Genomic DNA, 72,089 nt, shown 5'->3' with positions numbered 1-72,089 from the left:
CGCCTTGGATGTAACCGACAATATATGAAATCTTTTTCCGGTCACTCCAAGTGCGTGGAAATGCGTTACTAAAAGATTTGAGAAAAATCACCGGGTGAATGGTTCGTTTTTCTGGGATAAAAATCTGAAATTGCCTGTGTTTCATTAAGCTTTCGTCTTCCTTTGCATTATGATATGGATTTGTCCCACTGTAATTACTGCTATGTCCAGCTGGCGAGTAATTACGATAATGTTGCTGTGGTTTACCATGATAATAGCTTGTGTTTGTGTTTCCACATCGTGGTATGTGTTGTAGTCGTGGTGTGTTTTGTTCTTGTGTATTTGTCGTGTGCGGTATGTGTGTGTCATACTCGAATGTATATTGGTTCCTGAACTGTGCATTGTGACTGATATTTTCGTTACATTCAGACTGTGGTCGATCGGTGAATTGTCTCATGGGTGCAGTGACGGATTGTATTGCGTCACTGATCAGCTGTTTGTTATTAGTAATGTATTGCGCTACGGAGTCGTGCACAATTGTTGGTAAATTTTCACGTAAGCATCTATCAAAATGTTTGTCTTTGTTCACTACCCAATCATGAAATTCTTTATTAATATTTTGAAAATGAGCTGTGGCATCAGATTGTAAGATGTCAGTCAGGTGTTGTTCAACATTGTCAAATTTATTCTGTACGTCAGTAATTCGTTTTTCAAGGTTGTCATGTACTGAAGGATATGTTTGAATTTGTTCAGTAAGAACTTCACACGTGACATTAAGGTTTTTTACTTGTGTCTGTAAAAGTGCTACGTCAGTTGTAGTCTTTTCTTGTCTCGTATTAAGCTGGGAAAATTTAGCACTGAGTTCAGTCATCTGTTTGGTCAGTGTGGCGTCTATAAGTTCCACACGCTTACATAAAGTGTCATTACCTGTCTTGAGTGCTATGAGATCAGATTTGATTCCGTCATTTTGTGTCTTTAACTGTTCATTTTGCGTCTGTAAGGTTGCCATATTTTCTGCGTTTTGTTTCATTAGCATTTGTAACATGTCGGCAATGTTTACCGTTTGCAAGGTCTCTGCCCCCGCCGCGTCATTAGACGTGACGTCATGCATTAACATGGGCTCTGATTGAGACTTTGAAATTTTTGTGGTGGAAGGCCTATTGTCAAAATTTTCGTCAACACTTGCGTCAATGTTTGATGAATCGTCACTACCGGTTGCTGTCGTAAAGTCATTTTCTAACATTTGTCTCTCGTCCGAGTCGGATTGCGTCTGAATAGTACGTCTTTGCTGTTCCATTTTTGCGTATTGTTTTCTAGTTATTACCATGCCACACGTGATATATGTTTCAAGAAAATATTTGACACTGATTTTAAAATAAAATGCAGTTGAGCATGAATCGGTCGTAGCAACAATGGCTGTCTGTTAATTTAAAAATATAAACTGAATTTGAGATTATTGGTAATGGCTGCTGGCCATGTTACATGATATCGTACAGAAGTCGGCCATATTGTACACTCGTGTATTGGTATTGTTGCATACGTTATTGATTAAGGAAAAATACTGAGAATGGAATTTATCACTGAAACTGTTATGCGGAAAAGAAACACTACAGAATTTTACTGAAAAGCTAATACACTGAATTATACGTCTGGTCAAGCCTGCTAATGCAAAGATGCTGCGTCTTACCTTATTTTGCTGGAAGCTTCTTTGCGTCTTCCCGCAAAAATTTTATAATTGGCAAATATCTTCTGATTTTTGTTATTTCTCATATAGTCAAGTCCAGGTCCAGAAAGTTGATTTTTCACATGAAACAAAGAGAACAATGTAACAAATGACAAAATAACAAGTCCGACACGCAGTCGCCAATATAAAATAAATAAAATAAAATAAATAAAATAAAATATTATTTTATCTGTATGATTGTCTCTCCTATGAGTCGTCAGGTTTTAATTATTCGGTATCAGACGCTTGACAATGGCTTTTTCGTAAAGGCAATGTTACTCGTAGTTGACCGTGAAATAAAACTGAAATAATCGGACTTCGTAATTAAATCGTTTCCAAAGACTGCTGCGGTAGGTGCGGACTCATAAACTAAATCTCAATATTACAATAATTTGCCAGCCATGCCAAAACGTCGTACAGAGGTGATTGTCTACTAAACAAAAAAAAATTACACAGTTAGTTAAATCAGATATATTCAATGAATAAGCCTACAGTTCACAATCCTACTTACTTTTATAAATATAAATTCTTTTCAGAATCGAGTGCCTAGTATGGTTGCAACTCGCAGTAATTTTCTATAACATGAAATATGGCGGTGTGCCAGACAATAAACTAAAATACGTGCTTCTCGCACCACTTCAACCAGAGCTCTCCTTTCTTAATCAAACATACGAGTAACGTAATTGTGCTTTTGTTTTATCAGCGACACAGTGCTGCAGTTGTGTGCCATAGGCTTTATTTATTTGTCACTGATTATTTATTTAATTAATATCTCGCGTTTCCGAGGAAACTCACGCTCGGCATGCAAATGTGCCTTTATAAATGAAACTGAACATTTTACAATTTCTCAAATATTGTCTAGCATTGCAAAACAAAAATACACTACTGACCATTAAAATTGCTACACCACGAAGATGACGTCTACACACGCGAAATTTAACCGACAGGAAGAAGATGCTGTGATATGCAAATAATTAACTCTACAGAGCATTCACACAAGGTTGGCGCCGGTGGCGACACCTACAAAGTGCTGACATGAGGAAAGTTTCCAACCGATTTCTCATACACAAACAGCAGTTTACCGGCGTTGCTTGGTGAAACGTTGTTGTGATGCCTCGTGTAAGGAGGAGAAATGCGTACCATCACGTTTCCGACTTTGATAAAGGTCGGACTGTAGCCTATCACGATTGCGGTTTATCGCATCGGGACATTAGTGCTCGCGTTGGTCGAGATCCTATGACTGTTAGCAGAATATGGAATCGGTGGGTTCAGGAGGGTAATACGGAACGCCGTGCTGGATCCCAACGGCCTCGTATCACTAGCAGTCGAGATGACAGGCTAATTATCTGCATGGTTGTAAGTGCAGCCACGTCTCGATCCCTGAGTCAACAGATGGGGACGTTTGCAAGAAAAATCTGCACCAACAGTTCGACGACGTTTGCGGGAGCATGGACTATCAGATCGGAGACCATGGCTGCGGTTACCCTTGACGCTGCATCACAGACAGGAACGCCTCTGATGGTGTACTCAACGACGAACCTGAGTGCACGAATGGCAAAACGTCATTTTTCCGGATGAATCCAGGTTATGTTTACAGCATCATGATGGTTGCATCTGTGTTTGGTGACATCGCGGTGAACGCACATTGGAAGCGTGTATTCGTCATCGCCATACTGGCGTATCATCCGCCGTGATGGTATGGGGTGCCATTGGTTACGCGTCTCGGTCAACTCTTGTTCGCACTGACGGCACTTTGAACAGTGGACGTTACATTTCAGATGTGTTACGACCCGTGGCTCTACCCTTCATTCGATCCCTGCGAAACCCTACATTTCAGCAGGATAATGGACGACCGCATGTTGCATGTCCTGTACGGGCTTTTCTGGATACAGAAACTGTTAGGCTGCTGCCCTGGCCAGCACATTCTCCAGATGCCTCATCAATTGAAAACATCTGGTCAATGGTGGCCGAGCAACTGGTTCGCCGAAATACGCCAGTCACTACTCTTGGTGAACAGTGGTATCGCGTTGAAGCAGCATGGGCATCTGTACCTGTACACGCCATCCAAGCTCTGGTTGACTCAATGCACAGGCGTATCAGGGGCGTTGTTACGGTCAGAGGTGGTTGTTCTGGGTACTGATTTCTCAGGTTCTATGCACCGAAAGTGCGTCAAAATGTAATGACATGTCAGTTCTAGTATGATATACTTGTCCAATGAATATCCGTTTATCAGTTGCATGTATTCTTGGTGCAGCAATTTTAATGGTCAGTAGTGTACGTTGTTCTTAGTTAAAATATGTCTCCTAAAACAATTTTAATCAGCTTGTAATTTTATGTAAGAAACAGTTACGCTGGGTCTTTATCGTTAGCGAAAGAGCGGGGAATGCTAGGTATTTTTACACCCGGGAACATTTGAGAATAGTGTACCGAGAGGGTAGAAACGTACAAACGCGAACGTTGAGATTCGATTTGCAAATGTTTCACATTTGGTGCCAATGCGCATGTGCCAAGACGCTGCATTGATGCTGCCGTCGGGGTGGATGCCCTATTATATGGCACACAGTGGGAGTCGTACACCTGGCGATCATATCCCGACTCAAGGAGGACGTTAGAAGGAGCAGAATGCCAGGCGGACGTGTTAGAAAAATATCTCAAAGTTAAGTTAGTTTGAGAGGAGCGTAATAATCGGCATGGAACCCCAGGTTGGTCGACACGCCACGTGGATCGGCAGAGCGATCGTTCGGAGTGTCCCGTCAGACGATCTTGAGAGCAGTGGAAACGAAAAGGCACCCACATGCGAAGTACGGGGTCTGGAGCGACCAGGAAGACGATGAGGCGTGAGGATCGAAAGATCGTGTGGCTAGCGATCAGGGATCCTACAGTAACTCGTTCCACGGCACCACGATACAAGCAGATGTACGGGTGCCAGTTTTCCACAAACCATTTCCAGAGGCCTAGGAGACGTGAATGTGCAATACAGGCACTCTTGTCGTGTGCTGTCATTAAAAGTGAGACATCTACTCCGTCTACTGTAATGCCAAGCCTGAACGACATGGACTGCCACATACTGGCGAAACTGAACGGTACAGTTCCATCGCGCTGTCGCGCGACACACTGCCGCGCGGCCCCGGGGGAGGCATAGCCTACGATAGCGCGTCCCTGTAATTGTGGTACGTGGAACTTAGGGGCAGCGTTATGTTGATGACATTCTTCAGTCTACCAGTGACGCTTCTCCAGCAAGATAATGCTCATCCTCATCAGTTGAAGTTGTTCAAGATTTCCTACGACGCGTAGAGACTCTTCCACAGCCAGCCTTCTGCCGCTCTTTTTAATAGCTTGTTTACTTTTTATTAAGTTTAATTTAAACTAGCAAATACGTACATGTAAGTAAGTATCTGACGTTGGTACTCGGTCGTCAGCTTAAGTCTTCTGTCAGTATTAGATCTCTGGATGGCTACGTCCAGTCTTAAGGGCAATGACATTGGTAAGCTGTCAAGGATTGCAAAACATCGTGTGATTTCTCTACGGCTTCCTTGTCTGTAGAATTTTTCTTTTGGTAATTATTTTTCTGATAATAATATTCGTTTACACTGTTGTTTTTTTCCTTTGATGTGGACAATGTCGCGTGCTTTTTATACTGTTACACTGCTAGGTGTCGTTTTGTGACACATACCGTAACAACTGAACATAAGGGTAGCATGTGATTTTTGACTCCCATACTGACGCCAGAACACGTACGTACGATCGTTAGGAAACTCTGAATTCCAAATTTCTGCTTTTCAGCAAGACAAACTTATTTAATTTTGAATTTGTTATTAATGGTCTGTTTACTGATGCTGTAGAAGAAGGTCGGAAAATGGCTATCAACCAGAGATAGTTGGGTTCAAAAATGGCTCCAAACACTATGGGATTTAACATCTGAGGTCAGCAGTCCCGTAGACTTAGAACTACTTAAACCTAACTAACCTAAGGACATCACACACATCCATTCCCAAGGCAGGATTCCAACCTGAGACCGCAGCAACAGCACGGTTACAGACTGAAGCGCCTAGAACCGCTCGGTTACAGCGGCCGGCACATAGATGGGTCAAGAGGTGACTACGAAGAGGTTTAATAAATATTTCAGTCTTAGTTGACAAATGTCGTCTTCATTCTTCTTTATGGAATTAGGCGGAAATCTCTTCTGTGCCTCTGTAGGTAGAATGCGACTGCAGAAAATAATATGGTCTTCCAGAATCAGTCTTTATTACCTGGTAGGATCTCTTTAAAGCGGGCAAATGCGGGAAGGGCAGTGGTTTGGATAGGAAAACTGTAAATTTTCTCTCTTGGCCCACAGATTTTTTTCGTGTGTCACTTAGGAGTGATTAAATATGACAGATATCATAAAATACGAAGGTATTGTCAAATACGTAGAATGTGACATAAATCGCTTAGCTAATACGCAAGTGGGTGCTACACTATGTGATCAAAACTGTGCGGACACGGCCAAAAACATACGTTTTTCGTATTAGGTGCACTGCGCTGCTACCTACTGCCAGATACTCCATATCAGCGACTTCAGTAGTCATTAGACATCGAGAGAGAGCAGAATGGGGCGCTCCGCGGAACTCACGGGCTTCGAACGTGTTCAGGTGATGGGGTGTGACTTGTGTCATACGCCTGTACGCGAGACTTCCACACTTCTAAACATTCCTTGAAGAGGAGTCGTAATGTGTAATAGGCAGACATCTATCGAGACCATCACACAGGAATTCCAAACTGCAACAGGATGTACTGCAAGTACTATGACAGTTAGATGAGAGGTGAGAAAACTTTGAGCGACTGCTCATAAGCTACACAACGCGCCGGTAAATGCCAAACGGCGACTCGCTTGGTGTAAGGAGCGCAAACATTGGACGATTGAACAATGGAAAAATGTTGTGTGGAGTGACGAATCACGGTGCACAATATGGCGATCGGATGGCAGGGTGTGGGTATGGCGAATGCCCGGTGAATGCAATCTGCCAGCGTGTGTAGTGCCAACAATAAAATTCGGAGGCGTTGGTGGTATGGTGTGGTCGTGTTTTTCGATACACCCCTTGTTGTTTTGCGTTTCACTATCACACCATAGGCCTACATTGATGTCTTAAGCATCTCTTTGCTTCCCACTGTTGAAGAGCAAGTCGGGGATGGAGACTGCATCTTTCAACACGATCGAGCATCTGTTCAGAAAGCTTGTCCTGTAGCTGAGTGGTTACATGACACTAACATCCCTGTAATTGATTGGTCTGCACAGAGTCCTGACCTGAATCCTACAGAACACCTTTGGGATAGTTTGGAACGCCGACTTCGTGCCAGGCTTCACCGACCGACATCGATACCTCTCCTCAGTGCAGCACTCTATCAATAATGGTCTGTCATTCCACAAGAAACCTTCCAGTACCTGACTGAACGTATCCCTGCGATAGTGGAAGCTGTCATAAAGGCTAAGAGTTGGCAAACGCCATATTGAATTCCAGCATTACCGATGGAGGGCGCCACGAACTTCTAAGTCATTTTGAGCGAGGTGTTCGGTTACTTCCGATCACATAGTGTATCAGTAGACGGCTTATAGAGAATACTTGTACGCTTATACTTAAATGCAGAAAAAAGTATGTTATATCCAGTTTCTGACAAACGTAAGATTTAATACTGTATCATATCGGTGACAAATCAGTCGAACTTGTAAAAGTGTTACGAAAAATGACTTATTAAAAGTATTCATTCAAAACCCGCATTCACCACCTGGCTGCCTGTGTATATGACGAGAAAAGAAAGAGAGAGAGAGGGACAGACAGACAGGCAAACAGAGCGAGGGAGACATGAAAGCAAGAGATGGGACAAATGTGCTTCTCTGGAAGATTATTCTAGATTGTAAGATGACATTTTTCCATACTGACTTGTCGTGATTTATTTTGGTAAGACGTTTAATGTGATAACAGTGTGACCTATGTGATTATGATTCAGTGGGGCAGATTTCTCTTTAGGAACTGCGCTTAAAATGAAATCGTTTTTAGCCTTTTTTAGCCAATCGGTATTTCATTCACCAAATATAATTTATATTCCCCTTGCCTTTTCAAACGTTTATCAGCGAAATGGTGTTTGCATGACACCACTAAGTTCAGCAGGTGTTTTGAGTTACCTTAATAGGATTGAGCTATGTAAGACTTCATACTGAAGTACTAATTTTATCAGACATTCAAGCGGACAAGCGTGAGATGTAGCACAGAGCCTACGAGGAAGTACTTAAACTAAATATTCTCGTGCCTATTCCAAATCAGCTTTTTCAGTCAAAACCATTTCTACTCGCAGTAGATCTTCACAGAGGACCCCTCTTTGAATTAGTCAATTATTTTCAGATCAATGACAGCAAGTTACCTCGAGTGCTTCGAGAAGTCACCTGCTCGACATTTTATTTCCTGGGTTTACGATGCTGTGGTGCTGCAAGGTCATTTCAACGAAATATTGAAACTTCATACATGAAATTATAGATTTTGTTTTTCTGTCTTCCTTATCAGACAAATATGATATATTGTTATGAGGATTCAAATTCAATTCAGCAACGGGAAGGTTGACAAACAGGCAGTGCTAAAGTATTACAGATATTAAACTAAAAACCACCCACTGTTCTTGCCTGTCTAAGTACTAGCTGTTAGTTCTTTGCTGGGTCAAACTTTAGGCCTATAAAACAAGGACTTTTAGTAGCGGTGAGCATCTTTTTGAATAAATGGAGTACCTAGCATACTCTGCCTACACGTGAGTGCCAAGTCGTCTAGTGAATCTAGCCCTATTTTAAAGGAAAATACGCAACGAAATCGAACTACAACACTTCAGATCGACCGATCAGGGACTGAAATTCATTAACTGTTTTTAAGCAACTTTCTCTTACGGGGTGTACGACGTCCATCCTCTTCTTTGTCACTAACAATGCAATGAAAGAATCTTGCCTACTTTTCTTATTTTAACTTTTGCGTATTTTGCTACAACTCAATGCATGCACAAACAACATTTTTTGTTTCGAAAAACTTCTTTTGGTATTAACTAGACTGTTAGTTTTTTTTTAATGTCTGGTCGTCGGTTGTTCATATTTCCTGTAACTCTAACTTCCTGTGCGACTATTCAGTGAATAGATTTGTATTCATTATACCGACTCATTAACTCTGTAGTAATCACTCAGTGAGGGCTTAAAAGAATTACGAGCTAAATTTGGATACCGTTTCTATAAGCAACAAGAAAGAATATTTGCACCATTCTGAAGATACCACTTTCAGTAAAGCTGCAGCAGAAGTGAAAAGTGCCGGCCGTAGTGGACGTGTGGTTCTAGGCGCTACAGTCTGGAGCCGAGCGACCGCTACGGTCGCAGGTTCGAATCCTGCCTCGGGCATGAATGATGTGTGTGATGTCCTTAGGTTAGTTACGTTTAATTAGTTCTAGGTTCTATGCGACTGATGACCTCAGAAGTTAAGTCGCATAGTGCTCAGAGCCATTTGAACCATATTTGAAGTGAAAAGTGATGGCGTTAAACGCTATATAGTTAAATGCTCTTCTTTTAGAATTGCCTTTCAGTTATTGTCGCAGCTCTCTTTTAGTGGTTGTCTTTCCTTTCGTACATTTCTTGTGAAAAATTTATCAATCCCAGAAAAGCGGAAATAAAGACTCTCTGGGTGCAAATACTGAGTACTCTGCAGATGTGTAAATTATGTGGTGTGTACTTAGTCAGTTATTAGCAAAACTGATTCTAAAAAGCACAGCGCAGCGTATCTAACTCAACAGAGAGAAATCTTCAGATATAAAAGTATCTTCGGACGTGCCCCAAGGGAGAGTTATAGGACCATTACTTTTCACAGTACATATAACTGACTGAGCAGACAACGCCAGAAGTTCAATGAGGCTTTTCGCGGATTATGCTGCTGTGCACAGAGAAATCGCAAGACTAGATAACTAGCGAAATGGAGTAATATCTGCGGAGGACAGACACTAGGTGCAGAGAGCGACAATTGACCTTAGCATAAACAAATGTAACGTATTGTTATTACATAGACTGGAAGACTCTTTATTGTACAATATGACTGAAGAACAGTCACTTGACGCAGTTACTTACACAAAATATACAGGGTGTTACAAAAAGATACGGCCAAACTTTCAGGAAACATTCCTCACACACAAAGAAAGAAAATATGTTATGTGGACATGTGTCCGGAAACGCTTAATTTCCATGTTAGAGCTCATTTTATTACTTCTCTTCAAATCACATTAATCATGGAATGGAAACACACAGCAACAAAACGTAACAGCGTGACTTCAAACACTTTGTTACAGGAGATGTTAAAAATGTCCTCCGTTAGCGAGGATACATGCATCCACTCTCCGTCGCATGGAATTCCTGATACGCTGATGCAGCCCTGGAGAATGGCGTATTGTATCACAGCCATCCACAATACGAGCACGAAGAGTCTCTACATTTGGTACCGGGATTGCGTAGACAAGAGCTTTCAAATGCCCCCATAAATGAAAGTCAAGAGGGTTGAGGTCAAGAGAGCGTGGAGGCCATGGAATTGGTCTGCCTCTACCAATCCATCGGTCACCGAATCTGTTGTTGAGAAGCGTACGAACACTTCGACTGAAATGTGCAGGAGGTTCATCGTGCATGAACCACATGTTGTGTCGTACTTGTAAAGGCACATCGGTCACCGAATCTGTTGTTGAGAAGCGTACGAACACTTCGACTGAAATGTGCAGGAGCTCCATTGTGCATGAACCACATGTTGTGTTGTACTTGTAAAGGCACATGTTCTAGCAGCACAGGTAGAGTATCCCGTATGAAATCATGATAACGTGCTCCATTGAGCGTAGGTAGAAGAACATGGGGCCCAATCAAGACATCACCAACAATGCCTGCCCAAACGCTCACAGAAAATCTGTGTTGATGACGTGATTGCACAATTTCGTGCGGATTCTCGTCAGCCCACACATGTTGATTGTGAAAATTTGATCACGTTGGAATGAAGCCTCATCCGTAAAGAGAACAGTTGCACTGAAATCAGGATTGACACATTGTTGGATGAACCATTCGCAGAAGTGTACCCGTGGAGGCCAATCAGCTGCTGATAGTGGCTGCACACGCTGCACATGGTACAGAAACAACTGGTTCTCCCGTAGCACCCCCATACAGTGACGTGGTCAACGTTACCTTGTACAGCAGCAACTTCTCTGACGCTGACATTAGGGTTATCGTCAACTTATAAAGGCACATTTGCATGCCGAGCGTGAGTTTCCTCGGAAACGCGAAATATTAATTAAATAAATAATCAGTGACAAATAAATAAAGCCTATGGCACACAACTGCAGCGCTGTGTCGCTGATAAAACAAAAGCACAATTACGTTACTCTTATGTTTGATTAAGAAAGAGAGAGCTCTGGTTGGAGTGGTGCGAGAAGCACGTATTTTATTTTATTGTCTGGCACACCGCCATATTTCATGTTATAGAAGAATACTGCGAGTTGCAACCACACTAGGCACTCGATTCTGTAAAGAATTATATTTATAAAAGTAAGTAGGATTATGAACTGTAGGCTTATTCGTTGAATATATCTGATTTAACTAACTGTGTAACTTTTTTATGTTTAGTAGACAATCACCTCTGTACAACGTATTGGCATGGCTGGCAAATTATTGTAATATTGAGATTTAGATTATGAGTCCGCACCTACCGCAGCAGTCTTTGGAAACGATTTAATTACGAAGTCCGATTATTCAGTTTTATTTCACGGTCAACTACGAGTAACATTGCCTTTACGAAAAAGCCATTGTCAAGCGTCTGATATCGAATAATTAAACGTCCACGTTCCAGATAAGCAAATACAATTGCAATCACAATCACCATCATACAGATAGAATAATCAATATCAAAATAACAATATATATTTTTATTTATTTATTTATTTTATTTATTTTATAAACTGCACGAAGAATTGCCTCGTCCATTGCAGGTGTCCTCGTCGTTCTAGTCGCGAGTCATAGGCTGGAATGTTCCGTGCTCCCTAAGATGCCGATCAATTGCTTCGAACGTCTTCCTGTCGGGACACCTTCGTTCTGGAAATCTGTCTCGATACAAACGTACCGCGCCACGGCTATTGCCCCGTGCTAATCCATACATCAAATGGGCATCTGCCAACTCCGCATTTGTAAACATTGCACTGACTGCAAAACCACGTTCGTGATGAACCCTAACCTGTTGATGCTACGTACTGATGTGCCTGATGCTAGTACTGTAGAGCAATGAGTCGCATGCCAACACAAGCACCGAAGTCAATATTACCTTCCTTCAATTGGGCCAACTGGTGGTGAATCGATGAAGTACAGTACATACTGACGAAACTAAAATGAGCTCTAACATGGAAATTAAGCGTTTCCGGACACATGTCCACATAACATCTTTTCTTTGTTTGTGTGTGAGGAATGTTTCCTGAAAGTTTGGCCGTACCTTTTTGTAACACCCTGTATAGTAGTATGGAGCGATTTGAAGTGGAACTACCGCATAAAATTAAAAGCGGGTAAAGCAAATGCTAGACTGAGATTCATTGAAAGAATTCATTCGAAGCGTAGCGCATCAGCAAAGGAAGTGTGTGTGTGTGTGTGTGTGTGTGTGTAACAATTTATTTATGTTGCTAATACACACCGCTGGGCCAAAAATACGCGTGGTTTGTTTAAAACTGTAGTAGTTAATGCTCGATAAATAAATATTGTTGCAGAAAGAGTCACGATATAATAGCTGCCCTATTGTTCTCGACGTTAGGTAAATCCTTTGTTAACCACAGACATTTTATACTATCAATTATGAATAGAATAATATGTACGGCAGTGAAAACAGGGTTTTTACCAGTCAGCGATTTAATCATAAGCAAGTCTGAGCCTCGCATTGTTATTCATTATCTATGTGTTCGTCGTGGATATCTAATGGAAACTTACCTCCAAAAAATTTTCTGTTCCTGGTAGGAAAAATATTTAATTTTTTTTTCTCTATACTCCTGTAGGTGAAGCACGAAAATCATGTTATTCATTATATTTCACGTAATAGCTGCCAATGAGCCAGTATGACAAAATAATGGCAGATGGCCAATGATAAAATTTCAATTCGATTATGTCGCCTTAATTATATGTCCGGCCCCGGTAGCTGAGTGGTCAGCGCAACAGAATGTCAATCCTACGGGCCTGGGTTCGGTTCCCTGCTGGATCGGAGATTTTCTGCACTCGGGGATTGGCTGTTGTGTTGTCCTAATCATCATTTCATCCCCATCGACGCTCAAGTCGCCGTAGTGGCGTCAATTCGAAAGACTTGCACCCGGCGAACGGTGTACCTGACGGGAGGTCCTAGTCACACGACATTTTATTTATTACTTAATCATATTCACCTGGGGGGAGAGGTATGAAATGACATTAAAAGAAAAAATACTTTTTATACATGTAGTCTGAAAAAACGTTCGCACAATTAACAAAATCGTGCGTTGAGACGCAACCTTGTACAAAAGCATGTGGTAGGTTTGAGAGCTGACACCAGAGTGATAATTTTATTTAAGTCTTTATCATACAATTGTACAGAAATTCTATGACGTGTTATACCCGTAATCTTTGTTATTCTTAGTATCTGTTACACAGAAATATATTTATTATTAATAGTTTTATGTTCAAAACACGTCAAGATCGAGAGTTTTTCTCGTTCAAAAATAATATTCCATCACCGATTGCACATTAACATATAAACATGCGTAGTTTTGTTCGTTAGTGACACAGTTCACTTGTGGTTACCGTACCACTTTGCTACAGTCCTTAGAAGACATTCCACGTGTCGGTACAGTACAAAGCGCTCGTTCGACCAGTATTTCAGTACTGCTCGTCAGTGTGGAATGCATACCAGGTAGGACTGTTACAGGAAACAGAGAAGATGCAAAGAGGAGCACCAAGTTTCATAACAGGTTCATTCAGTAAGAGCAACAGCGTTAAGGACATGACCAGCTACCTCCAGCGGCAGACACTGCAAGAAAGGCATTCTGCATGACGGTGTGGTTTACTGATTTAAAGTCCGAGAGCCCACGTTCCTACAGGAATCATCCTGAGCATATCTCGCGAAAAGACCTTGAAGATAAAATGAGTGAGATTGGACCCCAAAGAGGGGCTTACCAGCAATTGTTCTTCTCGCCTACCGTTCGCGACTAGGATAGAAGGAATGTGAAGTGTCAGTGGTACACAAAGTACCCTCCCCCGCATACCATACGGTGGTTTGCGGAGTAGAGATACATATGGCGATGTAGTCATTGCAAGAAAACTCAATATAGTCTTTGAACAGCTGAACGGTCAACATCAAAATACTGAGTTCACAATGGATAATAGTGACAAATCCGTAAGGTTTCTAGATCTTAAAATTAACGTCAATGCACAAACACAATGATTCAAAATGTACATGAAAGTTGCAACAGTCGCAGTAACATCATTTTTCTCCAAACACTTGATAGCAGCCAAACATGCAGCTTCACATTCCATAGTTAAGTGTCGACATACATGTTACAGCCTCTAAAAACTACCATGCAGAGTTAGATGCCACAAAATTTATTGTCCTTTACAATGGCTGTATCCTAGGCGCTGCAGACGGCATCAGAAACTGAAAATTATAAACCTGCTCTACATTCTGCTTGCTTTAACTGCCAGAGCATGCAGAATATGATGTAGTGCCCCATAATTACGACAGAACGTACCCAAAACACTGATACACTGCAGGCATAAAAATTGTGAGGAGCACCATATCACAGTATATTTTGAAAAGAAAAGATAAGACCCAGCTGCTTCGAGACTGGTATTGACTGTAACAAATCTTAAACTGCTCAGTTAGGTTATGACATAGCGAATTAGACTGATTAAACATGAACGTAACAGATCTCTGACTCCACTTCACTGGGTGAAGGTCACAGCTACTAACCACAGTCCCAAGTCATTCAGTTGACAAACAAAGAGAGAAACTTGAATCTGTAGGAAACCTAGGAGGTCAAAAAACATCTGGCACGCTCTCCTGGTTTAACATTAATGAATCAAACTCACCTTAATACTTCGTCTCATTTAAACAGCGCTTAAAACGCACATTTCTGTATTCATCCTACATTTTTTCATTATATTAATTAATTTTACCTTCTATGTATTTCATTGTGATTACTTGTGTACTCCAAGTTGTTACATGTTCTGTCACATTCTCCCATGTATGTCTTTCCTGCAGTAATTTTTGATATTTACTTGCATATGGTCCAGTTCATACATTTTCAACCATGTTACGATTGCCAAAACATAAATTTTATTTTTTTTCTTCATCACCAACAATTTATAATATCTATTCCGTGTTTTTCTCCATCTTGAGCAGACTTCTTGTTTGTATTTGGTATGTTCCCATCGCATATATTTACTGTTTACCTCATATATTTCAACAACGCTGCAAATGCGCTGTCAAAGATGACGTTCCCTATGTTTTTGAATGGCAGTATATACTGTGGCGACAGAAGTCTTGAGATAGCGATATGCGCATATAAAAATGGTGGTACTGTTGCATACAAAAGATATGAAGATCCAGTGCACTGGCCGAGCTGTCGTTTGTACTCCGTGATTCATGTGAAAATGTTTCACACGTGATTACAGACGCACAACGGGAATTAACAGGTTCTGAATGAAGAATAGTAGTAGGCTTTAGAAGCACGGGACATTCAATTTCCGAAATCGTTAGGGAATTCAATATTCCGAATTTCACAGCGTCAAGCATGTGCCGAAATTACCAAATTTCAATCATTACCTCTCACCACGAATAACGCAGTGGCTCATGATCACTAGACGACCGAGAGCAGTGGCGTTAGTGTAGACTTGTTAGTGCTAACAGACAAGGAACACTGCGTGAAATGACGGATAAAATGAATCCGCGACGTAAGATGAACGATTCATCAGGACAGTGCGGAGAACTTTGGCGTCAAAGAACTATCGCAGTAGACGACAGACGCGAGTGCCATTGCTGACTCCACAACATCGCCAGCACCGCCACTCTTGGACTTATGACCATATCGATTGGACGCTAGACAACTGGAAAGCGTCCTCGGCATATGAGTTCCAATACTAGCCGGTAAGAGCTGATGATAGGGTTCGAGTGTGGCGCAGACCAATGAAGCGTCGGAAGCATGTTATTAACAATGGATCTAGGAATCTGGTGGCGGCTCCATAATGGTGTGGGCTGTGTTTACACGCAATTAACTGTGTCTTCTGTTCCAATTGAAAAAACCGTTGACTGGGTTATGTTCGGCTACTGGGACACCATTTCCAGCCGTTCATTGACTTAATGTTCCCAAACAACAATGTCATGTCACCGGGCCACACCTATTCGCGATTGATTTGAAGAACATTATGGACAGTTCCAGCGAATATTTTGACAATTCAAATCGTCCGCACATTTATGGGACATAATCGAGAGGTTAGTTTGTGCACAGCATCCTCCACCGGCAAAACTTTCGCAGATAGGAACGGCTATAAAGTCAGCATGGGTCGAGGTATTTTTGCCACGTCGGGATGCTGCACTATGTCGAGCAAAAGGAGATCCTATACAATATTAGGAGGTATGCCCTGACTTTTGTCACCTCACTATATATGCAATATCTTTCCAAATGTGATCACAGTTACTGCCTACGATTTCATGACAAACGTCAGTTGTAAGTAGGCTGTTTAGGTTTTTTTATTGGTAACGCCACCTTTGTATAAAAATCACTGGCTGTGCTGTGTGCAGTCTGTGGCTAGTTTGCATTGTTGTCTGCCATTGTAGTGTTGGGCAGCGGCAGCTGGATGTGAACAGCGCGTAGCGTTGCACAGTTGGAGGTGAGCCGCCAGCAGTGGTGGATGTGGGGAGAGAGATGGCGGAGTTTTGTAATTTGTCATGAACTGCTGTATATATTATGACTATTAAGGTAAATACATTGCTTGTTCTCTATTAAAATCTTTCATTTGCTAACTATGCCTATCAGTAGTTAGTGCCTTCCGTAGTTTGAATCTTTTATTTAGCTGGCAGTAATGGTGCTCGCTGTATTGCAGTAGTTCGCGTAAAGAAGATTTTTGTGAGGTAAGTGATTTGTTAAACGTATAGGTTAATATTAGGCAGGGCCATTCTTTTGTAGGGATTATTGAAAGTCAGATTGCGTTGCGCTAAAAAATATTGTGTGTCAGTTAAAGCACAGTCTTGTATAATTCTTCAAAAAGGGGACGTTTCACAGTCACTATCTGAAGATGGTGTTGTGAGCCGAAAAGCGATTCACTGAATAAATACCGACATTAGTATTTTTCCATTACAAAACATAACTGCGGGTCACATGATCTCTTCACTGATTAAGGAATAATAGAAGTACGACTTGTATCCAAAATACTGACAGTCTTCATCCTCCTAAGTAACGAAAACATTTTCTTCAGTGGGAGGTATAGGGATATCCTTTCGTATTTCACTCAAAGCTAGCCAGTGACATGAAATACAAAACAGCGTGCAGCAGAACGCATTTTTCCACAGCAACGTTATGTGACAGTCACATCCCAAGAGTGATACGTTTCACCCTCCATAAAAACTGCTGTGTACCAGATCATAGGCGTATCGATTATTCGAACAATCATCTACATCTCTCTTCACTACTGCAGGGGACGCACTAAATCGCATCAAGTATTTAACGGCTATGGAACATTATTTTTCCACTTTATTCACCACGTACGGGAGGCGCGCTGCACGTCCCGTATATCATCGCAAATATCGATTCGTTTTGCCGGAGCGAGCTCGGTAGGTAAGCGAATACAATCGCCACTCTTCTGTATTAGCACTGGGTGCCCACATTAATTGGCGAGAACCACGCCTCACCCGGGCGAACAGTGCACTGTGCTCCAGTTAACAGCACCACTCAGGCCCTCAGTTCAGTGATCCTGATTACAGATCGTGACTTTGGTGCTTCAAGTTTGTGATGGCTCGTTTCCGTTCTGAGCCGATTACGCAGCTGTAAAACGGGATTATTTTGGGAGGGTGGAGAGACTTTCACTTGATTAAACAGAAATTAAAAATAAATTACTTCATTTCGGAAGCTGAACTGAAACTGATTCGATCGTAGACCTAAATTTGAAACAGCAGATTTACAGGACTGCCAAACTTTCCGCTACGGTTTAAATATGTTTAGCTAATCGCTTTTGTTATATAAACGCGTTACCAGTAATATAATTTAGATGTAGATAAGCTTCAGCGTGAAGTGTTTTCTAGAAATGGACCCTCATGTCATTAAACATCCGTTTACTTCGGCCCCACTTTTTATTATCTATTTAAACTTCGAAACAGTACAACCTACAGATACAAATGTTGACTTATTTTTGCTGTTTACTCACTAACGTCTTTCTGAGTCATATTCTGCGGAAACTCTTCACTAACAAGGGGAGGCCGCCAATTGTGAAATTGAGATTCGATTCATACTGCGCATAATAAAAGCTCATGGCCAGAGGTGTAATGTGGCAAAGCACCAAGATGCACTTCTCAGGCGTTGTCGAGAAAATCGAGTTAAAAGAAACCGTTGCGGCGAAATACTCTCTACGATTAACAATCTTCTACAGCGTCGTGGCGCAGCGGTAAGCGCTCGGGTTCGTAATCCGAAGGTCGCCCGATCGAATCTCGCGCCATTCAAATATATATATATATATATATATATATATATATATATATATATATATATATATATAAAATTCCCGGCAATCAGTTGCAACAATTATGCATATAATAAGTTGTTGAAAGTCGTTTGTCGTGGAAAAACTGGCGACTTCGAACATCATTATGTTTTCCGCAAACAAAGTTGTATTTCACAAATGTTATTAATTATCTTCGTAATGTTATCCACGTATAGTTAACGGAAGACGTAGAAACGATATTCCGAAACGAATACGTATAGCGTAAGTCAAACGTTCGAATTAGAATAGAGACACCAAGAACACAAATTTGCTGTGGCAGGTATGAAATATAAACTCCGTTACTCGCTCGTTACACTCGATGGACAGATGTTGAATGGGCCGAAACGAGCCGCCCCATAACAGCGTAGTTGCGTGCTAACTTCGAAAGAAGGTAGATGCGGTCCCTAGCGCAACTTATAACATCGTCGAAAATCAGTGCGGACGGGAGAGCTTTGGTACACCCTGTTAAAAAAAAAAGGGAAAAATGGAGGCGGTACAATTGAAGAGCGATCCGCCTTCACCAACATGCATAAGCAATTCATTTATATTTGAATTACAAGAAACTAATAATAAAAAATAAAGTTGCATGGCGGGAGATTCGATCCGGCGACCTTCGGATTACCAACCTGAGCGCTTACCGCTGCGCCACGACGCTGCAGAAAATTATTAATCGTAGAGAGTATTTCACCGCAACGCTTTCTTTTAACTGTCAATTTTCTCGACAACGGCTGAGAAGTGCATCTTGGTGCTTTGCCACATTACACCTTTGGCCATGAGCTTTTATTATGCGCAGTGTGAATTGAATCTGAATTTCACAATTGGCGGCCTCCCCTTGTAAGACAGACAATGTGAATTGCATGGAAACGAATAATACAAGGGATGATCAAAAAGTTTCCATTTGATGGCGTTGCTGCAGCGTATATGCAAAGTAGCAAGACTCCGATGCATGTATATAAGCACCGGCATGCGTGCAAGGTTTAGTGTGGTATTCGAGTCATTCCGACGTGCGTGCGATAAATGTGGATACGTCATCTACGTCGACGTTATTACAAAATGCAAGCAAACAGGACGTGCGTGCTGTTACACTTTTCTTGGCTGCCGAAGTACAAACACCGATAGACATCCATTGAAAAGGAATTCTTATGGAGTAGTATGTCGGTCGAAAACCCACTGTTGCGGAATGGTGCGTCAAGTTCATGATTACGCCCGTCCTTATTTCGGAAATTTCGTAACGAGGAAATTACACCGAATCAAGTGGGATACACTCGAGCACCCGTCCTATAGTCCCGACCTCTTCCCATGCGATTATCACTCCTCCGGTCCTTACGAGGTGCATTCAAGTTCTAAGGCCTCCGATTTTTTTTCTAATTAACTACTCACCCGAAATCGATGAAACTGGCGGTACTTCTCGACGTAATCGGCCTGCAGACGTACACATTTTTCACAACGCTGACGCCATGATTCCATTGCAGCGGCGAAGGCTTCTTTAGGAGTCTTTTTTGACCACTGGAAAATCGCTGAGGCAATAGCAGCACGGCTGGTGAATGTGCGGCCACGGAGAGTGTCTTTCATTGTTGGAAAAAGCCAAAAGTCACTAGGAGCCCAGTCAGGTGAGTAGGGAGCATGAGGAACCACTTCAAAGTTGGTATCACGAAGAAACTGTTGCGTAACGTTAGCTCGATGTGCGGGTGCGTTGTCTTGGTGAAACAGTACACATGCAGCCCTTCCCGGACGTTTTTGTTGCAGTGCAGGAAGGAATTTGTTCTTCAAAACATTTTCGTAGGATGCACCTGTTACCGTAGTGCCCTTTGTAATGCAATGGGGAAGGATTACGCCCTCGCTATCCCAGAACATGGACACCATCATTTTTTCAGCACTGGCGGTTACCCGAAATTTTTTTGGTGGCAGTGTATCTGTGTGCTTCCATTGAGCTGACTGGCGCTTTGTTTCTGGATTGAAAAATGGCATTCACGTCTCATCCATTGTCACAACGGACGAAAAGAAAGTCCCATTCATGCTGCCGTTGCGTGTCAACATTGCTTGGCAACATGCCACACGGGCAGCCATGTGGTCGTCCGTCAGCATTCGTGGCACCCATCTGGATGACACTTTTCGAATTTTCAGGTCGTCATGCAGGATTGTGTGCACAGAACCCACAGAAATGCCAACTCTGGAGGCGATCTGTTCAACAGTCATTCGCCGATCCCCCCAAACAATTCTCTCCACTTTCTCTATCATGTCGTCAGACCGGCTTGTGCGAGCCCGAGGTTGTTTCTGTTTGTTGTCACACAATGTTCTGCCTTCATTAAACTGTCGCACCCACGAATGCACTTTCGACACATCCATAACTCCATCACCACATGTCTCCTTCAACTGTCGATATATTTCAATTGGTTTCACACCACGCAAATTCAGAAAACAAATGATTGCACGCTGTTCAAATAAGGAAAACGTCGCCATTTTAAGTATTTAAAACAGTTCTCATTCTCGCCACTGGCGGTAGAATTCCATCTGCCGTACGGTGCTGCCATCTCTGGGACGTATTGACAATGAACGCGGCCTCATTTTAAAACGATGCGCATGTTTCTATCTCTCTCCAGTCCGGAGAAAAAAAATCGGAGGCCTTAGAACTTGAATGCACCTCGTAAAAAAGGCCTTGAAGGGTCGACGGTTCCTGCAGGGTGAGGATGTACAGCAGGCAGCTGTAGATTAGTTCGCAGCAGGACCTTGTGTTTTGCCAAACGGCACCATCGATATGGTGTATCGGTAGATTGATTTCCTCAGTGCTGACTGCGATTATATCTGATTGGCATCCGATTCCGGACTGTACGACCTTCTAATAGATGCTTTTTGATCGCCCGTTATAATGATAATATGTAACATACCTTTAGACCTAGAACCTCTTGTAGATGGTTCATTAACCTATGGGGCACACCTATCACAACTACCTTGCAATATGAAGAGCTTTCTTAGAGTCCGCTACCATTCACAAATTTTTGTTGACTTAATTGAATTATTTACTGTAGGAACGTATATGAAGGAAGTAGCCACATCTTGAGGATAGACCGGCAATACAAAAATGTGTTACCATGTAATATACCTATGTACTCTTAACAGGACCCCTAGTGACCCAAATTCGAAAACTGAAGTTGCGTCTCCAGGGCTCTTAATCCATTGTTTAACGAAATAAAAATCACCATTTACCACAGAATGCGTTTTTTCCGTTATACAAATATAATACAGTCATGGAAGAAACACATTAAAATATACAAAACATTTAACAAACTACACACAGGTATTGAACTTGTTCTTTACGGTCTTGCCATGTGCAGTGGCTATCCTGAGGAGAAAGGGAAAGATAACCTAACATGACAGAATATTTTCTTCGTTCGTCGGCCTGCTGTTCACATAGTCTTTATTTTAAATAATTACTCACTGTATTCGTATGAAATGGTTGTCTTCTTGTGGTGTGTTCACTTGTATCTATTGGTATCTATAATTCTCGTATCTTGACTATAAACTTGCAAAGGACACTTTATACAAATCTTAATCAACTCTGGTGTGCAGGAGAGACAAAAAAACTTGTTCTGATGTAATATCGATGTATCGATAACCGGGTTATCTGTCTCTTGCCGTGTCTTCTAAACATCTAACGTTGATCGACGAAATGCGTTATAATAGGAAGACTATGACAATTTAATATTAATAACAACAGTATAAAATTATTAATTTAAAGAAAACAGAGATATGCTAATGGACCATGTACGTTCTGAATCGCTACATATTCCCTATTTTAACAGTATTAAATTGAAGCTGATAAAGAAATGTGAGTGCTTGAAATACATAATTTCGTTTAGGTCCTCGTTCCCCCAGTATAGGCCATAAATGACTGTTTCCATTTCCTGCAAAACATCCTTTCTCCAGCTCTCCTCTACTTACTTTATGATCACTATGTACGGCAACATTTTTTCGACAACATGATTTCTATAGCTTTTTTTGCTAGATTCATCAAGTGTGAAACAGTCAGTATATTCTTTAAAAAGATATTAAAAATTCTCCTAGCCTGGCCAATGTAGCACTTGTTGCAATGGGTGCAGACCACATTACAAAGTCCTGGCTCGGTTAGTTTCTCAGCTGGTTCTAAGATGTCATTTACGAATTTCTGACTTAGGTGGGAAAAGCGATCCTAATTTTCGTGTTTTTAAACAGCTCGGCTATTTTGTCTGAGATGACCCCAGATATAGTATTAAGATTCAGTTAAGTTTATGTATGTTGTTGCGGGTGCTGATTGTCAGTTTGCTTACTTTTTTTTTTCTTACGTGTTAAAGTGCACCTACTTCCTGTTGAAGGTAGTCACTGTCATATGCACTGCATTTGATTGTGTTCATTTCTGTCTGATAGTCGCAGAACTTAGTGGGAATTTCTGTGCTCTGCATAAGAAAGCACTGGATGCAGCTGTCTGAAAATGTATAAACTAAATTTTAATATAAGACTGACCCCCAAGGAGACAGAACTTTGCATTGTATTATTGTATTTTATTGTTAACCGTTTATTGCATTTTTTATGCATCACGAAAATTCTCTGGGTGGAGGTAAGGTACAGTTGTTACCGAGTCCAAGTCCATCACAGCTGAACTTCAAAACGTAGCAATAAACAAAGTCAGAACATATCACTCTTCTTTTCTTGATTAGCTCTTACTTTATTGTTAGCTAGTATAGCCTTGGAACCTAACAAGCCCCAAGTCTAGGCAACAAGCGCCTTTTCTTCACACATTAGCATCTAGTGCTATCGTCGGTTTGATTTACTGTAGACTTCATCTGTCATGGACTAAGGGTTACGGGGAAACTCATAAAGGTGTTCACAATAATCGGAAAATCAATATTTATTTATATTGTCGAAATTTTGTATGATGTTTCAGTTATCACAATAGCGTTCATATGTTATGTAGGCTACATAAACTTTTCAATCTACACACGTTACAAAAGTTTCTTGGCTGCAGATTTTAGTACCACACCAGTATTTCAAAGAAAGCGGAAACGATATTAATCAGGTGCAATGACGTTGTCACGATGGCGACAAGGAGAACAGACGGGTGTTGGTCACGAAATTGGGTCGATGGACATTGAAGCCTTTCTTGATATCAGCCATGGTATCGGATGGGCAGGAAACAGGCTTGATGAAAGCAGTAGTAGAATGATGAGGAATGGATCCTCAGCACACCATGCCAGAAGTGGTGACATGTGAACATGCAACATAAACGAATGTAAAATAAGCAAAACTTTATTGAAATGAATACCTGTAACGTCTTGTATTAGTTCATAAATTATAATTTCACAGAATGATCTCCGTTTAATTTTAATTTATCACCCATGCTGAAGTCGTCGGATTTCAGAGAAGTATACAACACAATTGATTATTATGCTATAGTAAATTTGCGTTGCGTTGAATTTAACCAACATTTGTAACTGCAGTTTCGCTGGTGAAATGTTTCATGCTCGTGCACCACTATCACAGAGTGGTAATAGTACATTTCACTAACACTTTATACAAAATTAGGTCGGTGTTCGAGAGACGATTGTCTAGTTGCATTCCTGAGTAATCAGCTGCCACTCGAATCATTTCATGTCCATCGCACTGTTTACCCTTTTTCGTGACACTGCACTCGCACGTGTTCATGGCTCTATCCACATATTATCACACAAAAATCAACACGATCGCCAGTGGTCCACTGTTCTGCTTATTTGTATCAATCTACCTCTCATGGACTTCCTCATTTAAAAGTTGTGTAATTTCCACTACCACACTTAAATCCTCATTTATTTAGTTCAGTGACCATATATTTGAAGGAAGTAGGTCAAGTTGAGTCAATGCAAAATATGTTAAGCACCACACACAAGACTGACATTCAGAAAGGAAGTATGAGGCAATGAAGAAGGACTTTGCTTAAGAATGTAGAACGCATCACGCCGACCCCCATAATAAGTCCCACCTGCACAAGCTTGGTACACCTTCAAATACATGTCAGACTAACTCCCAAACCAATAATGAGCACCCCCAAACCAATAATGAGCACCATCCAAATATGCCCATTACTGAATTCATTAATCTTGTGAACAAGCAAAGAGAGTAGTGATCTTAAGATTGCCACTTGAGATTGGTACAGTATACAATACTTTGTGTCCTGACAAGCAGCTTATTTCATTAAGCAGATCCTATCACTATGGAAAAGGACCATGAGAACCGTTAGTATTCTCATAACATTACTAATTAAAATTCAAGAAGCACTCTTAGCACCTGGATACTTCACACAATAATAGTTAGTTACTACAGACAGCAACACATAAATTTGTTACATAATCGCAAACCATATATAAATATAAAACATTACACTGAAACTCAACAAAAGTATTCAGGTTAAAAATTCAAACTAAGATGATATATACTAATCCCATAAAGAATAACATATTCCTTAGACCTTGATAAAATCCTTTAGTTCGATGATTACCCAGGTACCCTAATAAATACGTAACAGGATTCCAGGATCTGGAAGCCTTACGAAGTCAAAAGATCCCATACACAAAAGTTACCACTTTTTCTCTTTTCATTCAAGAGCGATGAGCGTGGATGGCTTTCTCCCCAACTCTTACCTTAGGTTTATTACCAGTTTCCCGTCATAACTACACTACTTGCCATTAAAATTGCTACACCATGAAGATGACGTGCTACACACGCGAAACTTAACCAACAGGAAGAAGATGCTGTGATATGCAAATGATTAGCTTTTCAGAGCATTCACACAAGGCTGGCCCCGGTGGCAACACCTACAACGTGCTGACATGAGGAAAGTTTCCAGCCGATTTCTCATACACAAACAGCAGTTGACCGGCGTTGCCTGGTGAAACGTTGTTGTGATGCCTCGTGTAAGGAGGAGAAATGCGTACCATCACGTTTCCGACTTTGATAAAGGTCGGACTGTAGCCTATCGCGATTGCGGTTTATCGTATCGCGACATTGCTGCTCGCCTTGGTCGAGATCCAATGACTATTAGCAGAATATGGAATCGGTGGGTTCAGGAGGGTAATACGGAAGGCCGTGCTGGATCCCAACGGCCTCGTATCACTAGCAGTCGAGATGACAGGCATCTTATGCGCATGGCTGTAACGAATCGTGCAGCCACGTCTCGTCCCTGAGTCAACAGACATCAACCATCTGCACTAACAGTTCGACGACGTTTGCAGCAGCATGGACTTTTAGCTCGGTTACCATGGCTGCGGTTACCTTTGACGCTGTACGACAGGCAGGAGCGCCTGCGATGGTGTACTCAACGACGAACCTGGGTGCACGAATGACAAAACGTAATTTTTTCGGATGAATCCAGGTTCTGTTTACAGCATCATGATGGTCGCATCCGTGATTTGCGGCATCGCGGTGAACGCACATTGAAAGCGTGTATTCGTCATCGCCATACTGGCGTATCACGCGGCGTGATGGTATGGGGTGCCATTGGTTACACGTGTCGGTCACCTCTAGTTCGCATTGACGGCACATTGAACAGTGGACGTTACATTTCAGATATGTTACGACCCTTGGCTCTACCCTTCAGTCGATCCATGCGAAACCCTACATTTCAGCAGGATAATGCACGACCGCATGTTGCAGGTCCTTTACGGGCCTTTCTGGATACAGAAAATGTTCGACACCTGCCCTGGCCAGCACATTCTCCAGATCTCTCACCAACTGAAAACATCTGGTCAATGGTGGGCGAGCTACTGGCTCGTCACAATACGCCAGTCACTACTCTTGATGAACTGTGGTATCGTGTTGAAGCTGCATGGTCAGCTGTACCTGTACGCGCCATCCAAGCTCTGTTTGACTCAATGCCCAGGCGTATCAAAGCCAGAGGTGGTTGTTCTGGATTCTGATTTCTCAGGATCTATGCACCCAAATTGCGTGAAAACGTAACCACATGTCAGTTCTAGTATAATATATTTGTCCAATGTATACCCGTTTATCATCGGCATTTCTTCTTGGTGTAGCAGTTTTAATGGCCAGTAGTGTATGTTTTCTTTTGTCAATTTGATAAAAACTTTTCCTATCTTTTGTTCCCACTGATTTCTGTCATTGGGAACCTGCGGAATCTTGTCTACCCAATAATCCCTTCCCTCGAGCAAACCAGTAACTTTGCCGAAGTTTACTGTGTTGACGGATGAGGCAAATGATGTACTATCTCTTCAAATGATTTTATAGAGGCAATCTATAGCGTTTCTACATCCCGACGAGCCAGTTAAGGTCTCGAAACATCCTCCCTACCGGGTTGGCTTTTGTATGGTATCGTCAAGTCAGTACTTGTGTAATCTCTTGCTGTTTCAAAACATTTCTCCACTGGTAACTAATACTGTCTGTAGCATTGTCAGATAACAAAGTGCAGGAATGAAATTTTCACTCTACAGCGGAGTGTGCGCTGATATGAAACTTCCTGGCAGATTAAAACTGCCCGCGAAAGGCAAAGGTCCGAGTTCGAGTCTCGGTCCGGCACACAGTTTTAATCTGCCAGGAAGTTTTAACAAAGTGCAGGGTTTACCTACTTGCAGATAGAGTTTTTTGTAGCCTCTTTAGTATTAGTGAACTGGTGGTTGTTTGTATGAGATATACACTGAGCTAACAGAAGTCATGGGAAACCTCATAATATCGTATCCGACCTACTTTTGCTCGATATAGTGGAGCATCTTGACTCAGCACGGACTCAGCAAGTCGTTTTGTAGGCCCTCTGCAGAAATACTGAACCATGCTGCCTCTATAGCTGTCCATAATTGCGAAAGCGTTGTCAGTACAGGATTTTGTACACGAACTGAACTCTCGATCATGTCTCATAACTGTTCCATGAGATTCATTTTTGGTGATCTGGATGGTGAAATCATTCGCTTGAACTGTCCAGACTGTTCTTCAAGTCAATAGAGAACAAATGTGGCCCAGTGGCATGGCGCATTGTCATCCATAAAAATTACCTATTTTTTGGGAACAAGTAGCTTAATATTATCATTTCTAGTCAATCATGGTTTCAGTTAGACCAGAGGACCCAGTCCATTCCATGTAAACACAGCCCAGACGGTTACAGAACCACCACTAGTTTGCACAGTGCTCTGTTGACAACCTGTGCCCGTGGCTTTGTGAGGTCTGAACCACACTCGAATCCTATCATCAGCTCTTATCAACTGATCAGGCCACACTTTCCCAATAGCCTAGGGTCCACCCGATATGGTCACAAGCCCAAGAAAGGCAAAGCAGACGACGTCGTGCCGTTAGGAAAAGCACTCGCGACGGTCGTCTGCTGCCACAGCCCATTAGCGCCACATTTCGCGGACCTGTCTTAACCCATACGTTCATCATACGTCCCACCAGATTTCTGTGATTATTTCACGCAGAGTTACTTCTCTGTTAGCACTGAGAATTAAACGGAAATGCCGCTGCTCCTGTTCATTATGTGAAGTCTGTCGGCCACTGTATTGTCTCATTGACTGCGGTGAGAAGTAATGCCTGAAATTTAATATTCTCGGCACATTCTTCACATTCTGGGTCTCGAAATACTGGTTTCCGTAACTATTTGAGAATGGGAATATCCCATGCGTCTAGCTCCAACTACCGTTCCGCATTCAGTCTGTTAATCCCCGTTGCGTGGCCACAGCTGCATCAATGCAGTGCTTTTTTTTATTTCGTATGAAAGCGATACTAGCGCCATTTAAATGTGTGTACATCATTGTGCCATCACTTTTGTCACCTCAGTGTAGTTTCAAGTACTTCGTGAAGATATCACAAAATCCTACGATGTATGTGCTGCTCTCCCATGCACACAGTAATGGACCACAGACATCTGCAGGCACTGATCCCAAGGACTTATATGGTACAATGGTATGTAATACTCCATTGCTGTCTTGATTACAAGATTTCACCTTTCGATGTATAGTACAAGTTTTTAATGTCTTTAGTACCTTGATGCATAGATTAGGAGAACAGTAGCAAATCTAATTGATATTGCTATGCCCAGCACCGCGGTACATTCTTCTGTAGTAAATGCAGTAATGGTCCAGCATTTATTGACTGATCTAGAATAAATCTATGGAAAACTGACATCAAGCCGAAAAATTCTTTTAACTGCTCCTTGGGTCATTCGACATAAAAATTCTTAATGACTTTTATTTTCTCACTGTCCAGCAAAGATTGCTTTGAATCAATGAGGTGACCAACGAATTTAATTTGCTGGAGGCGAAAATGAGACGTCTGTATGTTTGTAGTGATTCTGGCCCACAGGAAGTTCGTTAACACCTTATTTCGTATATGGACATGTTCTCCCCACAAGACTGTCAGAATCAACAGATTGTCAACAAATGAAGTCAACTAACTTCACAATTCAGGTGCCAGGACTGAGTCAAAAGTAGCAATAAAAACTCCTGAACCGACATTAAGTCTGAATGGTAAGATCTTGGAATGATAGCTGTGGCCTGTATAGACAAAGGCTGCGTGTTTCCTTGATTTTACTGATAGTAGTACCTGCCAGTATGAGTTCACTGATCTATAATCGTGAGATATCAAACTCCATGAAATCTCTGCATCAACTCATCTGTGTCCTCAAGATTAGTTTGTACAATTACTACGATTTTGTTTATGACCCAGGTCGAGAACTAGCTTCATTTTTCTCCAGATTTCGGTACCACCATGAGCAGCTGAGCTACTGGTGCCGTCTATTACAGTCCACTTGAAAATCCTTCTAATCTTTTTATCTATTGCTTTCCATTGCAACCAGAGAATAGGATAGCAACGATGGTAAAAGATTTTGCGCGAAAATACATCAAGGTGACATGAATATACTGTAATTATTCCAGGTTTCTCTTCAAACATATCCAATAATTTATTCAAGAGGTTGAAAAATTGCTGTCTCTTCTCACCAACATGGATTTCTGGCTTTTTTACATTCTGTTGTGTGTGTACTGTGATTCCAAGTACTTGGATCGATTTACCAAGAAACACCCGTGTCCTGTGACTTTGTGTGAGGTTGATCCAGAAAACTCGTCGGTACCATTGGGGGCTTCAGACCTTCCATAATAGCTCAAAATGAGCCCTTGGATCATTGATCAGAAGCGAAACCATGCCGTAGAGGTATCACTCTTTGTGTCTTTCTTGTAGATAGATTCAAGGCCCAGAATACATGACAGTCAAGCCTTGAACTATCTGAATGGAACATGGTATTACTATGTTTTCTTGTTTCAGTAACATATGTGTCTGTACTCTAACATTTCTCGATCACATGCCAACTGCTTCAATAATCTTGGCTTGTGCTGATACTTCAATGAAGAAATGCTTAAAATCACTTTGACAGATGCTCCTGTGTATAGAACATTAGTTACCAGAATATCTTGCATACTGACTATAACTGAATATTGTGGTACCGGTGGCATTCATGCCATCCCATCTAACAAGCGACTCTCTGGGGCTCGATACCACTGCAGTTAGTTTACCAGACAATGTTTGGTCAGACGACTGCTATTGACAGTGACTTCAGTAATCACTAGTGGTTGTAATCTCCAATCAGGATTCGCTGGAATTTGTGGCAGATTGTTGTTCCAATGCAGTTTCTGTCTGCTTTGATTTGTATTCTAATTATTCCCACTACCATTCCCTTTGTTGTAGCACTGATATCCATCTGGTTGGTTATTCTGTTGTGGATAGCCAGCATTTGGCTGATGTAGTTGTCTACCACTACCACCACTGCTTGTATTTAACCGCTGCGGGTAAAATCGTCTATATTCTAGTTGTGACTGAACCTCTTCTTGTATTAAGTAGATGGAGTCCAACACAGATACAGAGTCTTCCATATTTGGCTCTGACACATAGATAAATTTTTCTCTGATTTTAACAGGCAGTTTTTCATTCAATATTCTTAAAAAATCTTAGTAACGTGCCTAATTGAGGTATTTTCGAAATATCAACCCAATCTCCCCTTTACAAAAGAGGAAGGCTCCAGCTTGAAAACTTTCTTTCATAGTGTTCCCTGCACACCACAGGACCAGTATTTGGCAACAAACGCCATCTCGAAACCTTCCTGGGTTTCGAATGAGTCAATTATTTCAGTTTCCCAAAGTCCATCATCGCCATGTACACTATATACATATCCACAACTTATCTATTGTAGTTCACTCCATAATAATGGCTCACACCTCTAAATTCATGAACAAATGCCATTATTTATCATTTTCTTATTTAGCTAATGTATTTAGAAATGCTTGTACATATATGTCTTCCATCATTATTTTGTATAGCATTCTTGCCGTCAGCACACCATGCACAGAAATCAAAATGTTTTGAACTGGTTGAGAGGCATTCGTACATTTATAGTATGATCGCGGGCTGAGGGTTTCGTTTACCTTCAATTAGTGTTGACATTCCTACACTGCCGCCCAGGTATCCTTTAACCCTTTGCGCACAGTCCCGGCTGTTTTGCCTATTTTATTTTTCCACTTAGTAAACTCAAATCCTGTTTGTTTCTTCATCTTCGGTAGTTTGTTCTTTAGCACACTGTTGGTGAGAATTTTATCAACCGACTGATTGCTAACTGGGATTCGTTCATTTGCAGCTTGTGCGTTTTGATTTTCCTTAACTTTGCCGAAGTTTCTAAGCCTGCTGATACTGGCTGCTTGTGCTCAGCAAACTGTTCCTGTATCATTCTTTGTAGCTCTAACGACAATTTCGACCCACTGTCTGAAAGTTTCTATACTGCCTATAAGGATTCCTGCAATCATTTTCACTGATAGGCTCCCTATAACTCCAGGAAACAAATCTTGATCTTTCCTTTGCTAATTCCCTCCCTATGGCTTCATATTTCCCAGCTTCCTCAATAAATTGAGTGTTAACTGCAGCCATATGTTGCCTAGTGGGCATATCTTCCTCATAAGTGCCATCTCTTCCTGCTTCATTGCCTGTGGCTGAGTCTGTTTGTTTTGCAGCTATAATTCTCAGTTACTGCAGAATTTTGGTTAATGATACTGAGTTCGTGGTGAAGGGTCCGTGGAGAGAGTGGTGGTGGCGACAGACTCAATGGAAACACTGCTGACAGTGAAGAAGGACTTTATTTAACGCCCGTACATGGCATCTCATGGCTCAACAAGGCAGATATGCCTCTCTGTCGTCCCTGGCCAGTCCTGACGTAAGTGTAGCAGCTTCTGCCCTGGATGCTGAGCAGGCGCCCTGAAATAGTGACAGCAGGCCTGTGAGTGAGCGACTATCTTTATAGGCCAGAACTGTCGACGTCGGCAATGCTACTTCAATAGTGGCATGGAAGCCTGGCAACCTCAAGTGTCATCACGGCCGCTCATGGAGACAGCCATGCAAGGGATATGACTGGCTGTCCTCTGGCAACAGGCAGGCAGTGGCTGTTACTGAGTTAAGTCCCACTAGGAGCATCAGCAATGGACAGTAGGTTTGTGGGGCTGTGACACCAGATTCTGTGCTTAGTGCTGGTGACAGGTGCAGCCTGGTCTTGAACCCAAGGCTGATGCTGGTGGTGCTCCGTCTTCACGCTGTCCATTGCAGTTCTGGCATCATGACAGTGCTGCTAGTGTCCAGCTACATTAAAATATAGTGGCTCTGGCGTGCATTTGTTTCACTGAAGCCTGGCACCTAGTTACATCGTCCGCAGGAAGAGGCTTGCTCTGATGTGATAACATTGCCCCACTTGCTGCACTGCAATTGCTGTGTAGTGCACATTACTGGTGTGCTTGCGTGTCCTCATCTCGTGATCCACATGTGTATCTGTTATTGCGACCAACACGTTGCCACACTGGCGGCTACTACGTTGCACTAACTAATGCAGTGCTCCATGATGGCTTTCTCAGTGCCTCTTATTACTTTTGCTGAAGACTTATATCATTCGCTCTAAGACTGGGCAGTGGCACAACAATGCCCCTCTCCATGGAGAAGAACTGGTCCCTTCGGTCTTGCTGAGGCCTGATTCCCTGCTGTAATTGCCTTTACCCTTAACTTGTAAGTAAGTACATAACACTGAATTGGCTACTCCTAACTATGCACAATCACCACATTAATCTGCAACTTCGTAAATCTATCTTTCAATCTACACTCTAGGCATCCAGTCTACAGAAACGTGAATTATTCCTGGATCCGGTTTTCGTATGGTCCATTGTTTCAAATACATCGGAGCTAGACAGAGCAAAATCGTAGTTATCATGGCAATGCGAACTGAAACACTCCAGATCACAGTTGCTTTACGTGTACTAACCACATACTGTTCCACATGCTGCAACAGTCGCTCTTCAGTGATCGCCGCTCCTGCACTGCTGCTATCATCCAGTTTAATGAACAGGAAGGGTGTAGTTAAGGAAGGTAAGGTTCTGTTTGGACAATACCTCTAGAGATTCGTCTCACCAATAGAGCTGCGGCTGTGTCACATTGAACAGATTGGCTTCCACCACAGTAGATGGTAAATGCATCCTGGGTCTCATAATATAACACATGAACAGTCCACTACCTTGCAGTTCCCTTGCGCAAAGCAACTACCAACCACTACTATGTTGTTGTACACTTAGTACATGTAACTGAGCGAGCTGGCACAGTGGTTATAGCACACTCGACTAGCATTCGGGAGGACGACTGCTCCAACCCAGGTCTTGCCATCCTGATTTAGGTTTTCCGTTACTTCCCTAAATCGCTCCAGGCAAATTTCAGAATGGCTCCTTTGAAACAACACTGATTTGCTTCCAAATCCTTGACACAATACGAGCTTGTGCTCCGTCTCCGATGACCCAATCTTCCTTCCTGAAAATATGGCTCTGGTTTAATCACCTCTTTTCAGCAAGAATGTCCTTCTGATTTACCTCTAAACAACTGCTTATGCTCCCAGCCAGTGCAATTTCTCGAGTCGTGCATAAGGATACTAACCGATTCTGATATTTTCGAAGCTCAACTTTTGTCATCATCAAATGTCGATCCGTCTCCCGCCATTAGTAGTACTCTTTCCTTTTTCAACTGGCGCTAACTTCAATGGATAAGTGTGCACCTAAAACACTTCATGCTTGCTTGCTATTGGTACATTTGTTGATATGTACGACTGTGCATCATCCGTCATCACATTCAGTGTAGTACCAAGGTAGCAGAATGGGAAATCTTGGCTGCTCGACTCCACCACTAATTTTAATTCTGGCGGTAATTCTTCTTGGGCCTTCTTCAAGCCCATCAAATACTGCTCAAGTAACAGCAAGGCCGGACGTAATTGTCCATGAAGCACCTGATGGATGGCATCCTGCATGTTTGTTAAGTCCACACCTGCGTCCCAGATACTATCCACTACTGATTGCAATATCCTTGTGATCATTATTGTTGCATATAGCGCTTGCAACCGTTTTTGTACTGCTTCGAAAAACATTCTGATTTAGAGCGCTGGCCAAGACCCTGGCATAATCCATGGCTTCCTTAACAAACAGTCGAAGCATACGTAATTTGTATAACAGGCTGCTCGTCAAGTTCACTTTCTACATGGAATGTCACTCCAGTTACTTTATTTGCCTAATCCCCTTAAGGCCTCTGCTGTTCTGTTCAGTTTGCTTACATATTTTCAGTCTGCTGTCCCAATGATGGGCTTCAATACACTGAACCCCATCGTCTATCCATCCCCATTTCACTCTTATGGAATCGTGTGGTACCACACGAATCACCTCCATCATCTGCCCCTACAATTGTTCATATACAATGAGCGATTTCCAGTGTTCCTTTGAGACTTCTCAGCTTCCTCCTACTATCTGCTAACTGTTGTATCACTGAGAACATCTCCTCCAGCCTCCTATATCGTTCCGCAATCCTCACACATTTATCACTAAATTTAATGAGCATTTGTGACTGGGCACTACATCTGGTTGCAGGGAAAATAGAACTCCACCATCCAAGTGATAATTTGTAAGGCCCCCCGCCCCTCCCAGTCTGTCGAAGATATACACACTGCCAAAACTAGCATTCTTCTTTCCCAGCACTTCTGCTTTATGGTAACCTGAGGACAGGAATCAATGTTAACTGCTCTCATCTGTGGAGTCTGCTGTCTCTGAAGATCATGCCTTAACATATTAACGACAAATTCTACCCTAACGCAAGCATATAACCTTATCTAAAATAACGTTAATTCCCTATACTACACACAAACGAACAATATCAAGAAATTATGAAAACCACAATACATATCAGTTATTTCCTTGGTCTCAATGCATAACGATCTTGAGGAATCTGGACTTCCCACTCCTGTTACTCATCCCTCCCCTTCTTCTTCTTTGCCTCTTTTCTTCTCTCTCACTAATATCTCTGGTGGAATTACCTCTAATATACCATTTAACTAGCCGGCCGCTGTGACCGAGCCGTTCTAGGCGCTTCAGCCCAGAACCTCGCTGCTTCTGCTGTCGCAGATTCGAATCCTGCCTCAGGCATAGATGTGTGAGATGTCCTTAGATTAGTTAGTTTTAAGTAGTTCTAAGTCTAGGGGACTGATGACCTCAGATGTTAAGTCCCATAGTGCTTAGAGCCATTTGAACCATTTTTGAAGCGTCCTTTAACTGCAGTAGACGCCCAGCATGCACAGTTGTTCCAGTCGCCGGCAGCTGCAGCTTTACATTTACTGGTGATGTGGTTTCAACTACTTGGTATGGGTCCTGGTAATGTGTTACAAACATCTTCGTCTTTCAAATGTTCAAATGTGTGTGAAATCTTGTGGGACTTAATTGCTAAGGTCATCAGTCCCGAAGGTTACACCTACTTATCCTAAATTATCCTAACGACAAATACACACACCCATGCCCGAGGGAGGACTCGAACTTCCGTCGGGATCAGTCTCTTCGTTTTTCCCTTCAGATTATAAGGACTCGAGAACATCACCCAATGGAGTACTTTATACCGAGGTAAGGTTCCTACCTCAGAGACAGCAAAAGACTTGGAAGAGCAGCTGAACGGAATGGACAGTGTCTTGAAAGGAGGGTATAAGATGAACATCAACAAAAGCAAAACGCGGATAATGGAATGTAGTCGTATTAAGTCGGGTGATGCTGAGGGAATTATATTAGGAAATGACACACTTGAAGTAGTAAAGGAGTTTAGCTATTTGGGGAGCAAAATAACTGATGATGGTCGAAGTAGAGAGGATATAAAATGTAGATTGGCAATGGCAAGGAAAGCGTTTCTGAAGAAGAGAAATTTGTTAACATCGAGTATAGATTTAAGTGTCAGGAAGCCGTTTCTTAAAGTATTTTTATGGAGTGTAGTCATGTATGGAAGTGAAACGTGAACGATAAATAGTTTAGACAAGAAGAGAATAGAAGCTTTCGAAATGTGGTGCTACAGAAGAATGCTGAAGATTAGATGGGTAGATCACATAACTAATGAGGAGGTATTGAATAGAATTGGGGAGAAGAGGAGCTTGTGGCACAACTTGACTAGAAGAAGGGATCGGTTGGTAAGACATGTTCTGAGACGTCGAGGGATCACCAATTTAGTATTGGAGGGCAGAGTGGAGGGTAAAAATCGTAGAGGGAGACCAAGAGATGAATACACTAAGCAGATTCAGAAGGATGTAGGCTGCAGTACGTACTGAGAGGTGAAGAAGCTTGCACAGGATAGAGTAGCATGGAGAGCTGTATCAAACCAGTCTCAGGACTGAAGACCACAACAACAACAACAAGGTTCCTACTCTCTTCACTGGCTCTTCGTACTTCGCCAGTGCCTTAACATTTGCTCGCTGGACCTTTCTTTGCACTTCCCTTACCGTTCTTGCAAATTCTCAGACTGACTCCACCCTCTTGTCTTTCCTCTGGATAATAGTGTCGAATGGCAATGGCATCTTCTTCCCGTATGCCACCTCGAATGGCGACAGCCCTGTATTAATGTGCACTTTGGAGTTGTATGCACTCACTATGAAGGACAGATATGAGCCCCACTCTCAGTGGTGTATATTCATGGAATGACTAAGTGTCTTTCGAATTTTCTAACGAACTCGTTCTGTCCTTCCACTAGCTTGTGGATGAAGTGAGATAGTTTTCAACTTTTTTTTGCTTTTAACAACCAACCAAACTCTGTCATGTATGAAAAGAAGTTCATCCCTTTGTCATAACTATTATATTTGGAACCCCAGATTTCAATATTTACCTGTTAACCAACGCCTGCATGAGTGTGACAGCTTATTGATCCAGCATCGGCACCATCTTCACGTAACTAGAAAAAGTATCAGCACGAAACGATTATCTGCTGGTGTTTATTTGAATGGGTCTGACACGTCCACCCCAGTGAACCTAATGGTTCCATTGTCTTTTGGCATTCTGATATAAACCCACCTTCTGTAGACAATTCACACAATTTCTGACATACTGATCGACATCGTTCTTCCTTCTCCTCCAAAAGTACTTTTCTGCCACTCTCCAATCCGTCATGCTGCATCTCCTGTGGCTCAAAAGGTGTGATCTTGCATTTCGCATAGTACCCATTGTGCCAACTCAGTTGTAACCACCACCTGCAGTCCTAATTTCGTTTCTCTACAAAATAGACCACTGTTGCTTGCTATAGTATCTACACTTTTCGTTGGCACTCTATGCTGCTTGCTATTTACCAATGCCCTGACCCAGTGCTTTCCTGCTATTTTTCTGCTTAGCCCATCTGCAGTTCCATGTGTTTCATGTGTTACTTAGACTGTGGACTACTTCATACTGAAATTCACTGAGATTTAATGCCCATCTCATCATCTACTTGATGAGCCCTTCAAATCTAGTAACTGTTTGAAAGCAATACTATCTGTATCTACCTTGAACTTCGTTCTATACAGGTAACAACAAAAGTGTGTTACTCTGTACACCAAACTAAGTATTTCTCTCTTTGTCATACAATGATACCTCAATGCTGTGTTCAACTGTCTGGATCCAAAGGCAGTAGTGTGTTCCTGACCATCGACCTCTTGGCTCCAAGACCTTGATTCGACGCATCATGTTACAACATAAACTCCATCTCAATATGTGGAAACCCTGAGACTGGACTTGGCGTTCACACTTTTTTCTTTTCAACAAATCCACCCCTACATATCTCCAACCACACAAACTTAACACCTTTCCTCAACAACTGTGTAATAAGCATTGCAATATCTGAAAATCCTTCATAAACTTCCTATAATAGTCTATGAGACTAGAAACGATAGTGTCCCTGGCTGTTCCCATTGATGGAATATCTTCTACTGCTTGCATCAATCTAGGATTATAACTTAAATCATCCTTACTAATCACATCTTCTAAATAGTTGACGTTTTCTTGTGCAAAGTGACATTTCACTGTACTTAGTGTCAAATTAGCCACTCGTAAACTCTCGAACACTTCCCACAGTCGCAGCCTAGGCTCCTGCACATTCCTTGAAGATACGATTATATCATGAAGACAAACCAGACGCTCATGCAGTTTTAATCTGTGCAGTAAACAGTGTAATATTGTTGGTGAATTTTTTGTCCAAAAGGCATTATTCTATATTGAGAGTGTCCTCAAAGTGCTGAAAACATCATTTTCGGTCTATCCTCTTGAGCGACTTATTATTGATGGCATCCACTCATCAAGTCCATTCACGAGAATACTGGTTTTCCTCTAGATTATACTAGTATGTTATCTCTGTGGTGTTCGGAATTGTGTAGGTGTCTATCGTAATCTTACTATTTAAATGGCAGTAATCACAACAACAATCCTTCTTCAAGACATACATAGACTGCTTGTGCATAACCGCAGTTCCTGCCCCCCCCCCCTCTACTATTCTCTTCTGTTACCCCATAAGCCAATTGTTGATTCATAAATTGCTCCAAAAGTGGTTGCAATTATCACAGTATTCCGTGCAGCCTTCAGTGCAACGGTGCTTTTTTTCCCTGCTGAAATTCTGTGTTACGTTTCTGGCATAGGTGGTGACTACCACTGGGAAAAGAAATATCCTGAAATTCTAGCCACAGGTCATTCATTTTTGTTCTATCTGTCCCGTTTCGAAGCTTCAGTTTCTCATGAAATGTAGTCCTAGCAGCATACTGTGCCCTCTTATAGCCTACACCCTCAGTGTGGCAACCTTCCATACCTGCAATTCCCAACGTAGAACAGAATGTTCCCCTCAACAACTTAACATCCTCGGCGACAAAATTACTCATATCGATGAGTACTACCTTGTCTCCATCCCTTTATTCTACAGGTCCAATACTATCTTTCAACAAACAACACGCTGCATCCAATACCTAACTCTCCTCTAGCGATTTAAATATGCACAACATATCACTTCGTAAGTCTGACTCCACATTCACCCAAAACGACTTTCCAGTGCCACTTGACATGCAGTAATGCGAATTAAGTCTTAATATCACTGTTTTCAGTCTAACAAGGCTGTCCTATACACTAGATTCTCCTTGCAAGAGATCAGTACTGACAACTGCTTTCGCTATTCATCAGCTTGACTCATTACGTCTTTCCACTAAACTCCGCTATATACCACTGAAGGTCAACTGTGGCATGATGTTTATGCAGAAAGTCTAACCCTAGGATCGCTCTACAGCCCTTGCTTACGTGAGAAACCCTGCCTACACATGCTTCAACTTTGTTGCCTCAAACGAAAAATTCATCACTATTGACAGCAATGGACATATATCAGTGGCATACTCCACACAACTTGTAACATGGTGCATCCCAACGCCTCCTGCCTACTTACTCTCTTGAGGCTGGTGACACATACTCCCCTGTGTCCAACAAAACTCTATACTGCCATCTGTCATATCCACTATGGCACATTCCGCCTCTCCTTTCGTTCATACTGCACTTGTCTTTACTGAGAATTCCTACTGTAAGCATTCAATATCCCTCCTAAATTTAACGGGTACTTCTTAACACCTAGACCACCTCCCTCATTACACGTATATCCCGGCCATTGATCCACACCACCCCTAATACTAATTCCATTAAATCATCTGGAGCCTACACCATCCCTACTAACCCCATGTGAGTGGTAGTATTGCCTCTGCAATCCAATCCATGACAACAGTTAAAACATTCTGTATTCGATAAAAAAAGATTTCTTCAGTCCCTTATATCTGTGGACTCATCAACCTCGTCACATTTAAATGTTGATCTAACCTCTGAATGGAGATCTCTCGGGACCTCAGTGCACACCCTATTTGATATCTCTGTCAGAAGAGTAAGAAACTCAGTTGCTCAGCTTCCTGTAGCAATGTTTTGTTTATCTCCTCAATCTACATTAACTCGTAAGTACGTACATTCAGTTTCATGATGCCTTCTTGAAACCATACTCAACTGCTCATGGAAAATACCATGCACTGTTTTTCTCTTTACTATACAATTGCGCTATTCCTTGCCCGAGTTGCGCAGCGCGTTGTGCAGCTCCTCTTTTCACCAAACAAACGACTTTGCTTCTCCTATCAAACATAACCTTGCTATCTGAAATAATCATTTATGAGGCCAAACCTCTGTTAGCTGATGACTGAGATCCTCCACAAATGTTAACACAGCCTGAGACCAGAAAGGGAGGAACAAAGCCACCAACCTCCAGATCGATGCATAGAACCTGTGACCTTAACACCTCTATTTCTTCATTGCTCTCTACTAGTTTATTATTTGAAACAAATCCATGCTTAATTGAACTACGTAATTCACCAACGACTGCATACCCTCCACACTGGTGACAACTTATATTTCCAACTTCACTACTGGATCAACATTACTCATCTTCACGAGTCATAATTAATACCTTAACACAACACAAAAGTAAAATAACCTAAATAGAACACTCTGTGGCTCACCTGTACTACCACCCTACTTCTTATGTCTAATAGTTAGTCCCCTAGAATCTCTTCATTATGTAGTCTCGTAAGGTAAACGACTGCCACACCCTCGGTACAAAGGAGAAAATGCCCAGACATATTGAACTGCGTACAACGCACAGGTACAAATCATCTTCTACAGAATTCCTCTTAAAATGTGATAAGCTACCCAGTTCCTCTGGTGTTACAAAAGTGACGTTCTATTATCATGCACTGTAATCCTCAGCCCCACAACTGACAACTCGAACAACAAAAAGTTTTATTCACCCCTAATGACAATGCTGTAGGCTGTGGATCAGACATCACGTTGTGACGTAACACACCCTCTGCTGATGATTGTGGCTATATCCTCATCCCTGACACAACTATGCAGAATGCCTGGAGGTGATGACCACTCCGACACAACTCTGAATGGTCCGTGCAGTGACTGGTTGTGATGACAGGCTCGGTGGAAACACTGTTGTCAGTAAAGAATGACGTTATTTAATTGCAATGCATGATGCGTGACAGTTCAGCAAGGAAAACATGCCATCCTGTTGTCCCTGGATGGGGCTGATGAACAGGTGGCGGCTTTCACCCTTGATACTGAGCCAGCACTCTGCGGTGCTGACGAAAGGCCCGTGATGGACCCACAGCTTTTAGAGGTCACGGCTCTTGATGTAAGCAGTGAACTATTTCCATTGGCAGCCTGGAGCCCTGGTGCACCACACGGCAGCGTGTGGACTCAGCTGTACACAGGGTACGACTCACTGCCGTTTGGCAGGAGTCGGACGATGGCTGGTACTGGGGTGCCAAGTCTCAGTAGGGACTAAGCACCAGTGGCAGCAGTCACAGATGGCAGGTTGGGAGGGATGCGGCTCCAAGCCCTATGGAGGGCGCAGTACTGATCGCTGCTGCAACCCAGTCTGGAACCCATGGAAGTTTCTGGTGGTGACCAGTCACCTTGCTGTCCAGTGTAACTCTGGTGCTCCTGCTCATATCGATGAGAAGCCCCATTGCCTCAAAATTCAGATTTATTTATATGCTTCTGGCATACATCTGCTTTGCCAAAACGCATTACCTAGTTACGTCACCCATCGCAAGGTACTTGTGCTGGTGTGATGACAGTGCCCGGATTGCTACGCGGCTACCGCTGTATGGTGCAGTTTACTTCTGCACTCGGCTATCCTCGCCTCAGAGTCCCCTTACATGTCTGTTACAGTGATCCAAATGTGGCCACACTAGCGTCTGCTGGCTTGTGGCTACTAACGTTAAGCTCCACAGAGGCTTTCTCATTACTTTTTACTGCTGTTGTTGAAGCCTTATAACTTTTGCTCAAAAACTTGGTAGTGGCACTACAATGGATTAGCTATCACTTCTACCTGAACCGACTGATCTTCAAGTAAATTAGCCATATCTGTCTTATACTGACCATGAGTTTATACCATTTAACATATACAAATATCAGATAAGGACCTAACGTCTCCTGTTAGGATACAACACAATTCTGCCCTTATACATACACACAAAATGTCATTACATCGAGAGGGACACAATAATGTTAATCACTGTTAACATTGGAACATATTTATGTACTGAAGAATACTAATCAAAAATACAGAAATATCCTAGTACTACTAGAAACACTAGCCAAATATCTCTACCAGCTAATTATCACAGAACAGCACCCAAAATAGTACTTCTTGGTGCAGCTAGGAGCTAATAAAGAAAGCAAGAGTCATATGTTCTCACTTTATTTACTGCAGCATTTTGAATTTCGCCTCTTATACACTTGGACTCGACACCGACTCTACCTAACCCCCACCCAGAGAATTTTCGTAGCTACATGTAGAAGACATGTTAAACAGCTGCGCCGGCCACTGTGGCCGAGCGTTCCAGGCGCTTCAGTCCGGAACCGCGCGACCACTCCGGTCGCAGGTTCGAATCCTGCCTAGGGCATGGATGTGTGTGATGTCCTTAGGTTAGTTAGGTTTAAGTAGTTCTAAGTTCTAGGGGACTGATGACCTCAGATGTTAAGTCCCATAGTTCTCAGAGCCATTTGAACTTTTTTTTTTTAAAACAGCTGCATGCAATAATAGAATACAAGGTCCTGCCTCCTCAGGAGCCAATGTTATATCTTGTTAGAAGTTACTTCATTCATTTTAATGAATCAAGATTAATTATTATTATTAATTATGATGTTAATATTTTCGAATTATTTGAGCTCACATAAAGCACTGGATAAAACGCTGGTTGCATTCCAGCTGTAAGGTACTTAATAAAACTTCAGAGTTTTTTCATAAGTGATGAAGAGCTCTACAGAATTCTGGACGGCGTAGCACTATCATTGGCTGAAGATCAGCAACTGTTGTATTTCAAGAAATTAACTAAAAGTTTCCCGAAACAAAGTGCAGGATTTAGCAGCTGATGCGCTTTTCCGCGATCCCTCCCACCAGCGAACTACCAATACTTATGAACAAGGGTCAAAGTAATATTAGCCAAATGCCGTTCAAATAACGTTCTCATCTTTGATGATTATTGCGTAGCATATACAATATGTTACTATCTCAACTAGTGCTATTGCGAATAATATTATTAACACCCCAAATTCCTGACAGTTTCAAATAATTGCAACTCCTTTTGCGTAATATGCCGAAAGATAAAAGTACTTTTCGTCTTTACCACACGCTGGGTAACAATCACGAGAGCTTTATTTTCTTTTCATTCCAACAGTCACTGAATAAAAGAATGGGCGCAGCACTCTCGGATATCTTAGCACACTCTACGCTCGCTTTCAGTGGACGCGAATTCACCTTGACGCACAGCTTGCGCGTACTCGGCAAAATATAAGAAGATATACAGCAAGGGAGTAACTATTAAAAAATATATATATGGAACAGCACGCCAATAGATAAAGTAAATATACCATCAAATTAGATTATTCTTCTCTTTCTCCGCAGGATGACCACAGTACATGGCAAGACGTTTAAGAAGAATCTTGACATCTGTGTGTACTTTTGTTAATTGTTCTTTCTTTGTATTGCCAGCCAAAATATACCTCAAAACATTTTCCATTATGAAACTATTTAAATAAGTGAATAAAAACTTGTGATTGGCACTAGTGGTCGATTAAGAGTCAATGTGGCTTTAAATTTTTTGAACTTTGCAGAACATCTCTTCTACAAAGTTTCTTGTCAATAGTTAATCATGGATCGATAATAAACAATAACATTCATAACAACAGTTCCGTAAGAACAAAGTTATTACACTATGCATCACTGATGCAGACTGTAACACAGAAAGCAGTGAAGTAGACTGATAAGCCAAGACATTATGACCACTGCACACCGCCACGTTGGATGCCACATGGTTACGTTGCTGGCACGTGACGCGGCAATAAAAGTTTGTGAGCTGAGGAGACACGGACGGGGGATCACTCTAGCAAAAATATGGGCTGCAAATGGGGAAATCCATTGAGATAAGCGACATTGACAGAGTGCTGAGTATATTTACGCAGAGCGCTTGAACGAGTATCTCGAAAACCGCGAAGCTGTTCGAATGTTCACGTACTTAAGTCGTCGGCATCTACGGAAAAAGATAAAAGGGCACTGAACTTACCACTAGGCGGTAAATGGTTCGACGTCCACGACTCTTCTCAGAATGTGGGTTTCGGAGTCTTGTCTGCTCTGTAAAGTGAGGTAAATGTTGATCTGTGGCACAATGTTAGTGCACACACAAGACTTCCGGAGCATACCGTTCATCGTACGTTGTTGAACATGGAGCTCCATAGCCGATCAACCCTACGAGTTCACATGTTGACCTAACGACATCGTCAATGGTTCTAATGGCTCTGAGCACTATGGGACTTAACTTCTGAGGTCATCAGTCCCCTAGAACTTAGAACTACTTAAACCTAACTAACCTAAGGACATCACACACATCCATGCCCGAGGCAGGATTCGAACCTGCGACCGTAGCGGCCGCGCTTCCACACTGTAGCGCCTAGAACCGCTCGGCCACCCCGGCCGGCGACATCGTCAATGACGACTGCAATGAGCACATGACCGTTGGGATTCGACAGTCGACCAATGGAATCGTATCGGCTCTTTGGGTGAATCACATTTTTGCTACACTAGGTCGAGGGTCGTCTCTACAAATCTGGCTGCGAGGTGAACGGCGGCTCGAAACGTGCAGCGCGCCGCGAACGTCGGCTCGTGGGAGCAGTATTATACTGTGGGAGACACTCTCCTGCGCTTGAACTGAACCCGTGGTAGCAATTTAAGACAAACTGAGAGCTGCCGACCACCTGCATCCCTTCTTGCTTGATGTCTTCTCCGACGGCGATGTCATCTTTCAACAGTGTAATTGTCTGGATCTCGGAGCCAGAATAGTGCAACACTGGTTTTAGAAGCATTATAGTGGAAATGGACATCAGCATTTGGCGTCACTGGCCGGGAGGCCCCTTGCGGGATGGGTCCGGCCGCCTTGGTGCATGTCTTACTACATTCGACGCCACATTGGGCGACCTGCGCGCCGGATGGGGATGAAATGACGATGAAGACAACACAACACCCAGTCCCTGAGCGGAGAAATTCTACGACCCAGCCGGGTATCGAACCCGGGCCAGTAGGCAATCCGTCACGCTGACCACTCAGCTATCGGGTCGGACACCATTATAGTGAACTCACGTTGATGTCTCGGTGACCAAATTCGCCTGATGTAAATTTATGGAACCCATCTGCCTCAGTATCGAGTGGAATCACCGAGTACGCAGATCAGCGGCCCGTTATAAATGCGAATTACATGACCTGTAGTTAGACATCTTTTGCCACATTTCTTCGCAAACCTATCAAGAAACTATCGGATCCCTGATATGTAGAATCAGTGATGTATTTTGTTCCAATGACGGACAAACAAGGTATTAACCAGGTGGTCGTAAGATTTTGGCTCATCAGTATGTTAGTCATGAAATCCTTTGATCACTTACCCAGTCATGTGTAGACCAAACACAACCTGACATCATTTCTTAACTACATTATTGTTTCTTCAGCAGGATGTTCAGAGATGTAGAACTTCATGAACGGCAACAAATCTTTTTATGAATGCCAGCATCATTTCCATCACCACGGTTCCGATTTCAAACTTCTGGTCATTTTCAAGTGCCTAAGCGCAAGTCAATAAATTTAAGCTGGCCGGAGCAGCCGAGCGGTTCTAGGCACTACAGTCTGGAACTGCGCGACCGCTATGGTCGCGGGTTCGAATCCTGCCTCGGGCATGGATGTGTGTGATGTCCTTAGGTTAGTTAGGTTTAAGTAGTTCTAAGTTCTAGGGGACTGATGGCCGCAGAAGTTAAGTCCCATACTGCTCAGAGCCATTTGCGCCATTTGAACCAATAAATTTATAAATGGTTCAAATGGCTCTGAGCACTATGGGACTTAACTTCTGAGGTCATCAGTCCCCTGGAACTTAGAACTACTTAAACCTAACTAACCTAAGGACATCACACATATCCATGCCCGAGGCAGGATTCGAACCTGCGACGGTAGCGATCATGCGGTTTCAAACTGAAGCGCCTAGAACCGCACGGCCACACCGGCCGGCCAATAAATTTAAACATATTCTACCATACGTAAAGTTCCCCTGTTACAGTCAAACACCACTCAAGCAAGGGAACAAAAAAAAGGCTTTCAAGACAAATACTGTTAAAGTATCTTTCTATCATTTGTTGAAAGAAATGAAACTTTTCATATACCTTATGAAAAGCATATGATACATGACACATTGAATTATGGACGAGATAATTATAACCTTGTTGGAGAATACAGTATTAATCGTATCACCGTCACTAATTATTTGATCAACTTGTAATAGGAATATGTCTTGTTTACGAGCTTACGAGCATTCTTTGGCAGAAACCACCACATCGTATATATATATATATATATATATATATATATATATATATATATATATATATATATCCTTTGATCACTTACCCAGTCATGTGTAGACCAAACACAACCTGACATCATTTCTTAACTACATTATTGTTTCTTCAGCAGGATATTCAGAGATGTAGAACTTCATGAACGGCAACAAATCTTTTTATGAATGCCAGCATCATTTCCATCACCACGGTTCCGATTTCAAACTTCTGGTCATTTTCAAGTGCCTAAGCGCAAGTCAATAAATTTAAGCTGGCCGGAGCAGGTCGTTAGGTCAACATGTGAACTCGTAGGGTTGATCGGCTATGGAGCTCCATGTTCAACAACGTACGATGAACGGTATGCTCCGGAAGTCTTGTGTGTGCACTAACATTGTGCCACAGATCAACATTTACCTCACTTTTTATATATATATATATATATATATATATATAATTAGTCTGTGTTATATATATATATATATATATATATATATATATATATAAAACACAGACTAATTATAACATTAACAAAACGGTAAGATACTCTCTAAGGTAGTGTTACATGAAGATATGATTAACATCTTTATGTATACACCAAATATTCTCAGTCTCTCCCTGCTGAATGCTATTCCAATTAATGTGACTTGGACTCCAAATTTTGGCAATTCTTAATAGTCCACGAACACTAGATTTTACTATGAAGTTCAGTGACCAAATTAGTTAGCTAGAGTGGAAGTTGTCTTCCTGTGCTGAGAAAGTACGGCAGCAAGTGCATGAGCAATAATGTTGATTTGTAGAAGGAAAGGATTCATTTAACAAAAACGATAACTGCACAGAAAGAGCGCAAAGATAAATTTTTAGGTGCAACCCACAGAGAAATAATCAAGTAACATACTCGTAGCGGTCTTTGACATCTACATTTAAGCATACTTCGAAATTCGAGGATTCGGTAGGAAGTACGTATCTTCATACGACCCTCCAGACAGTAACGTGACAGAACCGCCACAGCGTGTGTTTCAGGAATGGCAAGTAAAGTCCTGGGGACGACGTCTGCAGGCTCTTCGTTTCCCTGCCGTAACAAGAGTGTATTTGTGCCTGTGGGAGACGAACCCCATATTGACTTTGGCGTCAGTTCTGAATAGAATGAAGGTGTAATCATTTAACGCCCGTTATGTGATGAACAACTCCACTGTGTTTGATAGAAATCGGGCATGATGCAACAATTCTTGCTCCGGCAGTGTATATCTATAAATTTTTCAGTTTAGATCCGTATTGAGGTCCAAACATAACGACTTCATTCATTGTGGCTTATTTCGTTCAAAATATTTTTAATGAACTTTGGGCCAATAAATTTAACTTGGTTTTCAGACCTAGCCAAGAAAGTAAAGTACTCAAATTTTTCCAACACCACTTCGCGTAATCGCATCACAAAAAAAAATGTGTTTTCTTCTAAGACCAATCGGATAAGTATAAGCATGATGAATTTCATACTAGAATATGGAAGTATAAGCGTCAAAAAAAAAAAAAATTGTCAGATTCAAAATGGTTCAAATGGTTCTAAGCACTATGGGACTTAACATGAGGTCATCAGTCCCCTAGAACTTAGAACTACTTAAACCTAAGTAAGGACATCACACACATCCATGCCCGAGGCAGGATTCTAGCCTGCGGCCGTAGCAGTCGCGCGGTTCCGGACTGAAGCCCGTAGAACCGCTTGGCCACCGCGGCCGGCGTGTAAGCCTCAGCCCTGTGCTGTCGACAACGTACTTCAGCACTTACTCATGACACTGAAGCGAGATTTATAATGACCTATCTCCGAGTAATCTTCCCCATAATGATCGTTTGTGCACAATAATACGAGAAGCGTTTAAGCTCTGAAATCAACGATTGTTTTTCTCAAGGCTGGTAGCATATAGGTGCATCCGGATTGAATTAAAATACTCAAGTATTCTTCGTACATACGTAACATAGGTGGCAGCATTGTGTGGCACAGACAACTGTATTGCCTACGGCAGGAACGAGAAGTGATTCTGTTGCTAGAAATGATGACGTTTACATTAAAAGAGTAGGTAGTTAATTTTGGATTTTTGCACTTGCGTGGTGAGGCATGCATTGAAATTCGTTGCCAGTAGTGAGAGGTGTAGGGTGGTGTCACGAATACGAAGAACGTACGTTTGTGGGTGCAACGGTTCAAATAGGTGGAATGTCATTTCACTATGAACCGAAAAAATCTTGTGCTCGCTCCAGACGGTCAGAGAACTTGGCTCTTGAGTGGAGACAGTCACCACCAGAGCGTCCTACAGTAACAGGAACGAGCTAGCAATTTGTTTTAAATAACAAGTACCTTACACTGAACACAAAACTCTGGACGCGTTCCTTCTCATCAAGAGGATGCCAGAGCTCTGGGAGAACGAGACGCAGGAGTCTGTTCGTGAAAACAGCACTAGATTGGTTTCTCTTGATCTTCACTCACCCGACCTGGCTCCTAGCGTTTACTTGGCCATCTTTGCTGAAAAACACACACTCCGTAGTCGCGCATTCTCTGGTTGTGATGCTATTGCATCAGCAGTTGTCCAGTAGTCGAAACAGACTCCTAAAGAAGTGTTCGCAGCGGCGTTGGACTCATAGTGACGAAGTCAGGAAAAGTGCCTAAGGTTGAGAAGTTGAGAAGTGACAGAAGTTACAAGTGTTTTTGTTTGAATATTTTGTGAAAAAGAAAATCGGACATCTTAGAAGCTGAAGGTACTTCGTATAGGGTACTGACTCGGTTCGCCGTGCAGCGTCCAGAGTTACAGTGGAGAGAGCTGAGAGCCAGCCAGGCTACGGCTGGAGGCTGGAGAGCAGGCCCTCGCTCCAGAGGCGGCCGCCCTGTGACGTCCCAGCAGCAAGCATGGCGCCGCGGCCGCAGGGCTAACCAGCTGTCCCAGGGGGGCAGTTGTGGCGGCGGCGCCCTGGAGCATGACCCCTGTCCCCTGTCGGAGCGCCAGTGCGCGCTCTCCCTACAGGGCGCTGCGCCCTGCTACAACACACTGCCTTGCTGGCCTCTTCTCCCACGACGCCCCTGGTCCGTGCCGCTGAGACGCCATTGTACAGGTTGCTCCACATTCTGGAGGAGTCGCTTTTCTAAAACAAAAACACGTGGATAAACATAAATTTTGAGAATAGTAGAATGAGATAGGAGAGAAAAAACTGTATGGCTATATTACCAACAAGACGGCCATTTTGGAAGCAGCCATCTTGAATGCAACTCGAAATTTTCAAGTGGGGAGCGATATGCTGACATGTCAGATTCACTGCTTGACAAAAAACAAATCACACGTAGAAGGAGGAGAAAATGGAATGAAATTTGAGGGTATGACAGGGTATGTAATATTATTTCAGTGACTATAAAATCAAGCTCTGTTCTGCATGCAACGACTAATTCGGTTTGGAAGGATCTCATAAAGTTACTGTATCCTCTCGTGGGGCAAACCGCCGTATAAGTATTGTACGAGGGTCACACTATTTTTTTGTAAAAATATAGTTTTCATTCTGCATGCGTGAAAGTTTTACAGTGTGTAGATGCATCCTTCCCGCTTGTTTTCAAACTTAGTTCAACCTTTTCCCGTGAGTGGCGCCGTCACAGCATGTCTTCAAGATGACTGCTACACTTGACGTTCGTCATACAACTCCTGTGCTGTGAAAACGAGACCGTGGGAAACATCCACAAGACGTTGAAAAAGGTGTATGGAGATGCTGTTGTCGATCGCAGTACAGTTAGTCGGTGGGCAAAGCAGCTTACGTGATGAAAGACGACACGGCAATATTGAGGATTGTCCTCGCAACGGCAGGCCTCGTACTGCACACATTCCAGACAGCTTGTGGACATCATGCCAAGTGGAACGACAATAAATTTTTATGCATATGTGACGACACTGAAGAAACTTCAAGCTCGACTGAGTCGTGTTCGACCAAATCGGCAAAAGCAGGATGTTTTGCTGTTGCACGACAATGCACGAGCCGGCCGAAGTGGCCGTGCGGTTAAAGGCGCTGCAGTCTGGAACCGCAAGACCGCTACGGTCGCAGGTTCGAATCCTGCCTCGGGCATGGATGTTTGTGATGTCCTTAGGTTAGTTAGGTTTAAGTAGTTCTAAGTTCTAGGGGACTAATGACCTCAGCAGTTGAGTCCCATAGTGCTCAGAGCCATTTGAACCATTTGACAATGCACGGCCACACGTCAGTCAAAAAACCATGGAAGCGATCACAAAACTCGAATGTACAACACTGAAACCCGCCTTATAGTCCTGACCTGGCTCCATGTGACTATCATCTCTTTGGGAAACTGAAAGACTCTCTTCGTGGAACAAGGTTTGAAGATTATGACTCCCTTGTGCACACTGCCAAACAGTGGCTCCAGCAGATTGGTCCAGAATTTTACCGTGCGGGTATACAGGCGCCGGTTTCAAGATAGCGTAAGGCAGTTGAGAGGCATGGAAATTATGTGGAGAAATGAAAATATTGTTCCTAAAGGATGTATCTACACACGGTAAAATTTTTAAACATGTAGAATAATAGATGGATTAAAAAAAAAAATTGTGTGCATTTCTTTTGCAGTGACCCTCGTACCTGGTACGACGGTCACTGCGTAAAATCTAGCGTACAGGGGTACTGGAAATGAGCTGACATCCAGACTGGTACCACACATGTTCTTTCGCGGACGGATCTTCCAATATTGCTGGCCACAGCACATTATGCAGACAGTTCACAGTAACACGTGGAGTTATCCTGTTCAAATATAGTGACGCTGGATGTCCCTGACGTACCCTTGTGCTGTCATGGTCCCGTCAGTCAACACCTGCCGTGACGTGAAGCCATACTACATGGTTCCTCACACGATGACGCCAGGAGTTGGGGAGACTGGAGGAATGTGGCACAGCGGGTGCAATGAGGCACGGTAATACACTCCTGGAAATTGAAATAAGAACACCGTGAATTCATTGTCCCAGGAAGGGGAAACTTTATTGACACATTCCTGGGGTCAGATACATCACATGATCACACTGACAGAACCACAGGCACATAGACACAGGCAACAGAGCATGCACAATGTCGGCACTAGTACAGTGTATATCCACCTTTCGCAGCAATGCAGGCTGCTATTCTCCCATGGAGACGATCGTAGAGATGCTGGATGTAGTCCTGTGGAACGGCTTGCCATGCCATTTCCACCTGGCGCCTCAGTTGGACCAGCGTTCGTGCTGGACGTGCAGACCGCGTAAGACGACGCTTCATCCAGTCCCAAACATGCTCAATGGGGGACAGATCCGGAGATCTTGCTGTCCAGGGTAGTTGACTTACACCTTCCAGAGCACGTTGGGTGGCACGGGATACATGCGGACGTGCATTGTCCTGTTGGAACAGCAAGTTCCCTTGCCGGTCTAGGAATGGTAGAACGATGGGTTCGATGACGGTTTGGATGTACCGTGCACTATTCAGTGTCCCCTCGACGATCACCAGTGGTGTACGGCCAGTGTAGGAGATCGCTCCCCACACCATGATGCCGGGTGTTGGCCCTGTGTGCCTCGGTCGTATGCAGTCCTGATTGTGGCGCTCACCTGCACGGCGCCAAACACGCATACGACCATCATTGGCACCAAGGCAGAAGCGACTCTCGTCGCTGAAGACGACACGTCTCCATTCGTCCCTCCATTCACGCCTGTCGCGACACCACTGGAGGCGGGCTGCACGAAGTTGGGGCGTGAGCGGAAGACGGCCTAACGGTGTGCGGGACCGTAGCCCAGCTTCATGGAGACGGTTGCGAATGGTCCACGCCGATACCCCAGGAGCAGCAGTGTCCCTAATTTGCTGGGAAGTGGCGGTGCGGTCCCCTACGGCACTGCTTATGATCCTTCGGTCTTGGCGTGCATCCGTGCGTCGCTGCGGTCCGGTCCCAGGTCGACGGGCACGTGCACCTTCCGCCGACCACTGGCGACAACATCGATGTACTGTGGAGACCTCACGCCCCACGTGTTGAGCAATTCGGCGGTACGTCCACCCGGCCTCCCGCATGCCCACTATACGCCCTCGCTCAAAGTCCGTCAACTGCACATACGGTTCACGTCCACGCTGTCGCGGCATGCTACCAGTGTTAAAGACTGCGATGGAGCTCCGTATGCCACGGCAAACTGGCTGACACTGACGGCGGCGGTGCACAAATGCTGCGCAGCTAGCGCCATTCGACGGCCAACACCGCGGTTCCTGGTGTGTCCGCTGTGCCGTGCGTGTGATCATTGCTTGTACAGCCTTCTCGCAGTGTCCGGAGCAAGTATGGTGGGTCTGACACACCGGTGTCAATGTGTTCTTTTTTCTATTTCCAGGAGTGTATGTCCTTCACTGTGAGTGCTAGTTTTATCTGACAGGTGCTGCCGTCTGGTGCTCAGTTATACAAATAACCTTACAGAACGTGGGAACAGTTATTTTCCAGCTGTCAGCGCAAGAAGCAAGAGTATGCTTTTACGTTGTTTCTTCTAATATTTCATCTGTAGTTTGTAAGAGTTAAGCCATTTCTTGTTATGTTACCATGTGTCGAAGTATGAAACCGGAATTTCCCTATACATGCACTGGACTCGCATTCGGGAGAACGACGGTTCAATCCCGCGTCCGGCCATCCTGCTTTAGGTTTTCCGTGATTTCCCTAAATCGCTCAAGGCAAATGCCGGGATAGTTCCTTTGAAAGGGCACGGCCGACTTCCTTCCCCGTCCTTCCCTAATCCGATGAGACCGATGACCTCGCTGTCTGGTCTCTTCCTCCAAACAATCCAATCCAATCCCTGTAGGTGGTGCTAGCCGTCAGTGTAGAGCCCGTGAGACCGCGTCTGCAGGATTATCTGCTTTCTGTAACGGCTAACGTCGAATGTCAGCACATAGTAATCGAAGTTTCATAAATCGGTATCTGTTTCAAACCCATTAACATGTCGAGTTTTGTGCCTACGAACTACGATTTGCGGACAGAGTTGGTTTTCTGTTATCATTTGGAGAAACCTGCTGTAGAATCTCATCGAATGCTTGTCGAACGTTTAGGCGGACAAGCTCTTGCGAAAACACAGTGTTTCGAGTTCTTCAAAACATTCTAAAGTGGTGATTTTGACGTGAGAAACGACCAGCGCCGGACAGTACCAGAAACGTTCGAAGAAAGCAAATTTTAGGCCTTATTGGATGAAGGTGATACTAAAACTCAACAGGAACTCGCAAAACATTTGAATTCGACGCAGAAAGTCGTTTCTCTTCAGCTAGAAGCTATGGGAAAGGTGCTGAAAGTGGGAAAATAGGTTCTGCATGAACTGAATGAAACACAGCAAGCAAATCGAAAGACCACATGTGAAATTCTGCCCGCCAGATATAAAACAAAGTCGTTTCTTCGCCGAATTGTGACTAGTGATGAAAAATGGATGTAAGTCGTGGTTGAATCCAGGCAAACCATCAACATCAACTGCAAGACTAAATCGCTTTGGAAAGAAGACAATGCTCTATGTTAGGTGGGTTCAGAGCTGTGTCATCTATTATGAGCTGCTATAACCTGGTTAAACCGTTAACACTGATCGCTACCAACAGCAAATGATAGATTTAAGTCGAACATTACGTGAAAAAGATCGGAATATGGAATAACGCAACACAAAGTCATATTTCTCCATGATAACGCTCCATCACACACAGCAAAAGGTCAGGAAAACAATCGAGGCGTTCAGTTAGGAAATACTAGGGCGTGAGGCTTATTCTCCAGACTTGGCTCGGTCTGACTATCATCTGTTTGCACCAATGGAAAACACTCTCGCTGAACAACACTTCAGTTGGTATGAAAATACACGAAATTGGGTCACTGACAGGTTCGCTTCAAAAGAAGAACTGTTTCTTTGGCGTGGCATTCATAGCCTGCCGGTGGGAGAATGGTATAGACAACAATGGAGATTATTTTGAATAAAATATTGATTATCAATTTCAAACAACAGACGTGTGATTACCAAACTCCGGTTTCATACGTCTATACCTAGTAAAATACAATTTTTTTTGTTTTGTTTTTATGACTATCCCTGCTCATTAGCACTCACGATAAAATAAATATTATTCCTCTTAAGCAAAAAGCTCAAATATGTAACAATAGTTTTTTTACAAGCCATGCTTGTTGCGATAATTTGACGCATACAGGCCGAGTACGTTTTGTGAGAAAATGAAACGCCTACTGCCGTCTTTATGATTTTATTTATTTTTTAGCTGCCAGTTTCTGCGCTTCAATGCACCATCTTCAGGCTGTAGTTGATGCTGAAGAGATTGACACGATCCCTATATACACCGCTTCAGTGGCCAACACAACTAGTTACGCAGACTGTCTGAAAACTTTGGTGTCAGCACTCCAACCATTGAAGCGCCGAAACCGGTAGCTACAAAATAAATAAAATCATAAGGGTGGCTGTTGGCGTTTCATTTTCTCACAATAGGAGACGGCCGTCGTGCCCAAGACCTCCTGTCAAAAGAATGGACATACGAGTACAAGAACTTTAGTTTTAAGTATTCCGATATGTTTGAAAAAGGTACAAAATTATTTATACTTAGAATATGCTGGTATTATATTTACGGCCGGCCAGAGTGGGCGTGCGGTTCTAGGCGCTACAGTCTGGAACCGAGCGACCGCTACGGTCCCAGGTTCGAATCCTGCCTCCGGCATGGATGTGTGTGATGTCCCTAGGTTAGTTAGGTTTAATTAGTTCTAAGTTCAAACACTCGTCACAACGGTACCATGGAATGGTACCATTCAAAAGTAATCGCCACGTGCGTTACGACATTTAGTCCACTGGGAGACGAGATGATCAGTTTCTGCTTTGTAGAACGTGGTTAGCCGCTGATGGATCTAGAACCGCACCCACTCATGCCCTTGCTCGTCCGACTGAAACAGACGTCAGCGCATTTCTTTCTTCAGATCACCAAAGGTGTGAAAATTAGAAGGTGAGTGAACCGGGCTCTACGGTGGCTGTCGCCGTGTTTGCCAACCAAATCGCTGAAGCGTAGCCTTCGTTCGACCGGCAGTGTGGCGCGGGCCTTACCGTTCAACAGAATGATTTCCTACAGGAGCGTTTCTCGGCGTTTTGGGTCGTCGCAGTTTGTGCAAAGCGTCTTCATAGAGCTGCGCGTTGATGGTGGTTTCACGCTCGTAGAGCACAAGGAGAGAGCCTCTGCAGTCCAGGAAGAGGATCACTATAACCTAACCAGAAGTTATGTAAACACTGGACTTGTTTGGAGGGGGAGTTGTGGGGTGTCCCCACTGTTGGCTTCGTGGCTTGCCCTTGGACTCGAAATGGAGGCACCACGTAAGGTCATGATGACCTCCTCCTTTGACTGCAGGGACCCTCTACTCGTCGTGTTCCCCGAGCCTGGAAGCACAAACAGTGTGCAGCGCAAAGAAGAAACTTTGCAGAAACGGCGATTAGCCGTGAAGTCAAAATACCCAGGAATGGTGTCGGATGGAATCATTCTGTTGCAAGATAATGCCTGTCCCCACACTGGCAATCGGACGAAGGCTGCGCTTCAGCGATTTGGGTAGGAAACCCTGCAGCATTCTCCGTACAGCCTGGATCATTCAATGTATGAGTTGCACATCTTTGGCGAGCCGAAGAAAGACATGGGTGGACATCGGTTTCAGTCGGCCAAGGAAGTGCAAGAGTGGGTGCGGTTGAATCCGTCAGGGGCCGATCGCGTTCTAAGAAACAGGAATTTATCGTCTCCTCTCCAAATGGGATACAAGTCTTAATGCGTGACAGTTTTAGGTTGGAACCAGTCCACGATCCCGATGTGGCGCGCATTCGATTTTCATTTGATTTCCCCTTATAGATATAATGCAATTTAGCCAAATAGATATTGTAAGACGTATGCTTTGCCGGCGATGGGCGAGGCATGACAGAATCTCTGACCAGAGATTAGTTTATCGTTAGTTGTTGCTTGTCGCTAGTCTGCGCTTGACTGCGCGAGTGGACAGTAGTCTTTAGTAGTCGGTCAGCTTTAGTAGTAGTCTGTAGTAGTCAGCGGGAGTCTGCGGGAGTCGGCATGCGTCGGCTGTGTGCTCTGCTCGCGACTCTTGGTCAGGATTCTGGAGGATGAGTATTGTTGTAGAAGGTAAAGAAGCAGCCTTGCGCATTTTTAATAATGTATGTTAATTGTAATTCAATTTGATCAGAAAAAATGCCCAATAATAATTTTTATAATATAAAGCAACTCTTTTAAAGAAAAGCATTCATTTCAATTTAAAGAATTTTTCCAATGCACTATCATTGCATCCAAGAATAAAATAAAATATATGTCAGCATTGCACGAAGCTGTGTCGAAAAATGACTAATTAAGAGCAGATATAATTTGCAGTTTTATTGAGGTAAGAATTTTTGCTTTTTTTATTCAGAATACAGGGCCGAAGGTCAGCGCCGCTGTCCTTATAAATTCATCAGGTTACAAAACTTTTTTATTATTTTGGTGTTTAGGAATTTTTCTGTTTCGAACATGACATTAAATGAGGAAAGAATTTTGTGGGAATATTAAGTGTGAATGCATTTCTGCGCACAGACAATAAATGGGAGCCAATTTTGTTCAGAGGTTACAATATTAGAAAAATTCATTTAATTATTATTATTTTGTTTAGAGGCTACGCTTGGCACATTTCCATTTAACAATATTCTTTGGGCAGGCTACACTTGGCTCACTTTTTTAATTATTATATTTTGTAGGGAGGTTACACTTGGCTCAATCAACAAAATTTCTGCGGGGAGGTTACAATATAAATTCGTAAATGGGCACTATAACTGAATAGAGAGCATGCAGGGTTGCATGTAAAGTGTCTCAAATTCGAATCCATGTATTTTTTTTTTTTTTGCCATAAGAGATACATTTTGCTGGTTCAACAATTTATAATCAATGAAGCCCTTAATTTTATATATGGAACACATTTCAATGATAAGCAATAAATTTCGCACAGAATGTGCTACAGAATTTTGTATGTAAGTCAATCAGAGTCATTTCTGATAGAGAATGACCTCCCTGGAACCGAAAAATTGAATTTACTACCTCTGTAAGACACAATACGTTAGAATTATTCACACAGTTCTACCGACGTTACACAGTAGTAGGCTCACAGTCCATCGAGGTGAGTCAGGTCTGCAATAGCGTAATTCGTTCTATGAAATTTCGCGTCACGAGGGCCTCCCAGCGGCTAGACCTGATCGATTGGTGCAAGACTTTTGAGGTGACGCCACTTCGGCGACTTGCTTGTCGATGAGGATGAAATGACGATTATGAAGACGACGCGTACAACACCCAGTCCCTGAACGGAGAAAATCTCTAACCAAGCCGGGAATCGAACCCGGGCCCCCCGGAGTGACAAGCAGGCGCCCTGTCCACTCAGCTGCAGTGGCGGACATTCGTTGTATTATAGCCAATGACAGTAGATACAAGACTTAAAAATTACATCGCTTTCAGTAGAGTCACATTATTCATGTTCCATGCCTCATCTCCAATATTCGAGACCGCGTCATTGCTCTTGCGGTGGAAGGGAATTTGACGACGTAGCAGGCGAGGAACAATATAAAATTCCTAAATACACTGCACGAGTGTGAAAAATGTTCCTTTTTATTTACGTCTGTGGTCACAAACTTTTTGTTAACAGATTACCGGTTTCAGTCTATAATGACCATCATCAGATATGCAGCAAAAAATGGGGAAAAAACTTAAATACACTCGCAGATCTACAGCTTGAAAACAATAAGTAGACAATAACAGAAGGTACTACGGACATACATGCGTTTGTGGGCTCTAAGTATGAAGAGGCACATCTGTTTTATAAAAACAAAGTCCTAATGTACTGCAGCCATACTGGCACCGTCAAATGTTAAATGCAAGATCAACACCAGCATCGTCAAATATATACAAATAACATCATATGCACGAGTCATGTTGTCAGTAGCACTACTGTTCAAAACAAGCTGCCGTACAGTAGCCACAAGATGTTTGTGTTGTAACTTCACCAGATGTTGCTAATGTAGGCATACACTGGTTTTCAATGATTAACTGAACAGCGTAAAATAAAGGGGGGTTATAATAGTTGAAGTCTGTAATGACCTTATAACGGTGTTGTTGTTGTGGTCTTCAGTCCTGAGACTGGTTTGATGCAGCTCTCCATGCTACTCTATCCTGTGCAAGCTTCTTCATCTACCAGTACCTACTGCAACCTACATCCTTCTGAATCTGCTTAGTGTATTCATCTCTTGGTCTCCCTCTACGATTTTTACCTTCCACGCTGCCCCCAATACTAAATTGGTGATCCCTTGATGCCTCAGAACATGTCCTACCAACCGATCCCTTCTTCTAGTCAAATTGTGCCACAAACTTCTCTTCTCCCCAATCCTATTCAATACCTCCTCATTAGTTATGTGATCTACCCATATAATCTTCAGCATTCTTCTGTAGCACCACATTTCGAAAGCTACTATTCGCTTCATGTCCAAACTAGTTATCGTCCATGTTTCACTTCCATACATTGCTACGCTCCATACTAATACTTTCAGAAACGAATTCCTGACACTTAAATCTATACTCGATGTTAACAAATTTATCTTCTTCTCTTCTTCAGAAACGCTTTCCTTGTCATTGCCAGTCTACATTTTATATCCTCTCCACTTCGACCATCATCAGTTATTTTGCTCCCCAAATAGCAAAATTCATTTACTACTTTAAGTGTCTCATTTCCTAATCTAATACCCTCTGCATCACCCGACATAATTCGACTACATTCCATTATACTCGTTTTGCTTTTGTTGATGTTCATCTTCTTTTCTCCTTTCAAGACACTGTCTACTCCGTTCAACTGCTCTTCTAAGTCCTTTGCTGTCTCTGACAGAATTACAATGTCATCGGCGAACCTCAAAGTTTTTATTACCTACTCCGAATTTTTCTATTGTTTCCTTCACTGTTTGTTCAATATACAGATTGAATAATATCGGGGAGAGGCTACAACCCTGTCTCACTCCCTTCCCAACCACTGCTTCCCTTTCATGTCCCTCGACTCTTATAACTGCCATCTGCTTTCTGTACAAATTGTAAATAGCCTTGCGCTCCCTGTATTTTACCCCTGCACCTTCAGAATTTGAAAGCGAGTATTCCAGTCAACATCGTCAGAAGCTTTCTCTAAGTCTACAAATGCTAGAAACGTAGGTATGCCTTTCCTTAATCTAGCTTCTAAGATAAGTCGTAGGATCAGTATTGCCTCACGTGTTCCAATATTTCTACGGAATCCAAACTGATCTTCCCCGAGGTCGGCTTCTACCAGTTATTCCATTCGTCTGTAAAGAATTCGCGTTAGTATTTTGCATCCGTGACTTATTAAACTGATAGTTCGGTAATTTTCACATCTATCAGCACCTGATTTCTTTGGGATTGGAATTATTACATTCTTCTTGAAGTCTGAGGGTATTTCACCTGTCTCATACATCTTGCTCACCAGATGGTAGAGTTTTGTCAGCACTGGCTCTCCCAAGGCCGTCAGTAGTTCTAATGGAATGTTGTCTACTCCCGGGACCTTGTTTGGGCTCAGGTCTTTCAGTGCTCTACCAAACTCTTCACGCAGAGTCGTATCTCCCATTTCATCTTCATCTACATCCTCTTCCATTTCCATAATATTGTCCTCAAGTACATCGCCCTTGTTTTTTTTTTTTTTTTTTGTCATCAGTCTACTGACTGGTTTGATGCGGCCCGCCACGAATTCCTTTCCTGTGTCCTGTGCTAACCTCTTCATCTCAGAGTAGCACTTGCAACCTACGTACTCAATTATTTACTTGACGTATTCCAATCTCTGTCTTCCTCTACAGTTTTTGCCCTCTACAGCTCCCTCTAGTACCATGGGAGTCATTCCCTTATGTCTTAGCAGATGTCCTATCATCCTGACCCTTCTCCTTATCAGTGTTTTCCACATATTTCTTTCCTCTCCGATTCTGCGTAGAACCTCCTCAGTCCACCTAATTTTCAACATTCGTCTATAGCACCACATCTCAAATGCTTCGATTCTCTTCTGTTCCGGTTTTCCCACAGTCCATGTTTCACTACCATACAATGCTGTACTCCAGACGTACATCCTCAGAAATTTCTTCCTCAAATTAAGGCCGGTATTTGATATTAGTAGACTTCTCTTGGCCAGAAATGCCTTTTTTGTCATAGTGAGTCTGCTTTTGATGTCCTCCTTGCTCCGTCCGTCATTGGCTATTTTACTGCCTAGGTAGCAGAATTCCTTAACTTTCTTTGACTTCGTGACCATCAATCCTGATGTTAAGTTTCTCGCTGTTCTCATTTCTACTACTTCTCATTACCTTCGTCTTTCTCCGATTTACTCTCAAACCATACTGTGTACTCATTAGACTGTTCTTTCCGTTCAGCAGATCATTTAATTCTTCTTCACTTTCATTCAGGATAGCAATGTTATCAGCGAATCGTATCATTGATATCCTTTCACCTTGTATTTTAATTCCACTCCTGAACCTTTCTTTCATTTCCATCATTGCTTCCTCAATGTACAGATTGAAGAGTGCGAGCGAAAGGCTACATCCTTGTCTTACACCCTTCTTAATACGTGCACTTCGTTCTTGATCGTCCACTCTTATTATTCCCTCTTGGTTGTTATACATATTGTATATGACCCGTCTCTCCCTATGGCTTACCCCTACTTTTTTCAGAATCTCGAACAGCTTGCACCATTTTATATTGTCGAACGCTTTTTCCAGGTCGACAAATCCTATGAAAGTGTCTTGATTTTTCTTTAGCCTTGCTTCCATTATTAGCCGTAACGTCAGAATTGCCTCTCTCGTCCCTTTACTTTTCCTAAAGCCAAACTGATCGTCACCTAGCGCATTCTCAATTTTCTTTTCCATTCTTCTGTGTATTATTCTTGTAAGCAGCTTCGATGCATGAGCTGTTAAGCTGATTGTGCGATAATTCTCGCACTTGTCAGCTCTTGCTGTCTTCGGAATTGTGTGGATGATGCTTTTCCGAAAGTCAGATGGTATATCGCCAGACTCATATATTCTACACACCAACGTGAATAGTCGTTTTGTTGCCACTTCCCCCAATGATTTTAGAAATTCTGATGGATTGTTATCTATCCCTTCTGCCTTATTTGACCGTAAGTCCTCCAAAGCCCTTTTAAATTCCGATTCTAGTACTGGATCCCCTATCTCTTCTAAATCGACTCCTGTGTCTTCTTCTATCACATCAGACAAATCTTCACCCTCATAGAGGCTTTCAATGTATTCTTTCCACATATCTGCTCTCTCCTCTGCATTTAACAGTGGAATTCCCGTTGCACTCTTAATGTTACCATCGTTGCTTTTAATGTCACCAAAGGTTGTTTTGACTTTCCTGTATACTGAGTCTGTCCTTCCGACAGTCACATCTTTTTCGCTGTCTTCACATTTTTCCTGCAGCCATGTCGTCTTAGTTTCCCTGCACTTCCTATTTATTTCATTCCTCAACGACTTGTATTTCTGTATTCCTGATTTTCCCGGAACATGTTTGTACTTCCTCCTTTCATCAATCAACTGAAGTATTTCTTCTGTTACCCATGGTTTCTTCGCAGCTATATTCTTTGTACCTATGTTTTCCTTCCCAAGATGTCCATTCCTCTTCAACTGTACTGCCTACTGCGCTATTCCTTACTGCTGTATCCATAGCGTTAGAGAACTTCAAACGTATCTCGTCATTCCTTAGTACTTCCGTATCCCACTTCTTTGCGTATTGATTCTTCCTGACTAATGTCTTGAACTTCAGCCTACTCTTCATCACTACTATATTGTGATCTGAGTCTATATCTGCTCCTGGGTACGCCTTACAATCCAGTATCTGATTTCGAAATCTCTGTCTGACCATGATGTAATCTAATTGAAGTCTTCCCGTATCTCCCGGCCTTTTCCAAGTATACCTCCTCCTCTTGTGATTCTTGAACAGGGTATTCGCTATTACTAGCTAAAACTTGTTACAGAACTCAATTAGTCTTTCTCCTCTTTCATTCCTTGTCCCAAGCCCATATTCTCCTGTAACCTTTTCTTTTACTCCTTCCCGTACAACTGCATTCCAGTCGCCCATGACTATTAGATTTTCGTCCCCCTTTACATACTGCATTACCCTTTCAATATCCTCATACACTTTCTCTATCTGTTCATCTTCAGCTTGCGACGTCGGCATGTATATCTGAACTATCGTTGTCGGTGTTGGTCTGCTGTCGATTCTGATTAGAACAGCCCGGTCACTGAACTGTTCACAGTAACACACCCTCTACCCTACCTTCCTATTCATAACGAATCCTACACCTGTTATACCATTTCCTGCTGCAGTTGATATTACCCGATACTCATCTGACCAGAAATTCTCGTCTTCACTTCACTGACCCCTACTATATCTAGATTGTGCCTTTGCATTTCCCTTTTCAGATTTTCTAGTTTCCCTACCACGTTCAAGCTTCTGACATTCCACGCCCCGACTCGTGGAACGTTATCCTTTCGTTGATTATTCAATCTTTTTCTCATGGTAGCGTCCCCCTTGGCAGTCCCCTCCAGGAGATCCGAATGGGGGACTATTCCGGAATCTTTTGCCAATGGAGAGATCATCATGACACTTCTTCAATTACAGGCCACATGTCCTGTGGATACACGTTACGTGTCTTTAATGCAGTGGTTTCCATTGCCTTCTGCATCCTCATGTCGTTGATCATTGCTGATTCTTCCGCCTTTAGGGGCAATTTCCCACCCCTAGGACAAGAGAGTGCCCTGAACCTCTATCCGCTCCTCCGCCCTCTTTGACAAGGCCGTTGCCAGAATGAGGCTGACTTCTTATGCCGGAAGTCTTCGGCCGCCAATGCTGATTATTTATCAAAATTTAGGCAGTGGCGGGGATCGAACCCGGGACCGGAGACGTTTTGATTATGAATCATCACGCTACCCCTAGACCACGGGAACTTGTATGGAGCACTATATACTCCTCCACCTTTCTGCTTTCCCTTCTTTGCTTAGAACTGGGTTTCTATCTGAGCTCTTGATATTCATACAAGTGGCTCTCTTTTCTCCAAAGGTCTCTTTAATTTTCCTGTAGGCAGTATCTATCTTATCCCTAGTGAGATAAGCCTCTACATCCTTACATTTGTCCTCTAGCCATCCCTGCTTAGCCATTTTGCACTTCCTGTCGATATCATTTTTGAGACGTTTGTATTCCTTTTTGCCTGCTTCATTTACTGCATTTTTATATTTTCTCCTTTCGTCTATTAAATTCAATATTTCTTCAGTTACCCAAGGATTTCTGCCAGCCCTCGTCTTTTTACCTACTGGATCCTCTGCTGCCTTCACTATTTCATTCCTCAAAGCTTCCCATTCTTCATCTACTGTATATCTTTCCCCCATTCCTGTCAATTGTTCCCTTATGCTCTCCCTGAAACTCTCTACAACCTCTGGTTTAGTCAGTTTATCCCGGTCCCATCTCCTTAAATTCCCACCTTTTTGCAGTTTCTGCAGTTTGAATCTACAGTTCGTAGCCAATAGATCGTGGTCAGAGTCCACATCTGCCCCTGGAAATGTCTTACAATTTAAAATCTGGTTTCTAAATCTCTGTCTTACCATTATATAATCTATCTGAAACATGTCAGTATCTCCAGGCTTCTTCCATGTATACAACCTTCTTTTATGGTTCTTGAACCAAGTGTTAGCTATGATTAAGTTGTGCTCTGTGCAAAATTCTACCAGGCGGTTTCCTCTTTCATTTCTTAGCCCCAATCCATATTCACCTACTACGTATCCTTTTCTCCATTTTCCTACTACCGAATTCCAGTCACCCATGACTATTAAATTCTCGTCTCCCTTCACTACCTGAATAATTTCTTTTATCTCGTCATACATTTCATCAATTTCTTCGTCATCTGCAGAGCTAGTTGGCATATAAACTTGTACTACTGTAGTAGGCGTGGGCTTTGTGTCTATCTTGGCCACAATAATGCGTTCACTATGCTGTTTGTAGTAGCTTACACGCACTCCTATTTTTTTATTCATTATTAAACCTACTCCTGCATTACCCCAATTTGATTTTGTATTTATAACCCTGTATTCGTCTGACCAAAAGTGTTGTTCCTCCTGCCAGCCAACTTCACTAATTCCTACTATATCTAACTTTAACCTATCCATTTCCCTTTTTAAATTTTCTAACGTACTTACTCGATTAAGTGATCTGACATTCCACGCTCCGATCCGTAGAACGCCAGTTTTCTTTCTCCTGATAACGACGTCCTCCTGAGTAGTCCCCGCTCGGAGTTCCGAATGGGGGACTATTTTACCTCCGGAATATTTTACCCAAGAGAAGGTTATAACGTATAAGAGGCAATACAGTAATAGAACGCCATGAAATAGAACATGACAAAAGTCAGATTGTTAAAAAGAGGAAGAGATAGTAATTGGCATTTGCTCAAGTGCCAATATTCTAGATAATGACATACGTCATCGAGCTATTGGAGAATACTGTAGGAGTGTGGGAATTAGATTTTGGACTGTAACAATACCTGTCCAGGATAATGGTCTTCTCAATACGGTACGGTAAATCCATTTTTGAACGTTGTGTAACACACCCGGCGATTCCTGGGTCCATGGATACGATTCGGTACCGCCTTCGGGAGCCCGGAGTAGAAGACGTGTGGTCATCAAGGAGAGACTCCGTGATGCTCATCAACTTTGACTATTAGCGTTGGACGAGGGCAATGTCAATTGTGACAGGCAGAACGTGACACTTTCCGACGAATCGGTATTGTCCCCAGCGAATAATGGAATAATACGAGTGAGTCATCTCACAGGGCCATGTGCCTGTGGGATTTCTAATCTTGGCTATTTCCCGTGGACTTGGAACGCTTTACACGATAGGTGGTCGACTTTATGCTGTCTAGTAACATTACACATTACATATATCACATCACCCTATATACAGTGTAAATCACTAACTATAGCCACCAAGAATAATTTCGAAAGTATGACAGGAGTTGTAAAGTTTTTGGGCCAAAAAGTGGTTCAAATGACTCTGAGCACGGTGGGACTTAACATCTGAGGTCATCAGTCCCCCAAAACTTAGAACTTCTTAAACTTAACTAACCTAAGGATATCACACACATCCGAGTCCGAGACAGGATTCGAACCTACGACTGTAGCGATCTCGCGGTTCCAGACTGAAGCGCCTAGAACCGCTCGGTCATAACGGCCGGCAAAGTTCTTCGGACAAAAGCTGCATGTGACAACGGGGGCCGTGGTATGACGTTGATTTTTTGTTGCTAAGTGGGGTCGATTCAGAGATATGAAGGTCAACCTCTTTTTTTTAAATGGGATGCTATAGTTCGGTAGTTATTTTCTGATAGCGGCTTTTAAGACGAATCCTATGATGTCTAACAGTAACGTCTTTGAAGGTCAACGAAGGTCACAAAGGTGACATGAACGTCCATTTACAGAAGATGTTCGAAGTGATGACCATTGGTATCACTGTGTGGTGTGCGTACTGTAAGACCTTCAGTGCGCACACCATCAGATTATTTGACTTGTCGCTCTAAGGAAGTAGGCGAGTGTCAGCGATATGTGTCGAGGTCTTATCGTGGGGTGTTTATCTTCTGCCGTTGGGTCAGACGATAGAAATGCCACTTGCACGCTTAGAGTAGCAGATTAACGGTGACCAACTTTAAACAGAACTTGATTGATTTTCACAGACATTTATTAAAATACTACAAGCATAAAAATTACTTAACTTGGTTCTGGATACTATTTACAATTGACAATCTGAAGTTCCTTTGGTATTGGTATGTTAATCTTATTCTCACATATATCTCTGATACTTGACAAAACTGTCTATACACTTATCTTCATGGCTATGTACAGGAATATGGTAATCTTATTAGGCGCAGACTGAAACTTGACTATAGACTGGTACAGACTCGTGCAGACAAAGGCAGACTGGTACAGACTGGTGCAGACAAAGGCAGACTGACTAATCGTAGGTCTGTACACTCGTTATAATACCTCGCGCGTTCATGTATCACTGCGCGAGTGTGATCCGCGATGAGAAAAGGTTCTACGTTAGCAGCAATCTCATTGGCTGCGTTACATATTAATACGTTGATCGGCGGAAGCAGAATTTGATCCATCTCTATGGCAGCGCCATCTCGTAGTGCGGAGACGGGCGAGCGCTGCGCCTGCACTGTTGTGCTTAGCGGGGCGCGCTCTAGTGGGAAAGTTGTGTACGCGCTGACTACGCGGAACTACAGTCCTGGAAATGGAAAAAAGAACACATTGACACCGGTGTGTCAGACCCACCATACTTGCTCCGGACACTGCGAGAGGGCTGTACAAGCAATGATCACACGCACGGCACAGCGGACACACCAGGAACCGCGGTGTTGGCCGTCGAATGGCGCTAGCTGCGCAGCATTTGTGCACCGCCGCCGTCAGTGTCAGCCAGTTTGCCGTGGCATATGGAGCTCCATCGCAGTCTTTAGCACTGGTAGCATACCGCGACAGCGTGGACGTGAACCGTATGTGCAGTTGACGGACTTTGAGCGAGGGTGTATAGTGGGCATGCGGGAGGCCGGGTGGACGTACCGCCGAATTGCTCAACACGTGGGGCGTGAGGTCTCCACAGTACATCGATGTTGTCGCCAGTGGTCGGCGGAAGGTGCACGTGCCCGTCGACCTGGGACCGGACCGCAGCGACGCACGGATGCACGCCAAGACCGTAGAATCCTACGCAGTGCCGTAGGGGACCGCACCGCCACTTCCCAGCAAATTAGGGACACTGTTGCTCCTGGGGTATCGGCGAGGACCATTCGCAACCGTCTCCATGAAGCTGGGCTACGGTCCCGCACACCGTTAGGCCGTCTCCCGCTCACGCCCCAACATCGTGCAGCCCGCCCCCAGTGGTGTCGCGACAGGCGTGAATGGAGGGACGAATGGAGACGTGTCGTCTTCAGCGATGAGAGTCGCTTCTGCCTTGGTGCCAATGATGGTCGTATGCGTGTTTGGCGCCGTGCAGGTGAGCGCCACAATCAGGACTGCATACGACCGAGGCACACAGGGCCAACACCCGGCATCATGGTGTGGGGAGCGATCTCCTACACTGGCCGTACACCACTGGTGATCGTCGAGGGGACACTGAATAGTGCACGGTACATCCAAACCGTCATCGAACCCATCGTTCTACCATTCCTAGACCGGCAAGGGAACTTGCTGTTCCAACAGGACAATGCACGTCCGCATGTATCCCGTGCCACCCAACGTGCTCTAGAAGGTGTAAGTCAACTACCCTGGCCAGCAAGATCTCCGGATCTGTCCCCCATTGAGCATGTTTGGGACTGGATGAAGCGTCGTCTCACGCGGTCTGCACGTCCAGCACGAACGCTGGTCCAACTGAGGCGCCAGGTGGAAATGGCATGGCATGCCGTTCCACAGGACTACATCCAGCATCTCTACGATCGTCTCCATGGGAGAATAGCAGCCTGCATTGCTGCGAAAGGTGGATATACACTGTACTAGTGCCGACATTGTGCATGCTCTGTTGCCTGTGTCTATGTGCCTGTGGTTCTGTCAGTGTGATCATGTGATGTATCTGACCCCAGGAATGTGTCAATAAAGTTTCCCCTTCCTGGGACAATGAATTCACGGTGTTCTTATTTCAATTTCCAGGAGTGTATATACACAACACAATGCAGTTGTTCAATCTTCTTATCATGGATTGAGTGGTTGAGCTGTAGCGGCTGGCGCTTGGGTGTACTACTTGCATCGCTGATATGGATATTCGGCTGTCTTGCTATCTTTGACTGCTCTTCCCAGCGGTTTTCCGAGTGAACGTGTGACGGGTGAGTCTCCGGTCGGCTTTCAACGAGCCACCTCGTGTTGAAAACAAGCCGGCGTCCCGAACTGTGGTGCATGGGCCTCGCCGTGCTCGCCGCCCTTATCATTTGTCGTGCCGATCATTGGCTGCCTTGATGTGCAAAATTGTGGTGGGTTCGTCGTCTCACGCTGAACACCTTCCCAGCTCGTAATTTGCAAGCTCCAAGTTACGTATGACTTATATTATGTGTGTGACTAAGAAGACTGTTGAAATTTATTGTGGCATGAGTAGCTGCCGGAGATGGTTCTCAACTTGGTTCCACAGTGGCTATCTTAAGGAGACTGATGTTCCTCATTTCGTTTCTCATCATCTGTGGAGTGTGTATTTTATGGGCTTTTCAAGCACGTTTTAACTTGTTTTAGGACATATTGACCGCTTGGGGACTGGTTGCCGTTGTGTAAACGCCCGGCAGCCGTAGAGTTAATGGTTTCATCATTCGTCACGGAAGGATTTGGTATGTTTATTTAATGTTGAATGTACCTTAAGGCAACTGGAAGTGATCTCTAAGTCTTCTGCTAATTTAATATGAGACGCTTAGTGTTAGAGTATTGCTCCATAAGAATTTGGGGCATGCTTATTCTATATTCCAGTGTAGCTGTGATTTGACCTTGTCTTCATTGCAATCTATTTGTGAAGCAGGCCATTCGTTAAGTCTGCTCGTTTCCTGGCGTCGGCACCGTTATGGATTCTTGCCAGGACCGCTCATTGTGAGGCCGGTCGGACTATATATAAATACACTCCTGGAAATGGAAAAAAGAACACATTGACACCGGTGTGTCAGACCCACCATACTTGCTCCGGACACTGCGAGAGGGCTGTACAAGCAATGATCACACGCACGGCACAGCGGACACACCAGGAACCGCGGTGTTGGCCGTCGAATGGCGCTAGCTGCGCAGCATTTGTGCACCGCCGCCGTCAGTGTCAGCCAGTTTGCCGTGGCATACGGAGCTCCATCGCAGTCTTTAGCACTGGTAGCATGCCGCGACAGCGTGGACGTGAACCGTATGTACAGTTGACGGACTTTGAGCGAGGGCGTATAGTGGGCATGCGGGAGGCCGGGTGGACGTACCGCCGAATTGCTCAACACGTGGGGCGTGAGGTCTCCACAGTACATCGATGTTGTCGCCAGTGGTCGGCGGAAGGTGCACGTGCCCATCGACCTGGGACCGGACCGCAGCGACGCACGGATGCACGCCAAGACCGTAGGATCCTACGCAGTGCCGTAGGGGACCGCACCGCCACTTCCCAGCAAATTAGGGACACTGTTGCTCCTGGGGTATCGGCGAGGACCATTCGCAACCGTCTCCATGAAGCTGGGCTACGGTCCCGCACACCGTTAGGCCGTCTTCCGCTCACGCCCCAACATCGTGCAGCGCGCCTCCAGTGGTGTCGCGACAGGCGTGAATGGAGGGACGAATGGAGACGTGTCGTCTTCAGCGATGAGAGTCGCTTCTGCCTTGGTGCCAATGATGGTCGTATGCGTGTTTGGCGCCGTGCAGGTGAGCGCCACAATCAGGACTGCATACGACCGAGGCACACAGGGCCAACACCCGGCATCATGGTGTGGGGAGCGATCTCCTACACTGGCCGTACACCACTGGTGATCGTCGAGGGGACACTGAATAGTGCACGGTACATCCAAACCGTCATCGAACCCATCGTTCTACCATTCCTAGACCGGCAAGGGAACTTGCTGTTCCAACAGGACAATGCACGTCCGCATGTATCCCGTGCCACCCAACGTGCTCTAGAAGGTGTAAGTCAACTACCCTGGCCAGCAAGATCTCCGGATCTGTCCCCCATTGAGCATGTTTGAGACTGGATGAAGCGTCGTCTCACGCGGTCTGCACGTCCAGCACGAACGCTGGTCCAACTGAGGCGCCAGGTGGAAATGGCATGGCAAGCCGTTCCACAGGACTACATCCAGCATCTCTACGATCGTCTCCATGGGAGAATAGCAGCCTGCATTGCTGCGAAAGGTGGATATACACTGTACTAGTGCCGACATTGTGCATGCTCTGTTGCCTGTGTCTATGTGCCTGTGGTTCTGTCAGTGTGATCATGTGATGTATCTGACCCCAGGAATGTGTCAATAAAGTTTCCCCTTCCTGGGACAATGAATTCACGGTGTTCTTATTTCAATTTCCAGGAGTGTATATACCGCCTGCTAGTGAGCCTGTGCACAAGCCGTGGGAAGTGAACGCTCGTACTGCCTGCCGGCCATAACGTTATTGCTTCCAAATACCGCTGTCGGCTGTAACGCTTTTCTCTAAAGTTAAGTGAGGCCACCCTGTAAATATTAGCGTTTCTGTAAGTTATTCTACTGGTTGAGTTATTATTAGCCATTCTCATTTAACACTTATGTTAATCATTTGTGTATCTTTAATGAATGTGTAACTTGTTATTTTTCCTGTGTGCCAGTTTTGCGACCTTGGTTGGCCCACTTTGCGTTTTTAGTATAAGCAGGTTTCACTGTGGACCTTGATGTTGGCAGTTCACTTTTATTAAGCTTTAAGATCTTTGTCTTTTAATGAAGTTGTGGTATTATGTGGCTGTGTAACTTGGGGTTGCAAGTGTGTAGTGTTACTAGTCTTTTGAGATATGATTAAACAAGAACGATTTCTTAAGATTCATTATTCACCGTGCCTACTATCTATGATTTTGGTTGCGGATGCGAAATATGATTCTTATTCGTGCTTATGTAATTCAGTTAAAGTGAAAATTTGTATATTGCATCAGTAAGAGGGCAAATGTCAGAACTGAAGTTTATAATAGTCTCTTTTGAGTCAAATTAAAATTATAAAACAATCACAAGCTTGTCCATCACCAGAGATCCCGAGCTTCCTATCGCCTTTAAATAATTATGGTGATATTGTAATCTTTGATTAACTAAAGAACTGAGTAGTGCCACGGTTCAGTGATATTCCTTATCACATCGGCACTTATCGAAGCACGTGCCCTGACTATTCTCTCCCGCATATCTTCAGGTGTACCTGGAACGTCTTTATACACAATGTCTTTCACAAAATGGTTCAAATGGCTCTAAGCACTATGGGACTTAACATCTGAGGTCATCAGTCCCCTAGACTTAGAGCTACTTAAACCTAACTAATCTTAGGACATCACACACATCCATTCCCGAGGCAGGATTCGAACCTGCGACCGTAGCAGCTGCGTGGTTCCGGACTGAAGCACCTAGAACCGCTCAGCCACCACGGCCGGCTGTCTTTTACAAGTCCGCAGAAGAGAAAGTCAGAAGCGTCAAGTCTGACGAACGAGCAGGCCACGACACAATTCCTCCGCGTCCAATCCAACGACTTGGGAGTTGTCTCTGCAACTCATTTCTGGCCATCAACGAAAAATGTGCAGCACACCCATCGTGTTGATACCACATTCTGTTCCTTGTTCCTTCTTCCAATAACAGAACTAAAATTTTTTGCAGGAATGTGGAGTACTTCCTACCATTAAGATTTCGTTCGATGAAATAGGGGCCTATAATTGTGTCCTCCAGAACCCCACACCATACTTTCACCGACCATAGTTTTTGGTGGGCAACTTGCCGCAGCCAACAAGGATTTTCAGTTGCCCAATAATAAATGTTAAGCAAGTTAACATTTCCATGGTTTGTGAAAGTGGCTTCATCAGTAAATAAAATCAAACTAATAAATGTGCCATCCCTCTGAATCTGAAGTTGAGCCCATCGGCAGAATTCAGTGCGACGCATACAATCCGTATCAGTTAATTGTTAGTGGAGGCTGATATGGTAAGTGTGGTGTCTCCGCCAGACACCACACTTGCTAGGTGGTAGCCTTTAAGTCGGCCGCGGTCCGTTAGCATACGTCGGACCCGCGTGTCGCCACTATCAGTGATTGCCGACAGAGCGCCGCCACAC

This window comes from Schistocerca serialis, chromosome 6 (assembly GCF_023864345.2).
Source record: "Schistocerca serialis cubense isolate TAMUIC-IGC-003099 chromosome 6, iqSchSeri2.2, whole genome shotgun sequence".
NCBI classification, from domain to species: domain Eukaryota; kingdom Metazoa; phylum Arthropoda; class Insecta; order Orthoptera; family Acrididae; genus Schistocerca; species Schistocerca serialis.
Note: the sequence above shows the minus strand (reverse complement) of the source record.